Genomic DNA, 72,089 nt, shown 5'->3' on the forward strand with positions numbered 1-72,089 from the left:
TCACAGACATAGAAAAGCAAACTTATGGTTACCAAAGGGGGAAGGTGGTAGGGAGGGATAAATTAGGAGTTTGAGATTAACATATACACATTACTACATACAAAATAGATGAACAACAAGGACCTTCTATATAGTAGAGGGAACTATATATATTTTAATAACCTATAATGAAAAATAATCTGAAAATGAATATGTATATAACATATAACATATGTAATATGTGCAGTGTGGACAAGAATCAGAGTGCAGTGCGGACAGTCTCAGAGTGCAGTGAGGACCAGACTCAGGGTGCAGTGCGGACAGACTCAGAGTGCAGTGAAGACCAGACTCAGGGTGCAGTGCGGGCAGACTCAGAGTGCAGTGAGGACCAGACTCAGGGTGCAGTGCGGGCAGACTCAGAGTGCAGTGAGGACCAGACTCAGGGTGCAGTGCGGACCCAGCACAGGGTGCGGTGAGGACCAGACTCAGGGTGCAGTGAGGACCCAAGTCAGGGTGCAGTGCGGGCCCGATTCAGGGTGCAGTGAGGACCCAAGTCAGGGTGCAGTGTGGACCCGACTCAGAGTGCAGTGAGGACCCGACTCAGAGTGCAGTGAAGACCAGACTCAGTGCAGTTCAGACCCGACTCACAGACTCAGAGTGCAGTGAAGACCAGACTCAGAGTGCAGTGAAGACCAGACTCAGAGTGCAGTGTGGACCCGACTCAGAGTCCAGTGAAGACCAGACTCAGGGTGCAGTGAGGACCCAAGTCAAGGTGCAGTGCGGACCCGATTCAGGGTGCAGTGAGGACCCAAGTCAGGGTGCAGTGAGGACCAGACTCAAAGTGCAGTGCGGACCTGACTCAGGGTGCAGTGAGGACCAGACTCAAAGTGCAGTGCGGACCCAACTCAGAGTGCAGTGCGGACCCGACTCAGAGTGCAGTGAGGACCCGACTCAGAGTGCAGCAAGTTGACTTGCTATACACCTGAAACTAACATAACATTCTAAATTACCTTCAGATCAATTTTTAAAAAGGTTAAAAAAATACTCCTTCTTCTGAAGATAAGGATGATGGAATACAATCCTGAGGATGCTTGCTGCTCTTTAAATAGCTTTAACCATATTCTTGTCCAGACATTTTTATTTATGCTGTGATTTACAAACACTTGGACCTTATTTCCACCCTCAAAATATTGTAAGTATCACTAATTCATTATTATATTTTCCTTAATGCTATCTGTCTTTGTACATTGATATTTTTTCTATCTCTTACTATAGTTTTAGTGAACTTTTAAGTTGATGTGAAAAAATGCATACATCGGGTGAAAATATTTAACATGAAATTTTATTAATATTTTACAAAATTCTACTGATAACTTTTGAGAACTTCTAATTCATTATCAATGTTTTCCATAAATATCACATACAAACATTATCAATATATTGATAAAGGTACTACTGTAGAGCAGTGTTGCTTTCTTTTGTGAGTGAAGAAGTAAGGGTAATCAAGTTTATTGGGATTAAGAAACAGTAAAACCCGAAGAGTTATTTATACTAGATTTGGAAATAATTTAAAGTGTTGCTGGATTTCTATGGCTTTTATATTTGAAACTGGAATGTTACTTTTCAGTACATTGATACTGCAGTTCAGTGAGAGAAAACCTGATGGGGAGTTATAATAGAAATATCCCTCTAAATAGAACTATAAATGGAATTTATTCAACAGAACCATTTTCTATTTAAAGACTTCTGTTAAAAACTCTATTATCAATGGGCATTAGTTGAAGTTCTAAATTGAAATAGCATGTATCTGTACATATATACATATACATAGGTTTATATATATTATTATTTATATGTAATGAATATTCATATATATATACACATAGTATGTACAATTAGGCCATTTGGAAATGTGATGATGTAATTTTTGAGATCTAAAATTGTGTTATAAGACTGGGTATTGATACTATTTAAACATTGTCAATGGATGTTTAATATATTAAAAATGTGTTTTATCCATAATTTAAAAAATGCATATAATTACTTAAAATAGTATTTTTCATATATATGTTTGTACTTTAGTCTACATAAACAGTATGAGAATTACGTGAAATATTTTAATATATTTAAGAATATATATATATATGTATATGTATATATATATATGTATGTATGTATGTATATATGTCTTCCCTGTAGCTCAAATGGTAAAGAATCTGCCTGCAATGCAGGTGGCCCAGGTTCGATCCTTGGATTTGGAAGACCCTCTGGAGAAGGGAATGGCAATCCACTCCAGTATTCTTGCCTGGAGAATCCCATGGACAGAGAAGCCTGGTGGGCTACAGTCCGTGGGATCGCAGAGTCTGACACAGCTGAGTGACTAACACTGCACTATATGTATATATCCTTCCTTTGACCTAATTTTCTCTAGTGAATACTTTTATTTCATAAGTGAAAATGAAAGTCACTCAGTCATGACCGACTCTTTGCAACCCCAAGGACTATACAGTCCATGGAATTCTCCAGGCAAGAATACGGTAGTGGGTCACAGTTCCCTTCTTCAGGGGATCTTCCCAACCCAGAGGTCCAACCCATGTCTCCCGCATTGCAGGCAGATTCTTTACCAGCTGAGCCACAAGGGAAGCTCTTATTTCATAAATATCTTTACAAATATTTATTTCTTAAATATCTATACAAATCAGAAAAAGGAATTGTTTTCATTTTTTGGATCAGTATTTATTAAAAGGCATGTGTCTGTCTGTAAAACTATTGCCCAAAAAAGTGCCAGTGTTTAAACTGCCTGACTAATTTCACTCTGGGAATAGGATACAGGTGACAGCATGATCAGCAATTAATAATTACTGTTTTTCTTAATATTAAATTAGATAGCACACATACATATACATAAATGTTATCATAGAGATAGTAAAATTGTGGGTAGTTTATGGAGAGATAGGTAAAAACTATTGTTTTTCTAAAGCAGTTTGTCTGTTACAGTGATTCAGAAAATGTGATCATTACATGGCCTTCAAAGATGATTGCATTTAGAAAACTACTTGCTAAATCCACTGCCAGAAAATTAGAAAGCATTCCCTAGTTAGTTCTTCAGTTACCCCATATGGCAAGAGACAAAAGTGTCAGTCTCACAAAATGTGACTAATTCGTTTTATCCCACCTTAGAGCTAGCTATAATCAGCAGGGAACACCAAGGGTTCAAAGGTGACACAGCACCATCCATAGCTTCCCTAACGTAATCTTTCCTGACTTCAGAATGAAAACATATCACAATCTATTTTAAAGCAGTCTTTCTTCTTTCCCCCACCCCCCTTCAGAGTCACTGCTGCTTTACCAATTAATGGAGAAAATAGGTTCTTATCTGACTGGCCATGTACAGAGAATCACGGCAGTTATTGACCACTATGCCCTAAGAGATGACAACTGCATCTGGGTTATTAGAGAAAATTAGAGGTAGGAAGCATCCTGAAACACTCCCTGCTGAACTTTTGACTTGGGAAGTTATAGTGCTTCTGCCCTGCTTAATGGGTTTGAAGTTTTAATCCAGCAGAGATGTAGCAGTATCCTGTGGTCAGCCGAATGGACTCACACCGTGTACTTTGTATTAGAAATCTTTTCATTTCTCTGGAGTATTTCTTTCACTGCATAATGGGAAACAATCAAAACTGGAGAAATCAGTTCCCACTTAGGAACATTAACACATAAAATGGATATTTATACAGGTTTGCTCGTTTTATTTGATTTTTATATAATCAACAACACAGAAAGAGCTCTTGGTTTTGTTTAAAGTAGGATCTTTGTCAGAACTAGAAGCTTGGGAGTTAAACAATTAGATTATATTTTCTTTTTGTGTGGAGAAATAGTGTACTTTATTTAAAACATTTTGTTTCTGGTATCTCCAGCTGCCAATATGAAGATTTATGAGAAGTAATCAGAGAAACTTGCAAATGTACTGATTCTTCTACGTTGTCATCTATTATCCTTTAGTGGGAAAAGGGAAAAGTGAAAGTGTTAGTTGCTCGGTCATGTCCACCTCATTGCAGTACCATGGACTCTAACCCACCAGGCTCCCCTGTCCAAGGGACTCTCCAGGCAAGAATACTGGCGTGGGTTGTCATTCCCTTCTCTAGGGGAACGTCCCAACCCTGGTCTCCTGTATCTCCTGCATTGCAGGCAGATTCTTCACCATCTGAGCCACCAGGGAAGTCCAGAGGGGAAGAATATGTATAAAGGTCAGAATCAGGACACTTCTCTATTATTTATTTAGCCTCTTGGCTAAATAATGATTACTTATTCTTACTTTGCTGTATTAGACTCCAAATTGTTCATGCACGTGTGCTAAGTTGCATGATTTACAAATTCACTCTTTTAGCTTAAGTTAAAATTTAGCAGTCAAATAAATATTGATAGGTAAGTTTAGTAGTATATTCTGATTCAATTCCTGTGCTATAATTTATTAATTAACACATTAAAAAGGAAAAATAATAAAATGAAACTAAAGAATTGTAAAGTCCAAGATCCAGATAACTCTTGATTTTTGTATGATGCAGGCATTTCCAGCTCATTCCTTATTTATATAAATTTATACCATCTCAAATGCCCTTAGGTCTCTACCAAGCATGTGTGCATTGATTGAGTCAGCAAATAATTATTATTTGCCTCCTAGGCAGCACGCATTTTAGTCTACATGCTCCTGCAGTCAGATCTATCGCCACCTTCGTCACAAATCACATTATATTAATTAACTGTAAGCAATATTGCCAAGATACACGTTCCTTGTCTTTGTTCACTGAACCTCGGAGAATATGATTTATGCTGTTTTAACTGTTGAAATGTAGTGAAATTAGCTAAGTGGTGTCTGATTCTTGTGTCCCATGGACTGTAGCCCACCAGGCTCCTCTGTCCATGCGATTTTCCAGGCAAGAATACCGGAATGGTTTGCCATTTCCTTCTCCAGGGGATCTTCCCAACCCATTAAACAGCACTGCAGGCAGGTTCTTTACCACCTGAGCTACCAGGAAAGCATAAGTTAGGATAATTGGATATGTAATCTATGGCCACTTGAAAAGTAAGACAAAACAACTATCTCAACAGAACAAAATGGGTAGAAGCTGTTTTTGCTAATAGGCTTCTCAAGTCACACAATATCAATCAGCTACCTTCCATTGGCTAAAAGTGAATTGCTAAAACCAGTTCATATTCAAAGAAAGGCAAATTAGACCTCCATATTGATGAAAGAGGTATCAAGTGGTCTACTGAAGTATTTAAAAACAATCACAGTTAGCTTTCTGACCACAAGTAATTTACCTTTCTCCCCGTGTGTTTTAAAATCCATACCACCTAAGATCCTCAAAAGTCTTATGGATTGCATTAGTATCAGGTTTGAAGTTTAGGATCCTGTCATCTGATTCAGAGTTAGGGAACAATGAGGCTTCTTGCATATAATTTTTGGGGTAGTACTCCTTGAATACCATTCCTTTCAGTCAGAAGTCCTGTCAAGGTATTTACTCCTGCTCATCTCAACATTAAATAGTAGGATCGATATAAAGTAACTGCCATAGACACTCTCGTTCTAAAGAGGAAGCAGGGAAGAGGCACAGAGCATTCAACAGTCAGTGGTGGTGGTTTAGCTAAGTGGGGTCTGACTCGTGACTCCCTGGACTGTAGCCTGCCAGGCTCCTCTGTCCATGGGGTTCTCCAAGCAAGAAAACACAAGTGGCACTTTTGAAATCCAAGCTGACATATGTTGCCAGTTTCTCAATTAGTGCTCAATCATCCTGGGGGCTTTGGGTTCCACCGTTTGCATTAAAATTCCTTTAACATAAAATGTAACCCAGATTTGCAAGAGAGTGATTTTTCTCAGTCTGCTTACTGCCCTTAGTAGTTTGGGGCTCCAAAGTATCTGTTTACTTTGCATAACTTTTTCCAACTTTTAGTTCAAGTAGCAGTGTGTGTACTATAACAGCTTTCTTAAACACTGTGAGTTTTCTATAATTTTTATTGGAGTTCATTTCCATTATGAGAGGAGGCTTCCCTGGTGGCTCAGATGGTAAAGAATCCGCCTGTAATGTGGGAGACCTGGGTTGGGAAGATCCCCTGGAGAAGGAAACAGCTACCCACGCCAGCACTCTTGCCCAGACAGAGGAGCCTGACAGGCTACAGTCCATGGGGTTGCAAAGAGTCAGATATGACTAAGTGACTTTCACTCACTCTATTATGAGATTCTTAGAAATCTTATGAATTAATGGAGATGTGTGTGCCACATCCTTACTATCTTCATAGGCTTGTCTGTGTGAATGGTTTATAGACACAGTTATAATCAAATTGTGTGAGAATTCAACCAAGAGTTTTAGAATCACACACTTGGCTTTACTTTTACACCATGGTTTCCTAAGAGCAAGCTGAATATGTGTCCCCCCCACCCAACCCTGGAAACCACGTCTTAATCTGAGAGTTATTTAGAGATTCTAGAGAGATCTGAAGAGACTAGGAAAGATAAAGTTTTATTTTCGAGCTCACTCAAGTCTTAGTTTTATTATATGTAACCGTGTATAACTTAGTTTCTACATTTTTTACTCCAAAATGATCTTGCACGGGTTAACAGATAAAGTATCTTATATCACCTTTCTGAATACACTAATAAAAAGTTATATCAAATGATAATTTATTTCATACACACATGTGTACTTAAATATAAGCACACATAATTTGCTTATCTCCATTGTAAAGTTTGTTTTCCTCCAGGTACCCATTTTAAGTTTCCTCTTTTTGTATTGTAGGTTTTCGGAAATCTTTTAAATTCTTGACTGTCATTTTTGGGGAAAGAAAATCACAGTTTTCTTAGAAAATAATTATGTTTTAAAATGTTGAATATAACTGGAAATTCGGAGGGAAATGAAGCTGGGCATGATTTGTGTTACTAGTAGCTTATGAATGGAGATATAATTCTGGAAGAGATGTCTCTGCCCAATCATGGCAGCCCAGTAAGCTTAAGTAAGACTCTATCCTCGTTCTCTCTGAGACGTGAAAATTCACTCTAGAACATCCAAGACACTTATCCTATTTACCAAGCCAATCTTGCAGTATTAGTCAAAGTTAAATGCATGAGCCAGACAATTTGCAAATAAGGAAATGACACATGGAATAACCTTTTTAAAAGTTAAATTGGTCTTGCAATTGCTGTTAGCGAAGTCTATTCATAGCCCTGATTGTCTCTGATTTGGGTCCCCTCACTCCCAGCCTCATATAAGAGTTATTTATTTGTTGATTTTCTGTCTTATGTCTGAATTAATTGTGAATTTTTCAGGTTTTTCTTTCCAATATTTTGATATTTAATATGTATATATATATATATAATATGTGTGTGTGTGTTAGTTTGGGTTCTCCAGAAAACAACTACCAAGACTGCATCAGAATTTTAAAATGTTTATTTGAATGTTCCTATAAAGTATAAATGGCCTTCTCTAGTAGCTCAGCTGGTGAAGAATCCACCTGCAAGGCAGGAGACCCTGGTTTGATTTCTGGGTCAGGAAGATCCACTGGGGAAGGTATGGGCAACCCACTCCAGTATTCTTGGGCTTACCTGGTGGCTCAGCTGGTAAAGAATCCACCTGCAATGTGGGAGACTTGGGTTTGATTTTGGGTTGGGAAGATGCCCTGGAGAAGGGAACCTTCTCCAGTATTCTGGCCTGGGGAATTCCATAGTCCATGGGCTTGCAAAGAGTTGGACATGACTGAGTGACTTTCACTATAAATTATAAAAGAAGGAGGAGATAGAATTGTTCAAGTGAATTTGAGATTCTCGATGTCTCATCACAGAAACAATTTACTGAGAGACAAAGAGATAAGAGATAAATTTAGTAAGAGGCAGAGGATAAGACGGTTGGATGCCATCACCTACTTGATGAACACAAGTTAGAGCAATCTCCGGGGGCTGGTGATGGACAGGGAAGCCTGGCGTGCTGCAGTCCATGGGGTCGCAAGGAGTCAGACACGACTGAGTGACTGAACTGAACTGAAAGTGATAAGAAGTGGATTTATTTAGAGAGAAACACATTCCAGATGTGTGAGCGATCTCAGAAAGCGACAGGCTCCCAAATATGGGGTGGTTACTTTTTGTGGGCTGGCTAATTTCATAGACAAATGACCAGAAAGATTATTCCAACTGTTTGGGAGAAGCAGTCAAGATTTCCAGGAACTGAGCCACTGTCCACTTTTTGATCTTTGACTGTCAGCCTTGGAACTATCATGGAGCTGGTGGGTGTGTCATCCAGCATGCTAATGTATTACAATGAGGGTATCATGTGGCTCCAGGTCCACTGGAAGTCAAATCTTCCACTACCTTAGAGCGAGTCAGTTCTAACCAGTTTTTGTCTGGTCCTTGGTTGTGCTCTGCCCACTTCCCTCCTGTTTCAGAATTCGTCAGGGAGAGTTCTGAATGTGCATCAGGTCTGGTTCCATTGAAGAGAAATTGGGAAGGAAGAAGGAGAGGAAAGCTTCACACTGCAGTGCAGCTCTGAGAAAGCTGTCAGGCAAAGGGAGCGATCCAAACAAAGACTGCCTATTGGAGGAGTTCAACCCTGGGCAGGAAGGGCTCAGCCTTAGAACCTCTGCTGTTCTCAATCACCGGCTGACTGGAACAGCCCAAGGATCGCAGGACCTTGGCTGGAGTGCTGCAATGAATCCTGAAGGCATGGCAACTGGGTCTCTCAGCTAATTCTGCTCCACATACACAGCAGCCTCTCCCCTTAATGTGAGCAGTAAACTCCCAGGTCTCTGCCACACTACAGTTCAGAAGTTCTTCAAATGTTATGGACAGTTGATACGGTCTTAAGCAGGGCTGAGCATTTAATATTCCATAACTTTCTTCTATTGGGCTTCCCTAGTAGCTCAGATTGTAAAGAATCTGCTTGTAATGCAGGAGACCTGGGTTTGATCCCTGGGTTGGGAAGATCCACTGGAGAAGGAAATGGCTCTCCAGTATTCCTGCCTGGAGAGCTCCATGAACAGAGGAGCCTGGTGGGCTACAGTCTGTGGGATCACAAATAGACAGACATAACAGTGACTTTCACTTTCTGTTACTCTTTTAAGGACAGAAAAGTAAATACTTACCACATATCCACTGAGTTAAATGTAAAGGATATTTGAGATGGAGATATTTAAATCCGGTTAATGTGGCATCAGTTTCTATGAAACAGCTATTTAGAATTCTAACTGAATTAGGACAAGAGGTTTCACTCTTCTGGTTGTGATTGGGTTTCTATGTGTGGAAATCTAATCAGAAAAGGTATTGAGAGTAGAGAAAATATTTTCGACTGTGTCTCCAACAAGAGATAGAGGAAACATTCAAAGTTAGCCTTATAGTAGTGATTTTTTTTTAACAAGATGATAATTCAGATGAACAGTGATAAAAGTCATAGTTCTATCTCCTTCATTCTAACTTGAACACTGAACAAACATTTCTATTCGGTATTTCCTTTACTGATTACTAACTTACAGAACACAAAATTGACTTCTTAAAACCAGCACGTATACATTGCTAAAACATAGATAAAAATGTGTAAATAGCTTCTAAATTAAGGGGTAGAATTGTTTTCTATTTACTTATTCTTCAGGCAAATTTTTATTCCTTTTTCTGGGTTTTTGTTTTGTTTTAGAACCTGTGGCAATTTAAGCCTTGCTGCTGGCAGAAAGCAAAAGAGAATACATCTTTTTTCTGGTGTTCTTTTACATCATTGAAATTCACTATTGAGACTGCATGTTCCCTTCCCCAACCCTGTTACTATTCTATTTAGTGTTTGAATTGCTTGACCTAGATATAAATTTTACATTTACACTTCCAAAATTACAGCTTCCTATTCAAATTAGTGTGAAGCTTGCCCAGCTTTATTTCCCTTTGTGTACACTCTGCAGCATAAAAAACGTTCCAAAAAACAAATTCAAATCGTTCTCAACTATTATTTAATATAAATAATAAACATTTCCAAATCAGTGTACTTTAAACAATTATTACATAATATGCTTCAGTAATTTTATATTTGATGAATTATTTAACTATGTTAAAAAATATACTGGATATTTACTATTGAATAGTATATCAATGCTAAATGTCTCTATAAAGACATTCAGTGCTGAAGAGTGAAAGAAACAGAAATAAAATACAGTTTTTACCTGACTGTATCGTGAGTTGAGATCACATGATATGAGTCCTGGACCTATTTTTGCCAGTCAGTAAACTCGTGACCTTAGGATGTGTACTCAACTTTTCCATGTCTCTTTCTCCTTGTGTAAAATAGAAAAGAAAGTAGAAATGGGTGTTTTCAACATTTCCCATACTCCATTGCCTTTCTGTGTCCCTCTGAAAAATCTATTATATTATTTTCCATTTAATTAAGATTAATAAGTTTCTAGAAATCTCCAATGTTAGAAAAACCAAAGAAAGTGAAGAAGAACTAAAGAGCCTCTTGATGAAAGTGAAAGAGGAGAGTGAAAAAGTTGGCTTAAAGCTCAACGTTCAGAAAACTAAGATCATGGAATCTGGTCTCATCACTTCATGGGAAATAGATGGGGAAACAGTGTCAGACTTTATTTTTGGGGGCTCCAAAATCACTGCTGATGGTGATTGCAGCCATGAAATTAAAAGACGCTTACTCCTTGGAAGGAAGGTTATGACCAACCTAGATAGCATATTTAAAAGCAGAGACATTACTTTGCCAACAAAGGTCTGTCTAGTCAAGGCTATGGTTTTTCCAGTGGTCATGTATGGATGTAAGAGTTGGACGGTGAAGAAAGCTGAGCGCCAAAGAATTTATGCTTTTAAACTGTGGTGTTGGAGAAGACTCTTGAGAGTCCCTTGGACTGCAAGGAGATCCAACCAGTCCATCCTAAAGGAGATCAGTCGTGGGTGTTCATTGGAAGGACTGATGTTGAAGCTGAAACTCCAATACTTTGGCCACCTCATGCGAGGAGTTGACTCATTGGAAAAGACCCTAATGCTGGGAAGGACTGGGGGCAGGAGGAGAAGGGGAAGACAGAGGACGATATGGTTGGATGGCATCACTGACTGAATGGACATGGGTTTGGGTAAACTCCGGGAGTTGGTGATGGACAGGGAGGCCTGGTGTGCTGTGATTCATGGGGTCGCAAAGAGTCGGACACGACTGAGTGATTGAACTGAACTGAACTGAAAGCTGATTTTTATTGTTTACCATATTTAACAATTTGAAGTAGTGAAACCATATGAATATTCAGAAATATAGAAAAGATTCAAGTTACTTCTGTGTATATATTTGACAACTGAAACAAGGCGAGAAGTTTAAATGAGCATATTTCTTCACACTCTTGTGGAAATCAGACTGCACCTTTTTATTTAATATTTTATAAGTGGATGATGACTTTTAAGGTCAACTATAATGTAAAGCACCTTAAATAACTGACTTGGTATCAGAGTTTCATCAATGTTGACCAAGTATCTATTTTTTTCTCTCTTTTAAAATATATATTCAACAATTTGGAATAATTTGCATGGTAAAGAATAAAGCAAATCATTGGCTATGGGTAAGTGGAGCCATATGACATCAATATGCTTAAAAATATTAATTCAACAAGAACCTGAACAATTCTGAGAAAGTATGCACTCAAAACAGCAAAATTACATAAAGTAAAATTTAACAGAATTAGGAAATAATAAATCCACAATTATAGTTTAATACTTTTATATATCTTTAAACTGGTTAACAGAAAAAGCAGACAACAAACCAACAAGTATATAAAAGATGCTACAAACATAATAACTTGATATATACTAAAATTTATAGATCAATGTGGAAGCAAAATAAAGTCACAGATATCACTATGGAAGGTTGTACTTTCATGCTTTTTCAGACAGGCTGCTGCTGCTGCTGCTGCTGCTAAGTCGCTTCAGTCGTGTCCGACTCTGTGCGATCCCATAGACGGCAGCCCACCAGGCTCTACCATCCCTGGGATTCTCCAGGCAAGAATACTGGAGTGGGTTGCCATTTCCTTCTCCAGTGCATGAAAGGGAAAAGTGAAAGTGAAGTCGCTCAGTCATGTCCGACTCTTAGCGACCCCATGGACTGTAGCCTACCAGGCTCCTATCAGACAGGCTAGGAAGTTTCAAACCTGTCTTTCAGCTCCTGGAGACAACTGGAGGCCAATGACAGATACAAAGTTCTGGCCATTTTCCTGTTTGGTTCAACTCTGAAGGGTCATCCAAGCTTCACAGCTTTACACAGGAGTCACTATGTTACAGCTTCTCCTCCTACCCCATCTGCCTTCCTAACTTCTTTTTAGATATATCTTCTAAGAATACTCTTCAATAAGCCTTCTGCATGATATTCTCCAAAATAGAGATCATTTCCAGGAAACTGATTTTAAAACAATTGGTACTAGATTTGGGGTGAATTTAGGAAACAAATTTTCAGTAAGATTTTGGAAATGTATTCCCAGGTGGCACAGTGGTCAAGAATCCACTTGCCAATGCAGGAGACATAAGAGACGTGGGTTTGATCAATGGGTTGGGAAGATCCCCCAGAGGAGTAAATGGAACCCACTCAAGTATTCTTGCCTAGAGAATCCCACAGACATAGGAGTCTGGCAGGCTACAGTCCAAAGAGTTGCAAAGAGTCGGACATGACTCAGCAACTGAGTAGGCATCACATGCTGATTGGTTAGATCTTTAATCACTGATGGTAACTGGAATATGTGTGGATGTTCCTGGTTTGCTCTGGTAGCACAATTGTTAATATTTTCCCCAGGGAAAGGAAGATTACTGGCTGGTGAGATATCTTTGAAACTGAATAGGAATAGAGGAATGGTAGTTAACATGATTACGTATTTTGGTGACTATTGGTGAGTACTGTGGATCCACTGACAAGGGAGAATGTCAAGTTCAAGATAATCATCACTTTAAGGGAAAAAAAAGATTGAAAACCAGAAAGCATGCCTGGCAAAATTTCAGGAAACCCTAACCTCCTCTAGCCAGAAATCAGACAAGAAGAATGGTGTTCCCACCTTTGGAAAATGAGTTTGAACTTGAGCAATGGCTAAGACCTGGAACCAATCAAGGAGTTATGACTTTAAAATCCTCATCCTAATTATCCTCTGTGAATTTTTTATTGCATAAATTAAGTAATACCCCGTGGTGACTACTCATTATCATATCTCTGAGAAGATCATATTCTATTAACTATCTCCATAAATTTCTATGGGTTGGGACTCACTGCTGCTTAGACTTTGCCATTGATTGCTATAATTTTGCTCACTTTGCTTCTGAGAGTTAAGTCTCATCACTTAGCCTTATTTCAGGATCCTATTATCCCCTTGGATTTATAAACCCAAATTCTTTAACTTTATATTTTATATTGGAGTATAATTGACTAACAATGTTGTGATAGTTTCAGGTGGACAGCAAAGGGACTCAGTCATACATATACATATATCCATTATCCCCCAAACTCCCCTCCTTTCCAGGCTGCCACATAACATTGAGCAGAGTCCCCTGTGCTACAACGTAGGGCTCTGTTAAGTATGCATTCAAAATATAGCACTGTGCACATGTGATCCTAAACCTCCTAAACTAACCCTTTCCTCAATCCTTCCCACTTGGCAATCATAAGTTCATTCTCTAAGTCCGTGTGTCTGCAGAAACCCAAATTCCATAATAGCATCTCCTAACATCAACAGAGAGGACAAAGAACAATCATATCCTAATGTCTTAACAAAGCTCTTTCCTGCACATGAGTGCATTCCTTATTGCCTTGATAAATGGGAAATACTCTTGGACCTCCAAGGAAAAGCTGCAGTTGAGTTTTCTGGTATTCGGTATATCACCCATGCGAGCACACACTCTTTTTGTGTGTTTCAATCCCTTTTCTCCTGTCCACTGGGAAATTCTAGCATTTCTACTTCATTTAGTAAGGGCCATAATTTTTTCCAAGTTTTTATCTCAGCAGTATATTAGCATTACCTCCCAAAACTATTTCGAGACTGTTAAATCTTGTATCACAGAAAAGTGCTTTCCCCATTGTTAAAACCTCTCTTATCCAAATTTATACTCTTTATTCCTTGATCTTCAGGCACACTCTCTTTCTTGCTCTGTCAGATGCTATAGACGCATAGAGAGATTCTGCATCTCTTTCAGCATATAATCTCTTTTTATATTCCAGAGAGACCACATAAAGATTTGACCCTTATCACTGAACCAATTACTAGGAGGAGGAGAGGTGAAGGAAAGTTTGTCTTATGAGGCACATCCCTTATTAGAGACTTGTGTATATTTCAGCATGAGAAGCCACCACATTCCATCAACGCAAAGGGGACCCCTCATCAGGTCCGGTCTGTTCACAGGACTCTGATATATCAACTTCAAGACTGAAGAGCCCATCTGGCTTTACTAGACTTCTGACCTTGGCTGAAGATATCTGAAAGGTCTTAAAATTCAACTTTATCTGAATCTCTGCCACTCACAAATTTAAGTTCTGAGTCTGGGTCTGGGAACCAGTAAGGTAGAAGGAAAAATATTAGTCACCATCCTTCTGGTGACCTGTTGGGGAATTGTGACTTTCATTTGCTATTGATTAAGTGTTTATTAACATCCCTATGTTGAAAAACTAGCCTATTAAGAGTTGAGGCCTTTGGGAAGTGATTAGATCATGAGGACAGAACCTTCAGGAATGGGTTCCCATATAAAAGCAACCCTAGAAAGTGGACTTGCCTCTTCCAACTTGTAAAGTTACAGTGAGAATAGCACTTACCGTATCAATGGGAGTATAACACTCCTGACTTCATTTTCTCCTATTTGAACAATCTGAAACAACATAAGTTTTTGTATAAGTAAAATGTACAGGCAAAGCAGATGCTATAATTATCCCCTACTATAGAGGAAGGAGGAATTACTGCACAGTGCACTAGAAGGCAAGGCTACAATGAGAGTCAGCAATAGGGCTTGTACTTAACCCAGGAAAAAACTAGGAAGCTCTCTGGACTGCTAGTTGGCTGTATCCAACTTAATTGCCTGGCACTGCTGATCTCCACTAATAGTCCTGTACTCCTTATGCTCAAAGGTCATGCTGGCTAAAAAAGCAAAAGTGGTACTAAAACTTCAAATTCCATGGAAAGACAGAGATTTCTCTAGATACCTGACTCCAACCAGAGAGCTAATAAGCCCTCACCTATTCTTCTCTTGTCCAATAAATAAAATCAGGGAATTAGGAATTAAACCACATACTAAATACAACATTAAGGTTTATCAAAATACTAGCTTCTGTGAATTTAAAAAAATAATTAGCACTCAGAAAAGAGCCTCTGACAGTATCTATTGGTTAAATTCCATATTTATATCCGTATCTGTCATAAAGTTTCAGAAAAAAACTGAACACACGTAAACTGTCACACAGTAATTACTCAATAAATACCTTATCAGTAGTTTTATTATTCCATTTTAAGCACATACATATATGAACTACCTTGTACATATTTGCATTTACTGTATTAAAGAAATAGAAGCAATGTTATATATTTAAAATGCAAACTGAATCCAATTAAAGTCATTCACCTTGGTTCTTACTCTCATTTAAATCTATTATATGGTTTTGAAAGGACTCACTATTTCTTAACTCATTTTCTACACTAGCGAGTAAAAGAAATATTTTTAAAATCATTTTGAGCATATAAGAAAATAACTAAAATTTGGATTAAATTCTAATTATGGGGTTACTATCAGGATGAGTAAAAAGACTGTTTTCTGAACCTGTAAAGTTCTACACATTTAGAAAGAGATTTTTCTCCCCTTGTTTGTGCTTGACCTGAGCATTGTGAATCTTCTTAATTTTACCTAGAGAATTTGTTTAATGTTGTTGTTTAGTCACTATGTAGGGTCCTACCCTTTCACAATCCAGTGGGCTGTAGCCCATCAGGCTCCTCTGTCCGTGGGATTTTCCAGGCAAGAATACTGGAGTGGGTTGCCATGTCCTTCTCCAGGGGATCTTCCCAACCGAGGGACAGAACTTGAGTCTTCTGCATTGGCAAGCAGGTTCTTTACCACACAGCCACCTGGGAAGCCCTTTTGTTTAATATGGTATATTATATGGAAAAAAAAATTATAAGTTCAGAATAAGATAAGCCTTGATAGCTAATTTATTGTTTACTTAAGGAGCATTTTACAGCAAATCACAGCATACTGAAGTACAATTCTGGTCCTGTTATAGTAACTACTTGATTTTACTAGGACCTAGTGTTTGAGTTGTACATGAAATCTTCAATCTGGATCAACAGCAGACTTAACTCCATTAAAAAATCTGTAATTTATTTTTTTCAGCATTTATCAGTAGACTTCTATGTTTCACAGATTGTGCTGGCTTATAATGATGAATATGTCATCATTCCTCTCTCAAAGATTGCAGGTTTTAGTTGGGATCTGAGTAACGACAATGCACTAAGTATTGTAGGAGCTATGGAAGCAGAGAAAATGGAGGATTCATGCAGCAAAGACTTTAAAAATATTAACAGATGAGCTTATGTTAGAGCGTCATCTTTTTCACCAGGTGATCAAGACAATGAATGCTATCTAGACGGAGACTAATGAAGTGTAAATTTTCAAATGCATAAACCTGGAGTGCTTAAAGAATTACAAACTGTTCTGAAGTCTATCAGGGAAAATGAGCCCACTGCTAGGTTATGAAACTTTATTTCCACATATCTTTTATACTTGCAATCTAGGGAATTATCTTTTCAGCTGATAGTAATTTAGAACACTGTGTGGTTTGGGTTTTTGTTAATGAATATATACTCTTATTTTTCACATATTTTTAAAATCTGAGATTATGGTACTATACAGTATGAACTGGCATTGTTTGACCTGTTCATTTGCTTGTTTTTACTCAATATTATATTTTTGAGATTATCTCTGGTGATACATCTTTATTCTAGAGACCAGTAAGTTATGCTATCATGCAAATAAAGCTTACATTTATCAAATTTCCTAAATATAGATATTTAATTATCTATTGTTTTCTTCTAGAAGCTTTACAATTCTAGGTTTTACAGTTAGATCTAGCTGCAGATCAACTGACTTTTTCTATTTCCTATTACAACACATCAGTAGAAAATGTGTGATAATTTGTCAGAAACAGTCCTAATTTATCCATATAATCTCGGCAAACTGTTAATGTGCCCTTTCACTATTAAAACTTTTCTATTTAAACAATGAAATATACTGTTATCCTAATAATGAGGCATTAATTAAGATTATTTATCAAAAATGCAACATTTTAGCAAGAATAACAGGAGTAGAAGGCTATTCTATTTATTATTTTTTGTTTTTCCCTTGATAGAGCAGCAAGTTTTAACTTACATTAAATTTCATTTATACAGAAACATTTTTTATTGCAAAATGGCTTGGAAACAGATCAATATATTTGACACTATTATTTCTACTTTATAGCCCTTAATAAAAGCAGATAGATACAGGGCCATAATACTTACTTAGAAGGAGATGGGCTAGTATTGACATATTTCCATAAAATATTTTTTTCTATGACAGATAAAGCATGATCTGACTTTGATGAATGAATTACTATTCTAGATATGGACACATTATTATAAGTAAAATAAAAACACATTGTTTTGTGATCACCCCATAATGTGCGATGGAGCCCTTTCCAAAGATGACAACATATAGAGTACACAAAGATAAGAAAAGTTTGTATGACTCATATTATGAGATTTTTATGAGGGGGCTGGGTAGCACCCAAGAAAGTTTTTAAAAATGCTTGGAGTGACCCAAGAGGAACACCGGCTTTGGCTTTTATTGAGGATAGGGAGGGTTTCCGCTGGCTCTGGCTTGTGAGGTCTGAACTTCCCGCATCAAAGGAGGGAATACTGGACTCTTTTATTGTTTTGTCTGAATATGAGGCAAGAGACGAAAAAGGAGGAGTGGGCCTCAAAAGCTGTCAGTGGTTTCACACATAGTATTAGGAGTATTAATAAAAAAAGGAAATTTTTCTTTGGTAATATATAAAAGGTATTTGGGCTTCCCAGGTGGCACAGTGGTAAAGAATCTGCTTGCCAATGCAGGAGATGTAAGAAATGCAGGTTTGATCCCTGGGTCAGGAAGATCCCCTGGAATAGCAAATGGCAACTCACTCCAGTATTCTTGCCTGTAAAAAATCCATGGACAGAGGAGCCTGGAGGGCTACTGTCCATAGGATCACAAAGAGTTGGACACGACTGAGCATGTATGCATTTGCAATGTTATAGATTTAACTTGTGAGTTAAATACCCAAATGCAAACAATCACAATGATTGTTAAGATGTCTATGTAAAAATTATGAAAAATAGAGTGCAGTTACTAACATATCTTCTAGTTTGATTGAAACATTGGACTGAGAAAAGCAAATGCATTATTACAAATCACTCTCAATTTATGTTTGGCTTTCCTTGCCTTTTTGACTACTACCATCTCACTATATATTCCTGTAAGAAAAAATATTAATGGGATAAGCAGTTCCAAATTTTTGGATTTTTAATTGTTGATATTAATACTTTTTGAATATTTTTAGGAGAAGATAGGTCCAAATACATATGAAATACTAAATACTACATATGAAAGGGTAATTATAATAAATAAAGATATTTTCTATAAAATATTAATCCATAAATGACAAAGGGTAAATTTCAAACAAAGAGCCCCTTATTCTGTATTTATAAAAATTCATTTCTGAGCATCTTGTATTTGGAAACAAATCTAGAAGAATTTTCTTTTAATGATGGTCTCTACTGAAAACTGCCAAAGAGTGTTTGAACAATCGCACAATTGCACTCATCTCACACACAAGCAAAATAATGCTCAAAATTCTCCAAGCCACGCTTCAGCAATACGTGAACTGTGAACTTCCAGATGTTCAAGCTGGTTTTAGAAAAGGCAGAGGAACCAGAGATCAAGTTGCTAATATCCGCTGGATCATCGAAAAAGCAAGAGAGTTCTAGAAAAACATCTATTTCTGCTTTATAGACTATGCCAAAGCCTTTAACGGTGTGGATCACAATAAACTGTAGAAAATTCTGAACGAGATGGGACTACCAGACCTCCTGACCTGCCTCTTGAGAAACCTGTATGCAGGTCAGGAAGCAACAGTTAGAACTGGACATGGAACAACAGACTGGTTCCAAATAGGAAAAGGAGTATGTCAAGGCTGTATATTGTCACCCTGCTTATTTAACGTATATGCAGAGTACATCATGAGAAACGCTAGGCTGAAAGAAGCACAAGCTGGAATCAAGATTGCCGGGAGAAATATCAATAACCTCAGATATGCCGATGACACCACCCTTATGGCAGAAAGTGAAGAGGAACTAAAAAGCTTCTTGATGAAAGTGAAAGAGGAGAGTGAAAAAGTTGGCTTAAAACTCAACATTCAGAAAATTAAGATCATAGCATCTGGTCCCATCACTTCATGGCAAATAGAGGGGGAAACAGTGGAAACAGTGACTGCCTTTATTTTTCTGGGCTCCAAAATCACTACAGATGGTGATTGCAGCCATGAAATTCAAAGATGCTTACTCCTTGGAAGGAAAGTTATGACCAACCTAGATAGCATATTAAAAAGCAGAGACATTACTTTGCCAACAAAGGTCCATCTAGTCAAGGCTATGATTTTTCCAGTGGTCATGTATGGATGTGAGAGTTGGACAGTGAAGAAAGCTGAGCGCCGAAGAATTGATGCTTTTGAACTGTGGTGCTGGAGAAGACTCTTGAGAGTCACTTTGACTGCAAGGAGATCCAACCAGTCCATCCTAAAGGACATCAGTCCTGGGTGTTCATTGGAAGGACTGATGTTAAAGCTGAAACTCCAATACTTTGGCCACCGCATGCGAAGGGTTGACTCATTGTAAAAGACCCTGATGCTGGGAAAGATTGGGGGCAGGAGGAGAAGGGGACGACAGAGGATGAGATGGCTGATGACATCACTGACTCGATGGATATGGGTTTGGGTAGACTGCGGGAGTTGGTGATGGACTGGGAGGCCTGGCGTTCTGCGGTTCATGGGGTCACAAAGAGTCGGACACGACTGAGCGACTGAACTGAACTGAACTACTGAAAAATAGAGTTGTTTTATTTAAGATTTCTTAGATATTAATATTTTAATTCAGTGATAATTGAATAATTAGCAAGACAAAATTTCTTAACACTTGCTATGGTACTATATACATTTTATATTTTGTTGAAAATTCACTAGGTTTTTTAATGTCTTAAATTTGTAGGAAAGTTTAAAACCATAAACATTTTATGTCCATATGGTAATGCAAATAGTTGGAAGAGAAATACTTTTATATATTTGTTAAAAATTCAGTAGGCATCTTAATGTCTTAAATGTGTAGGAAAAGTTTAGAACCATAAACTTTTTATGTTCATGTGTTACTGTAAGTACTTGGAATATAAATACTTATTACTTAATCCTATATTTTACACTGTGCATTTTTACACTAGAAAATTTTATTTTTACTTTGTTTTAATCGTGTCATCTCTAATCTCAGAAAGACACACTTTGGTCCATTCAGAGTAAAGCTGACGCATTTGGAGTACTCAGAAACAGAGCTGAAGTAAGAGGTTAACCTTAAAAATGATGTTTGGCCATGTTTTAGCTAAAGCAGACCAGGCTGCAGTAACAAAGAGACCTAAATAGTATAAGCACTAAGTGTGGTAAAGTGCATTTCCACTCCACTGATAATCCTGTTACAGGACACCAGGTAGACCTTGTCCAACCCGGGGGGTCAGGTGTTGAGGCTGTTTTCATCATATGCTCTGTCGACCACTATGACCTTGTTTTCAGAATCATCTACTCAGAAAAAGGAGGAGAAAATTTAGAGGAGGAATAGCTTCTTCGAAGCACTGGCTGGATATTTCATACAATGTGCAGCCATTCTCTTGGCTAGGATTTTGCAGCATGCTCAAACACCAGCTGTAAACAGAATTATGTGCCAAGAACAGAGGAACATATAGATCATGTTGACTAGGTCTCGTGTATACTACAGGCTGCTAATCGCTAGGCTTGTGAGATCTATGCCTTATTCCCAAAGTAGAGTATAGATCAGCAACAGGGCTAAACTACAGGTTCCTTAAGTTTCATCATTAGTAATGATGATGTTTGAAATGTGAAAATCCTAGAATTATCACAGAAACTCTACCACACAGGAACCAGAAGTAGTGTCTCACTAATGACAACCAGGTATAAATTGGGGGATTGAAATTATTTGTATTTTATTAATATTTATATATAATATTTTATACAACTATTATGATAAGGAGGTTTGTCTCATATATAGTTAATATATTTTTAAAAATGACTAAGATGTTAAGTTTCTATGTTCCATTATTTCATGTGTTTTACTTATGTTGGAAAATGATGTGATAAAAATAAATTATTATTCTAATTAATGAAAACTTACACAGAAAAATAATAATATACTTTTAAAATCCATTGATATATAGTAACAAGGCTGTTTTTATTTTGAGGTTAATCCTCACGTTAAATGGCTAGATCAGGCACTGTAACTCTAATTCCTCACGCTTGTGCATTAAGCTGCCATTTGTTGCATCTGTTTGCATTAGTCATTTTGACTCATAATGCATGGTAAAGTCAAGAATAACTACAGATAAGTCAGAATGTGTGGTGGGTAAATGTGATGAATCATTACATTATTTTTTATTAGCCCATCTGGAGAGCAATTGTCTTGATTTGTGTTTTCTTTTTAAGGTGTTGAAATTACTATATAATAATCTTTTGGGAGATTAAGTTGGTGGTGAGAAATCACTCTAAAAAATAAATATTTACACAATTTCCAAATTATTTACACATTTCCAAAATATAAAATCTAATAATGTTCTTTCACTTATAAGGACTCGTTGTTATAAAATTCAAGGAAAAAAAGTTAAAATTGCCAGATATAACACTAGCTTATTGAAGTAACTGATAATATTTCAGCAAGAGTTTTTTGGCCTTGTGGCATAATTAATCACACATCTAGAAAATATCTTATAGCCAATAGTATAAAACAAATGGCTGACTGTTACAGCCTTATGATTAGAACAAGGCAATCTATAAATCAGTATTAACTAAAACTCCAGTAACAATTTTACTTACTAGTATTCATTAAGCTGTCTGGTTTTGTGGTAGAGATAGGGCAAGTCAAAATCTGTTTTATGTTTTTCTAAAGAATTATCAGAGCCAATGATCAGTTGGGAACTTGGTTGGTAATACACAATGTTTACATCATTCTGCAGACACTATTAAAGCTTGGTGTGACACTGGAAAATGGAATGTAAATAAAAATGGTGAATTCAACATCCAGGAGTTACCGTTGAAGGTAAGTGTGTGACTTTCTCTTTGTACTTCCTCTCGCTGTTTGGAATGTAGACAAGAGAACCTGGAGGTGAAGCAGTCACCTTAGACGTTGACGTGACTCTGGGAATGGAGGTTATACACAGTGGAGGAACCTACCTCTGACATTACTGTGGGAAAGAAATAATTTCACTTAAATTACTTAAGCCTCTCATGAGCAGCCAGAATAAGTCTGATCAGTGCAGTGCATAAGGTATTTGATAAGGCAGAGAGTTTAAACATCAGTAAAGCTGTCCCAATTATTTTTTTAATGACCTGTCTGTGCACATGTGCTCAGTCCTGTCTGACTCTTTGGGACCTCATAGACTGTAGCACGCCAGGCTCCTCTGTTCATGGGTTTCTCCAGGCAAGAATACTGGAGTAGGTTGCCATTTCCTTCTCCAAGGGATCTTCCTGACTCCGGGATGGAACCCACATCTCTTGTGTTTCCTGCATTGGCAGGCAAATTATTTACCACGGTGAAACTGGGGAAGTTCAACTATATATGACTTTTATTAAGACAGAGTGTGAAGCGTATTATGAATGACTATTGAAAAACGGGGGCAGGAAGGAAATAGGGGAAGAGGAGACCAGGGGGAAAAAGGAAGATGTACATAAATCAATGATCTTTCTTTCACTATTGGTAATCTTTGAATTAGTTGCAAAATTTCTGAAGAATTAAACATTTTTATTAACTAACTACACATTAGGACCTAAACAGATAGCAACATATTAATTGAAAAGAAATTGTGATTCTCTCAGGTCTTTAACAAAATGCATAGGTTTACTTTAATCCGTTAACAAGTCTAAGCCTATAAGTAATATAGCCAAATACTTTTCCTTAGTGCATGAGGAGGGAAGTGGACATGGTAATATGTCTTCTTTCTTTTTTAATGTATCCTCAACTGTGGGCTACTTGGATGTTGGTAGTTACTAAACAGTATATACATAAGCACAAAAATTTTATAAAACTTCAAGTTAAGAAAAGTAAAATAGAGATTCACATTTGTCCTTTTTCTTGTTTAACATTTAGCGCCACACCTTATAAATTTTGAAGTCCAGCATAATAATCATTGGCTTTCTTTGATTTTCAAATAAGTACATTTTCTACTCCTTAAATTCAAAGGCTTTAGCATAGTCAATGAAGTAGTTGTGTTTTTTTTTGGAATTCCCTTGCTTTTTCTATGATCCATTGGATGTTGGCAAGTTGATCTGTGGTTCTTCTTCCCTTTCTAAATCCAGCTTATATACCTGGAAGTTCCCAGTTCACATACTGCTGAAGTCTAGCTTGAAGGATTTTGAGCACTACCTTGCTAGCATGTGAAATGAGCACAATTGTAGAGTAGTTTGAACATTCATTGGCATTGCCCTTCTTTGGGTGGCTCCAATACTTTGGCCACCTGACGTGAAGAGCAGACTCACTGGAAAAGCCCCTGATGCTGGGAAAGATTGAAGGCAGGAGGAGAAGGAGATGAGAGAGGATGAGATGGCTGGGTGGCATCGCCGACTCAATGGACATGAGTTTGAGTAAACTCCGGGAGATGGTAAAGGACAGGGAAGCTTGGTGTGCTGGAGTCCATGGGGTCACACAGAGCCAGACATGACTGAGCAACTGAACAACAACCATTAAACTAATCCTTTCATGAAGAAAACAAGAGGTTAGGGAAAGAATGAAAGAAAAGGCTCTACTTATAAGTTTAAAAATATGAAGAAAAATGAGAATCTAGAAGAATGTATAATATCCAAGGAGGATACATATTGGTTATGGTGGATATGTTTTCCAAGTTTTCTATTCTACTATGGCCCAGGAATAATTTATCAGCTCTAGAAAGACAAAAGCATAGACACAGATACATGCTTACACATATGTAAGTAAGTATTTGTGCATTTCTAGTATCACAGAGTTTTAGAAGAACTGACAACAAGAATATATAAGATCAAAATTGTCAAAATGTGCATAAGAATTAAGACACAGACCAGAGAAAATAGTACTTTGCTTAAAATAATGGTTTGTATGATAAGCATATATTCTAGCCCTACTTTTTGATTATAACTTAATTATCAATGTATAACATTACTTAATAAAATATTGATATATTAATATTTTAAATATAACAACATAAACCCTTGCCTCATTTTGCCAGTCACTGCCAGATTTTAGGAACCTGCTATTGTCTGACACATACTAGGTGGTTCATAAATGTAAGAATCTGCAAAAAAAGAAAAAAAAAATACTTGATCAACACAGTATAGATGTGTTCTTAATTCATTATTAAAGAATATTTACATATTTATGGGATATGTTAAAAAAAAGCAACACAAATGCATAAACAGGAAATATCAAATAACCAGAATGAATTGTGATGCTCCATTATAGAGTAGAAGAAGAAGCCGGGTTTCTAGTTCTAAAATTCTCTTCCCTGGTGACTCAGATGGTAAAGAATCTGCTTGCAAGGCAGGAGACTCAGGTTCAATCCATGGGTTAATAAGATTTCCTGGAGAAGGAAATGGCAACCCACTCCAGTATTCTTGCCTAGGAATTCCCATGGACAAGGGAGTCTCAAGGGCTTCAGTCCTGGGGCTGCAGAGTCGGACATGACTGAGTGACTTTCACTTTCACATAGAAGACTTCAGTGAAGTTTTCAAAATATTCTTAACTAAATCCCTTTGGTCTTCTCATCTACTTACTGAGTTTTTCTCCTCCATAAGACGCTATCTATACATCATCCTTTTTAGATGAGCACCACGGGCTTTTCAAAGGATAACTGACAATTAACCTTTTTGTACCTTGGTTTTCTCATATAAAATAGATGATAACAAATGATTCCAAAGTTTGTTGTAAAGACAAACAATTGAGATGATGTTTACTAAAGTGACTAGAGTGTGTTTATCACACAGGAGGCATTCAGTTGCTAATAGATTCTCTGTTCCTCCCTTGGTATGAAAAACTTCTAGTTTAGGTTTGTATCAGAACAAAGTATGCAGATAAGGTGTCTTACAATTGGTACTTCTATACAACTTTGGAAGTCTAAGGTTTGCATTTCGATATATAATAAACTATTGAACAAAACAAAAGCTCTGAATTCAGACAATGTAGGTTCAAGACTGGGCTTGATCATGTACCATGAACCATGTCTGGTGCCCAGTCATGTCTAACTCTTTGCGACCCAGTGGACTGTGGCCTGCCAGATTCCTCTGTCCATGGAATTTTCCAGGCAAGAATACTGGAGTGGGTTGCCATTTCCCATTCCAGGGGATCTTCCTGACCCAAGGATCGAGCTCATGTCTCTTGAGTCTCTTGCATTCGCAGGCTGAATCTTTACCACTATGCTACCTGGGAAGGCCTTTTGATGTTGAAAATAATATTACTTGGTCTCTCCAACCAACCCAATTTCTAATCTAAAATTGGGAATAATAATAATTTCACTGATATATTATTAAGACTTAAGATGGTATCTAAGAAAGAAGTTACAATGGTTCTAACATATGTAGGTAGTATTAGATAGTATTAGTAGCAAAAATTATTGGTATTAGCTAATATTAGTAGTAATAGTTGTAGCACAAGGAAAATACTATCTACTGAAAGAAGGACAATAAAGATAATCCTCATTATAATCATTTAAGAACTACCAGATATAGGAACAATAAAATGATAATAATGTTATGATTGATCCTGATGCTAAGGCCAAAATCCATTCTAGAATATTTTCCATCTGAATAGAGGAAAACAGGCTCATTTTTTTTAGAATGACAGCACTCTGAATTCTAGTACTTGAAATCGAATGATTTTTTTTTTTAAATGTAGGTTTGAAAGTTTCTTGGGTTGTCTACTGGCATGTAATGACAAAGCTAGCAGGGGAATCACTGATTTGTGAAGTCTTCTCTATGTTTGGAGGACAAATGTGGCTATGCTGCCCTTTGTAGGGGTTACTACATGAATGTGGTCACAGAGGAGAGAGATTGAATTCAGCTTTCCAACTACGAAACCCCACGGTAATAACCTCCCTGAATAAAGTCAAAGTTATAGTCTTTAACAAATGTCAGAATTTTTTTTTCTTTAACAGGATTGCCAGCCACAAAGCCAGCAATAAATGAGAACCCCAGAGTTAAAGAAAGTTTTTTAACCAGAGTATTTGTAACAAAATACCTGCTATTAAACACATTATCCAGTTTCAATAAACCACCTTTTCAGACATGTGCAAATATCACCTTAGCAAACTCAATTTCCTTTGGGGAGAAAAAGGGAACTATTTGAAGATGAAAACATGTAATGGATTTCTGTGATTTAAAAGCTAGTAATATATTTAATAGTTCAGGCTGAGAAGTGGAGATTAGGTCTGGTATTTTTTGCTTCTTTTTGAAAACTTTAACCTTGAATACTCAGTTCAGAAAAACAAACAGAATACAAATAATAATAAAATAATAAGTATATAAAACAGCCTTACTTCAACTCTGTTCATACAGGCATCCCCTCCAATAGATGTTAAATCACTGGACTTAGAATCCTGATATTTTACTTCGATCCTTTAGGATTTAGTGAACTGACTTATCACCAATCACTATTATACGCATGGTGGTGGTTTAGTCCTTAAGTCATGTCTAACTCTTGCGACACTATGGACTGTACCTTCCAGGCTCCTCTGTCCATGGGATTCTCCAGGTGAGAATACTGGAGTGGGTTATCATTTTCTTCTCCAGAGGATCTTCCCAACCCAGAAATTGAACCCAGGTCTCCTGCATTGCAGGCAGATTCTTTACTGAGTGAGCTTAAGGGAAATCCTATTATATGTATAACCACCTTCAAAAAATTTAGAACCTTTGAATATCAGAGGAGAAGCCTAAAGACCTGTAACAGAAGCAGAGTAGTGAAACCAGTAGATAGAAGAGAGTGATGGAGAGAGAAAAAGGTGGGAAGAATGCCAAGAAATAGATTTGGATGATGATATAAAGTCAGATATAGTTTCTCAGGAGAAAAAAAGAGAGAATATGGAAACATACATCATAATTGCCACACAGTAATTTGGAGGGGAGAGAGGTAGTGACTTTCCAGTCTTGAAAACACAGCCCCGTGCTCAAGCTAGAAACCATAGCCTTGGCCTTCGATTGTCTGCCTCAGGAGGCTTTTTAAAAAAATAATATGGTTTTCAGACAATAAAGGCAGTACACTTGAAATCCATCTATGCCCCAGTCTTTGTATTTCCTTCCTTCCTCTCTTGTGTCCTGCAATTTGGGTATTCTGATTTTCCCCTTGGCACACATGTGTACTAAATGAGAGTGTCCTGGGACCTGGGTTAGGTATTTGCTGCTGGACACTGAGTGCTGCAGAGTAAAGATTACTATTTTGTTCCATGCGGGGGTGGAATGAGACCTTGAAGTCAGAGGCTAGTCAAAGGGCTATTTCCCTTCTAAACTCTTGAGGAAAGAAAAAAAAAAAAGCACAACTTGAAATAGGACTTAAGGATACAGAAAAATATAAATAAGGAAAAATAGCATTTCTGATGACTATACGGTTATAAAAAAATGCAACATTAGGAAGACATTTGCAGAGATAGTCAAATATTCACCAAATGATGGAGCAAATTGATGGATTGCTTACGGCTTCCCAGGTGGTGCTAGTGGTAAAAAAATCCCAGCTACCAATGCAAGAGATATGAGATGGGAGTTCAGTCCCTGGATTCGGAAGATCTCCTGGAGAAGGGAATGGCAAACCACTCCAGTATTCTTGTCTGGAGAATCCATGGACAGAGGAGCCTGGTGGGCTGCAGTCCATGGGGTCACAAAGCGTCGGACATGACTGAAATGACTTAGCACATTAGCACAGAGACCTCTCTCTGCTAAGCTCCCTGCCATCTGTGAAATGGTCTTCTCCCTCCAAGATACCCCATCCTTCATTCTGTATCCTTTGATAACTTTCCAAGATTATGTGTTTTGTTTGTTAAGTAATCTTACCACTGATAGGAAAACTTGAGGTATAGTTCTTTTACAGAATCACCAAGCACACAGAGAAACCCCTGTTCTTACCCTAAGGGTCACTTTCTCAGGACAGCCTTCTTTGCTTCAGGTCAGGAAGGTGCTCAAGCCAGTCTAGCACCTTTGTCCATTCACACACATGGACACAGTCAAACTCTCTAACCACTTATCTCCTCACATCCTCCCTGGAATGGACGTGGGGAGAGCTTCCCTTCTAGTGTGAGGATTTCTTCAAAGTTGTGTGTATCTCCTAATTTCACTTGTCATGGTGAAACTCTGTGTGACTCCATGAACTGTAGCCCACCAGGTTCCTCTGTCCATGGGATTCTCCAGACCAGATTACTGGAGTGGGTTGCAATGCCCTCTTCCAGAGGATCTTCCCAACCCAGGGATTGAACCTGCGTGTCCTGCAGTAAAGGTGGACTCTTTCTCACTGAGCCACCGGGGAAGCCCAGAATCTCTTATTAAATGTACTTTAATACCCTTCTACCTACTTTGGCAAATTCTTTATGGTTCTTTTCATTTGACACTTGCAGGGGTGAGCAGATTTAAGTGTTCATTTTATTATTTACTACAGTTTTCCAGTCGTTTGAAATACTCTTCACCCAAATGATTATGGTAATTATTAAAAAAAAGAAAGGGAAGATAGAAGGGAGAGGGGAATTGGGAGAGGGGAAGTAAAGTAAACATTTAGTAGAGAAGCCTCCGAGTGGCACCAGCGCTGATCTGGTAATTTACAAGGTCCAGTACACAATAAAAATACAAGGGCTCTTGTTCCAAATTTATTAAGAATTGCAAGTTGCCAATGGCAAACCATTGAATCCTATATGAATGAATTGGTAACATGCTTATGAGCCAGCCTTGCTTGGAAAAGCAGAAAAAAAAAATTAAATAAATGATCTTAATGTAACTGAAAATTGGACAGAAAAATAGTATTACTCACAAATACATGCACTTGTTTTATCTACAATTATATTGTGATTTTAATTTAATTTAAATAATTTGAATACTATTTTAGAAGTATTTTGAAGGGTGTCATGTTCCCATTCCAATGGTATTCATAAAGAACTACATATTTAGTTGTTTACAAGTTTTCTATGAATTGAATACGTATCTTAATATAATAATAGTGATATCATTAACATATTTAAAATTAACTAAAACATTTTTTTTTTTTTTTACCATATGTAATCTTTCTTAGTGATTTGTACATCTTCTTTGTGTCCCGGACAGAGAATACTTTACTTTTGAACACTTTCCACTGGAACTTTTCACTGCAGAAAGTGTGTAGACTCCAATAAAAGAAACTTGGGTAAATCTCTGAGTAAACCTTTTATTACTGACTAGAAATATTACTCTTAGCTTCTAATACATTTTCTTAAAGCCTTACAGGCTCAATTTAGGAAATATTATATTTTGCCATGTATGCGGCGACCACTTTCTATCTGCACACACACTGGTTCGTCGTCCCCTCGGAAGTTTTCTCTTTAATGTGACAGTTGCTCCTGCTCTACTTGTTCTCCTCTTTTTCAAGAAAACTAGTTTGAGATTTACGGATTCTTTATTATCTGTCATCTCTATTAATATCTCACGTCTCATAGCTTTCATTCTTTGGCCTTTGCCTGAGGACAATCAGGTCTGTTGTCCATTTCTCTGAATCACTGTTACGCCGTGCGAATTTTGCTCCTGTGCAAACTTGTCAACCTTCCCCATTTTTCTTTTATTTTCATTTTCGACTGTACTCTTTCTGTCTTTTATTCTGTTTTGGTAACTGAATGTTGTTCTTACGGCTATATAATCTCGTTTCATAGGGACCAATTGTTCTCATATTTTATGGCTGAAACTAACAATTTGTGGAATTTTCTTCTTCATCGATCAATACATTTTTTTTAGGTGTATGCTATTCTTCTGTATATCTTTCCTGTCCTTCCTTCATTTGCCTTTACTTTGAAATGTGTTCAGCAAGCATATGTCTCATGTTGGATTTGTTTCCTTAACCAACATCTTCCAATGGTCAATATGGGTCCACTTCAGAGTTCTCTGATGACTTTTCCGAATGGATTGCCCTGCCCTGGTACTCCACATGGCTTTAAATTTAACAGTACTAGTTGAGCCAGATATCAGATTGATGTCTAAAACTTCCACTCAAACTTCAAGTTTTCAGAAACCTTTACTACCTCGCACACAAGAAGATAATGGTGTCTCAGATTTTAACTGTATTGTTATCAAGCAATTTGAATTGATGGAGAACATGAGCAAAAATTTGCAGCATCCTCTGCTGAAAGAGTTTTACCTTTCTTTTTCATTACTACCTCTATTTTTTCATGAATGATGGACATCACAGCTGAATAACTGCATCCCTACTTCCTTTGTCTCCTATGAATATCATGAGAGGGACTAGGTCTAACTTTCTGATACAGAACTTGAGTCTTTGAGTAAAGAGATTGAGTAGGGAAGATATGGTATGTCTTTCTCACTTTTCTCTACCAACTTTTTTTCTTTCTATTTACTTTTTTTAAATATCTCTTTGATATCTATGAACCTTGTTCAATATATGTTAAATGTACTGGAATTTTCTCCTACTTTATTTTAGATTTCTGGCTTAATTTTGCTTTTGTGTATTTTTTTCTACCATCTTCAGTATTTTTAGAAGATGGTGGGATGTGTTTAATTCAAAGTTCCTATATTGGCTTCATTATACTGTCAAAATATTCATATCATTGCCACAATCATGCTTAGTACAATACTGTACTAAGGATTTAGAGGGGCTCAATTGATAATACAATTTTTTCCTATTATCTTGTGTTTTTATCTCTTTTCTGCTTCTTTTGCATAAAGAGGAGCTTCTATTATTACATTACCTCTGGCATTGCCATATCTCTTCTCTCACTTCCTGTGGGGAAGAAATAAATTATCTGATGAATGAATTTGGTACGATTAACAGAGAGTTAATATTCAAGCCCATCTGATGGCAACCCACTCCAGTACTCTTGCCTGGAAAATTCCATGAACAAAGGATCCTGGTAGGCTACAGCCCATGGGGTTGCAAAAAGGTGGACATGACTGAGCGACTTCACTTCACTTCACTTCTGATTCTCTTTAGGATCTGTCTTCTGCAAACCATTCTGCAATTCCACACTCTAATTTTCAGACTAAGGTGACCAAAGTGGATTGACCAGTGACTAGGGTATAATTTTAATCTGCAGATAACCATACCTAAGTCACATTTTCCAAATATTTTTATTATCATAAATTGCTCTTTTCATTTCTAACCAGTCTTTCAATGAATTATTCAATTTCAAAGGTGTTAATCTGGTGAAACCTCAAAACTCCAACACATGGCACTCAATTTTGGAATAGGAAAGTTGTTCTGTTCTCTTACAGCCCCTTCTGCTATAAGAATGTACAATCGATGAGTATAGTCATATAAGAAAATAAAAAGAATAGTATTCTATTGGAAAAGGCAGATATCCAAGATGAATGGGGGTCTATATCACTTTGCAATATTACCAATTCGGAGAAGGCAATGGCAACCCGCTTCAGTACTCTTGCCTGGAAAATCCCATGGACGGAGGAGCCTGGTAGGCTGCAGTCCATGGGGTCGCGAAGAGTAGGACATGACTGAGCGACTTCACTTTCACTTTTCACTTTCATGCACTGGAGAAGGAAATGGCAACCGACTCCAGTATTCTTGCCTGGAGAATCTCAGGGACAGAGGAGCCTGTTGGGCTGCCATCTATGGGGTCGCACAGAGTCGGACACGACTGACGCGACTTAGCAGCAGCAGCAGCAGCATGTGTATTTTCTGATGATTTTATTTGTAAATTGATGGAGTTAGAACAGATGACCTTAGGGTTTTTAAACTCTGGAATCCTTTATAAATTTCAATGAGATCCTTTCTTTGAAAATTGAAAGAAAAACTCCTCATTGCAAGCAAATATGAATAAACAAATAATTGCAAAAATTAAAAATCTATGTTTTAACAAATAACACCACCAAAGTTATTGATGCCCAGGCCAAACTAATTTTAAAAATCTACTATCGACATTTTATTGACTTTTCAGAGCTTCTTGATATCCATTCTTGAGCTAAACATTAGCAAAGTGAGATTACATTTCTAACAACTAAAAGGAGTTTATTCCAGAGCCAAGCAAATGATCCTGAAAATAGCTTTACACCAATGGCTTCTAATTGAAATTTAGGACAGTAACCTTAATTTCACCAGCTGTTCTTATTGGAATAGAAAGCCTCATGAAAAATACAAAGCTGTATACAGGGATTTACAAACACATGTTGTAGGTGGTCAAACAAGATCTTAAAACAACAAACTTACTAAATTGAAGCCAGAATTTTAAAAAAAGTATTAGCACATATTACTAGCTCCCTGAGTAAGGAGAATTTATGACAATGAGATATTATGCACACAAGGGTTTATAAGCCCTTAGAGGATGATTAAATATGATTTATAGCTCAAAGTAGCATATTGTATTTATTTTCTTATTGATATTGTTGGTGAACCATAAACCAGATGCTGCAATAATCTCGTCAAGTGAACATTTTAAAACAATCCACATTCATATATTTTGCTACTTACTTATATATGTTGCAAATGTAAAAATGCAAGTATGCTTGAATATTTAATTAAGGATTCCATTTAATATTTTCATATCTCCCCTATGTAGCCCAAATTCCTTGAGCAAGAAAGAGTTAGGATATACAGGAAAACCATATAATAAAAATAAGTCCAAAAAAATAAAGATCTTTAGCTACAAAATTGATAAATCATAGTTGATAAATTTCCCCAAAAGTTTTTAAGTGAAAATGGGCCCTAAGCATGTCTTAGTCTCTTACTGTGTTTCTGTAATAACTTCATCTCCATTTCACGTCTTTCTATCAGAACTTATAATAAATTTTCTCCTTTACCCTTCCTTTCAGGAAGTAAATTGTCTTATTGCTTGTTGAGAAAAAAAAATGTATGACAGTTGGAAAACTGTGTATGTCCCCATCATGTGATACCCAAACATCCCTCCTATCTTATTTTTTTTTTTGAGGTATAGCTGATTTATAATATTATGTTAGTTTTAGGTATACAGCAAGTGATTTAGTTATACATATATGTGTATATTTATATTTTGGATTATTTTCCATTATAGTTTTTCATAAGATGTTGAATATAGTTCCCTGGCCTATACAGTAAATTCTTATTGTTTATATCTTATATATCCTTGTTGTTTATCTGTTTGATATATGACAGGTGCACCTGTTAATCTTACACACCCAATTTATCTCTATTTCCCCTTTTAAAACCATAAGCTTGTTTTCTATGTCTGTGAGCCTATGTCTGTTTTGTAAATAAGTTCATTGGTACCATATTTTTATGTTCCATATATAAGTGATATCATATACTATTTGTCTACTCTGTCCCTTCCCGTCAAAGCAAGGAAAAGATCTCTCTTGCTGAAGACATGTACTTTCAATGCTTAAAAGTAGATTTCTCCTACTTTGTCATGTATTTAAAACCTTCATGTAATATTTTCTTTACTATTTAAAAAATGTTTTTTGACTGCACTGGGTCTTTGATAAGGTGCATAGGCTCTTCATTATTGCGCACGGGCTGTCTCTAGTTGTGATGAGCAGGGGCTACTCTCTACTTGTGGTGTGAGGGCTCTAGGATATAGTTGCAATTGTGATGTGAAGTTCTAATATTTTCTTTTGCACACTTTATCCCCAGCTTCTGTAATGTTTCATTTCTATCAATAGACACACATTCTACCATTTTAAAAGCAAGCAAAACTGCCTTAAAATCTCACTGTCCTTCATTCTAGCTGTTGTCCTATTTGGGGCTCTTCTTTTCACACAAGAATTTAAAGAGTTACTTACATATAATGATAGGCTTCATTCATCCTTTGCCTTTCACTCTCCAAGTCACCCCCAAACCAGGTCCACACATACTTGTCAAAGTATTGCTTAAGGAAGAAGTCATCTAAAAAGAAAGAAAATGATTGTTTTAAAATACAAGGTGTACTGGAAAGTTAGAATGGAAAAATACATATACTAATTAAAAATTTGAATAAATAGACAAGCATTTCTTTCTCTTGACACTTTATATTATATTTGGCAGTGGAAGTAAAACTTTAACATTGTATGATGCTGTTATAAATATATTGGATAGGAAAGATTTGGAACAATTATATTCTAAGAGAGGGGCAGGGAGTGAAGGTATGTAAAATGAAATAAACTTTCTATATTTTACTCACAGTGGTAAAATGATGACCTCAGTACGTAAATTATGTGTATAAATAATGCAATACCTAGAAAAACCAAAAACACTATGGCTAAATAAAAGTGGAATTCCCATATATTCATGTAACCTATAGGAAGACAGAAAAATGAAAAATAAAAACAGATAAAAATATGTAAAGGAAAAAATAGAAGATAGAAAAGTTAAGTGACAGACTTAAGCTCTAACAGATCATTAAATACAGATAGTTTAAGACAACAATTAAAAGACAGAAATTGGCAGAGGAGAATATAGTCTGTCCACAAGGAAGTCACTTCAAATATAATGATATAGGTGATTTGAAAGCATGGAAAAAGATATATCACAAAAAAATTAAAGGAAAGTAGAAGTGGGTATATTATATCAGATAACTAACATTCAGAGCAAATAAAATGACCAGAGATAAAGAGGGACATATGGGCTTCCCTAGTGGCTCAGACGGTAAAAAAATTTGCCTGCAATGTGGTAGATGCAGGTTCGATCCCTGGGTTGGGAAGATCCCCTGGAGGAGGGCATGTAACCCACTCCAGTATTCTTGCCTGGAGAATCTCCATGCACAAAGGAGCCTGGTGGGCTACAGTCCATGGGGTCACAAAGAGTCAGACATGACTGAGCGACTGAACACACAAAGAGGGACATAATATAATGATTAAAGGGTCAATCCAACAAGAAGATGCCGAAATTTGCACCAAACAACCTGGGAACAAAAATCAGTCATCAGCAATCATTTAATTAATAATCATCACCTAAGTGGAAGTCTCCCACCTTATTCAAAACTTAACTCAGGATGGATTATGGACATAACTACAAAACATAAAATTACAGAAGTTTTCAAAACAATATAGGATAAAGTCTAGGGGTAAGCAAAGAGATTTGATACCAAAAACCCAGTCCACAAAAGGAAAACCTGGTAAGTTGGACTGCATCAAAATTTAAAATTTTTTTCTTCAAAAGATGATGTTAAGAAGATGAAAAGACAAGCTACAGAGTGGGAGAAAATGTTTGCAAAACACATATCTAACAACACACTTGTATCTAAAATATATAAAGAATCCTCAAAACTCAATAGTGAAAAACAATTCAACTTGAAAATGAGCAGAAGACAAACATTTTACTTATGAGGATAAACAGATGGCAAATTAGCACAGGAAAAGATGGTCTGTATCATTAACCATTTGGGAAATGCAAATTAGAACCACAAGAAGATAGCACTGTACACCTATCAGTATGGCAAAAATAAAAAATGATGACAACTTTAATTGCTGTTGAGGATGTAGAGAAAATGGATAACTTACAGCTTGCTGTTGGGAATCTAAGGAGGTATTATTCCTCCTAAAAACAGATAGACTTTGTTTTTTAAACCAAACATGCACTTGCCATAGAGCACAGTGATTATGCTTCTGAACATTTATCCCAGAGAACTGAAGACTTATGTTCACCCAAAAACCTGCTGAAAAATGTTTACAGCAGCTTTACAGTAACAGCAAATCTTGAAAATAAATCAGATATAGTGGAATGAGAAAATGATTAAATGAACTGATATATACATAGCATGGAGTATTGCTTAATAATCAAAGAAATGAGTCAGTGATACTCCCAACAACCTAGAAGAAATCCCAGAGAATTAGGCTAAGTGAGAAAAGCCAATCTCAAAAACATTACATAATATATCATTCCATTTACACAATGCTCTTGAAATGACAAGTTAGAGGAATACAAAACATACTAGTAGTGGACAGGAATTAAGTTGGAGGCCTCTGGGAAGAGAGGTAAGTGTGGTTATAAAAGGGAAAATCATTATGATGGTACAGTATTTAGACTGTATCAAAGTCAATGTCCTCATTAAGATATTATACTGTAGTTTATTAAGATGGTACCATTATGAGAATCTTGATAAAAGGTATATAGGAGCTCTCCATATTATTTCTTACAACTGCTTTACAAGTTTAGTGTTCTAAAGTTGGAAAGAATGGAAGAAGGAAAGGAGAGAGGAAGAAAAAGCCTGTTACAGCTATCTGAAAAGCAATGGCTTGGAGCATTTGAATTGGTGTTTTAAAAATATTAATGCTATATTTCACATTCTATTTTTAAATTAAGTCCTTGAAATTCGGTGTATATCTTACATTTATGATACTTCACAGTTCGGACTACCCACACTTCAGTCACACAGTAGACACTTGTGACAAGTAGCTACTAGCTACTATATTCAAATGTGTGGAAATAAAAACTTTGTGAATATTTATTGGAGGGAGTGGGAGTGATAGAATGTGGTAAGGCGAGTAAGAGGAAAGATGAGAGAAAGAAAGAAAATATTTGTGTAGTGGGGGAGATGGTAGGGATAAAAATTTAATACTCTCTGAAAATATTGATTAATAAAAAGTGTATGGCCTAACTGATCTAGAAAAACATTACAGATGAACCTGTTTCCAGGGTAGGAATAGAGGCACAGATGTAGAGGTGGAGGTGTGGACAAAGGGAGGGAGGAGGAGGGTGGGACAAACTGGGAGACTAGGACTGACACCACCTATTTCACTACATATGTGAAATAGATAGGTAGTGGAAACCTGCTATATAGCACAGGGAGTTCAACATGGTGCTTTCTGATGACCTAGAGGGGTGGGGTGAGGCGAGGGACTGAAAACAGGCTCAAGAGGGAGGGGATATGTGTATAGATACAGCTGATTCACTTCGTTGTACAGCAGAAACTAACACAACACTGTAAAGCAATTATCCCTCAATAAAAACAAACAAACAAACAAAACTTGTACAGTTTAATAGAAAAACTTTCTTTACATGTTGAAGAATAAAAACCGTTCACCCAGAATCTTCTACTCAGCAACATGTGCTCCAAAAATGAAGGGGAAATTGATAGATCTGCAGATGAAGGATTTAGGATGGCAGATCTATCCTAAAAAGAACAATTTAATTTTTAAAAATGGTGAGGCAAAGAACTGAATAGACATTTGCTCAAAGAAGACATCCTAATGGCCAACAGATACATGAAAAGATGATCAATATTACTAATCATCAGCAAAATGCAAATAAAGACCACGGTGAGTAGAGTAGAAACTAACACAGCATTGTAAAGCAACTATATTCCAATAAAAATTAATTTAAAAGCAAAATAAACTCCCAGTTAATCTTTAAAAAAAAAAAGACCACAATGGGATATCACCTCACACCTGTTAGGATTTATTAGCAAAAAGACAAGCAATAAGTGTTGGAGAGGATGTGGAGGAAAGGGGATCTGTTTGCACTATTGATGGGCATGTAAACTGGTACAGCCATTTGTGGAAAACAGGTGGAAGTCTCTCAAAAAATTAAAATAGAAGCATGTGATCTTGCAGTCTCAATTCCGGGTATATATCCAAAGGAAATGAAATCCAAGTCTCAAAGAGATTTCTGCACTCCCATATTCATTGCAGCATTATCCACAATAGGCAAAATATGGAAGCAACTTCAGTGCCCATACAAGGATGATGTGATTTGATATTATATACATATATATAATATATACATGTATACAGATATACACACACATATATATACATATGCCCAATGGAATATTATTTAGTCATGGGAAAAAAAAGGAAATCCTGCCATTTATGATAGCATGGATGGACCTCAGGGGCATTATACTAAATGAAATATGTCAGTCAGAGAAAGACAAATACTATGTGAATTCATAGTATCTATGAAATAGTATCTATTTCTATCTGTGAAATCATAGTATCATGGAATCTAAAAAAAAAAAAAAAGCTGAACTCATAGATACAGAGAGTTGAACGGTGGTTTCCAGGGGCTGGGGCTGGAGAGAAATGTGGTGATGTGAGGGTATCAGAAACCACATGGGTAGCCTGGACTTATATTAGCACCTGACAATAATAAGGTCTCTCTGTAGTCCTTCCTTCCATCCGGGGTAGAGTCATAGGAAGCCTAGTGCTGGGTCGAGACTTTCACTCTCGAACAGGGCAATCCCTACCTTGGTGTCAGTTGAGAAAATGTGGGAAACCAGAATTCCCATCAACATGCTCAGGCCAAGTGGGGACCCCAGAATTCCACCTTCACCTGGAAGTAATGAGGCAGCACATTGTCATTTTCTGTTGATGGAATGGTGATGGAAAGATATAGCTAAAACAAAAGGTTTAAATAAATAAGATCCAGCATCTTATAAAAATGTCCAATATTCAATTAAAAAAAATCACCTGTCATGCCAAGAACCAGGGAGATTCAAATCAAATGAAAAAGGACAAACAATAGATGCAAAACTTGAGAAGACAGTTGTTCAGTCGCTAAGCTGTGCCCAACTTTGCGACCCCATGGACTGCAGCATGTCAGGCTTTCCCATCCTTCACCATCTCCCAGAGGTTGCTCAAACTCATGTCCATTGAGTTGGTGATATTATCTAACCATCTCATCCTGTCTCGCCCCCTTCTACTCCTGTCCTCAGTCTTTCCTGGAGGGAATGGCAAACCATACCAGTATTCTTGCCTTGAGAATCCTATGAACAGTATGAAAGGCAAAAATCAGATAGAGATGTCAGAATTAAAGCAGCCACAATCAAAGCTTTCAGGGAGCATATTTTCAAACACAAGTATTTTTTTCCCTGTTCCAACTCTTTTAAAATGTAAAAAGTAATTCTTAGCTTCAGGGCCATGTGAAAACAGAGGTTTGTCTGTGGACTTTAATTTGCCTACCTCGGATTCAAGGCTTATCAGGCACAATAAATGTTTGGAACAGTTACTGGAGAGTAAGATTAGGAGCCTGAGAGAAGTTAACAAAAGGATTACTGGAGAGTAAGTGTCTAACAACATGAATTTTTATTGTATCCAGTGAGGGTTGGTTAATTACATAAGTAAATGACCTCAAAGTTCCTAATTCATCAGTCTGATTTTAACCATATGTTTTATCCCATAGTATTACTTAATCTGAGGGCTCCCCAAGTGGCTCTAGTGGTAAAGAACATGCCTGCCAGTGCAAGAGACATAAGAGACCCAGGTTTGATCCCTGGTCGGGAAGATCCCCTGGAGGAGGGCATGGCACCCCATTCCAGTATTCTTGCCTGGAGAATCCCATGGACAGAGGAGTCTAGGGGGGCTACAGTCCATAGGAGCGCAAAGAGTTGGGCACTACTGAAGTGACTTAGCACCCACATCACTTTAACTGAAACTGTTTTTCCCTTATGCTACTTTTGTATTGGTTTATTTTGTATTTTTGGATTGGATGTTTTAGAAAAGGTGACCTCCAAAAGATAAGAATCATTTTTATTATAAGTATTAACTTATTGTATATAATAATTACAGTAAATATTTGACTTTTTAAATTGTGTGTCTCATTATATCTATGGTGAATTCCCTTAGGAGTCATTTTCTTTTTTAAACTGTTAATAGATAAATTATTCTACAGAAAAGATACATTAATTTGGATTAGAATGAATATGAGGGTGTATAAGATGGTATGCGAATTTAAATAGATCCTAGAGAATTTGAACTATATTAACAGTTGAAGAGTTATGTTTTATGTATGTTTACTTTTTAATGTATTAAAATAGGGAAAAAGGGAATTTTCGCTACTAAAAACTCAACATGGCCTTAAGAATCTTCATAGTAAGAACACACATATCAACAAATATATCTACTAAATGTATGCACTATATATATAAAGTATCAGAAGAAATACTATAAACCATTTGAATGGACAAATCTGGGTACTGAAGAATATTTCCTATTCCACAACTCTCACTGATCTTCAGTAAGTTAGTTCTTATTTTCCCTTGCCAACAGAACAATTGCCTCTTCTGTCTTAAGTTCAGAACATGGAACCGGTGGTGCACTTTTTATTTTATCTTCTGTTACCTTCTCTCCAATTCTGACCCATCTTATTTTCATTTCTATTGCTTTGTTAGAAGGTACATATATACCTGGTGCCACCTTGTGACAGTAAATACCTGATAAAGTATGTTAGTGAAGTTATTTTTCTATTCCCCTCCCTAAAAAGATTGTTCATCTCCCCAGAATAAAGATATAATGAGCTTATTTGATTTTATTATATGCTTTTAATCAAAATCTAAAAAAACATGTACCACAAAATATTTCCAAAAATTATAATTTGTTTCTTAAGTAAATAAAAATACATGAAATAATATTCTTCCCAGTCCAAGCGAACATCAATGAAAAGATCATATATCTCTTCTTTGTCTTCATACATCTAGAATCATTCATGTTCTAAGAAGATGGCTACTTCTTTTTTTTTTGGGGGGGAAGGGTCATCAGTTTACAAAGAAGTAAATCCTCAGCATTTCTTCAGCATCTAAATGTGCTTGTTCCTTGAAAGTGTGTTCCTCCTACATGATGTAGCAGTCATTGGGAGAGAGTCTTAGACTGAGGTCTGTAACGGAGGATCTAGGAGCAATCCTGAACACTGTTGACTCAATTTTCCTGGCAACAGAGCAACAGATATGTGGTCTTGGCCTCGGATGTTTCTGTGCCCTTCTATTTGCTTTGCCGTGCTCTCCTAACCTATCTCAGGATCTGTGCCTCTGACCTGAAGGATATACCAACATCAGGTGCTGAGGGAAACTCAGCGTGTTTTCAATTTTGGCTGTCAACAACTGTGTTAGAGAAAGAAAACAGTGACAGCACAGCCAACAATCTGGCATCCTTTTTTGTTCTTTTTTCTTGTGCTTCAGTATGAAGTTGTTACATTTCTGTCAGTGAGGATGGCATCACTCTTCACACAAGAGGGCCATGTCAAAAGGTTGTGGACAGATGCAATCATTATCTTTGAGAACATTTGCATCACTCTCAACCATAGTGTTGAAGTTTAAGTATGTGCTACATATATTTAAGTGTATCTAGTTGTTACTGATTTTTTCTATGAAAAATATCATTCATGGGAATATTTTATTCCATTATGATTTTCTGAAGACTGGCCATGTACTCTCTGCAGTTCCTCATTTATATCAGTTCACAGTCTCTGCGCCTATGTTCTAAGGCTGACACCTACTTTTATGGTACCACTCCGAGTTGAATTTAACCGAGGCTTCCCTAATGAGAATGGGAAGACACTGAGTTGACAGATTGATGAATGGGGAAGCGGGGTTTTCTCCACCTGGATTAAGTTGACACCCAGAGTGGTACTTCTACCCAAGACCTCCCACCACTCACACACATACCACACCCCTAGGCACTGAACAAGACCTGTGAATGAGAAAAAAAAAAGAAGAAGAAGACTATTATTCACTAAGGAGTTTAATTTTCATCATGCAGATGAGCTTTCTGAGTTTTAAGTTCATAACCCTCTTCTTCTCAAGCTTTAAATAATGCTGAAGTTCTTAATTTGCTTTCAAGAAGGGGATCTCTGGTAGCCATTGTGTATTCATAAAATTAAGAATCATATACACATAAATAAAATTCATAAATATATACATAAAATTCACAGTCACATTATATATTGACGTTAATATTCAATTATAATAAAGCATTAATTCCTCTAGCTTTTATGGCAGCTGTTATTATCTTGCCTGATCAATGGTACTGATGAATGTATTTGCAGGGCAGGAATAGAGATGCAAATGTAGCAAGTGGACTTGTGGACACAGGGAGGGAAAGAGGGTGAGACGAATTGCGAGAGTCGCATTGACATATATACACTTCCACATGTAAAACAGATTGCTAGTGGGAAGCTGCTGTGTAGCACAGGGAGCTCAGCCAGGTGCTCTGTGATGATCTAGAAGTGTGGGATTGAGGAATGGGGTGGGAGAGGGGGATGTATATATACATATAGCTGATTCGTGTTGTACAGAAGAAACAAACACAACATTGTAAAACAATTAATTCCAATTAAAAATAAATTTTAAAAAAAGCCCAAATGTTAATCTATTTGTTAAAGTCACCAACAATATTACACTATCTACCAAATTAAACATTGTTGTCATTCAGTCACTAGGTCATGTCCGACTCTTTGTGACCCCATGGACTGCAGCATATCAGGTTTCCCAGAGTTTGCTCAAACTCATGTCCATTGAGTCGGGATGCCATCCAACCATCTCATCCTCTGTCAACCCCTTCTCCTCCTGCCTTCAATCTTTCCCAGAATAAGGGTCTTTTCTAATGAGTCGGTTCCTCACATCAGGCGATCAAACTATTGGAGCTTCAGATTCAGTATCAGTCCTTTCAATGAATATTCAAGGTTGATTTCCTTTAGGTTCAACTGGTTTGATCTCCTTGCTGTCCAAGTGACATCCAAGAGTCCTCTCCAGCATGCATTTCTCTATTCTCCTCAGTGGAAACTGTGATCCTAAGTTTTCCCAATCTCTTCTTTCAACAATTCCCTGTGACTCTAATGTTTCTATGAAACTGGACTCTCTGTTCCTTAAATGTGTCCTGAATTCACAATCTCATTGGAAACTTTGCTTATGCTCTTCACTCTGCCTACAATATGTTTCCAGTCTTTATTTTTTCTGCATTCTGAAGCTTATTTAAGTGTTTTCAAATAAACATTTGAGACAGATGACTTTTGGAATTGTGCCTTGGGGAAATATCTGGACCGTCACCCAACTAAAAGATACGTAAATGGTAAAAATTAGAAAAATATATAAATAAATGAACATCAACCAACCAACAATTTAAAATCACTGTAAACTAACCTAAAGGCATACGATAAATATAAAGCATGTATTGAAGAAAATCTACTAAATCAATCCTGTAAAATTGAGTCTGTGGCATTTGAGCCATGACTTCTCTTCCCCAATGAATGAGATGGAAGCTACATTCTAAGTGGGTGACCAAGAATCTCTTCCTACAGATTCCACTCAAGTGCAATAGTGTCTCTTCAAGGGAGGCAGGGCACCAGCATGCCTCATCTGCCCAAATCCATGTTTCAGAGGCTAAATTAGAGGCAAGAGCAGCCCAGGGTTGGGAGATTCCATTTTGCATCCAGTTCCCCCTCACAGGATGGAACTTCTACATCAGACACAGCAGGTTGGAGACTGGGACCCCAATAGCCCTCATTTCAGTTTGGTTGTGGGGTGGGAGGTTCCACACTCAGAGAAGCAAGACTTGAAGAGAGACCACCACTCCTGACCAGCTCCTGGCTCACAGAACAGGGGTGTCAACCTGAGGGAAGGGGCCCCCAGTCCCTGCACCCAGCTCTGGAGTAGAAGCTCAGAGATCTTCCCAGAGGCAGCTGCAGGCCACCACGATAGAGAGGTCTGAAGCTCTCCCTAGGTGAGCCAACTTTTTGGGGACAGAACTTAGGAAAGTTCCAGCCTAAGGGTACTCTCAAAAACAGGGGAGATTTGGTGGCCAGCAGTTGGGAGCTGGTAGTTCCATGTGAGCAACAAGCTAAATGTAGCCAGCTAATTTATTAGATAAAGCCAGTGAGAAAGACAAGAATTCCTTCTGGATTCAGAACAGGTCTGAAAGACTGCCCTCAAAAACTGCAATTCTGCACATATTCAGTAATCAACAATTCATGTTAACATGACCCAAGGAAATAATTTCACCAATTTGACCATCACTTTCTGTATTTTCCTAAAATTATAATTGCTTAATTTATTTTATTGCATGAATTGTATCTTAAAATCTATAAATCTTTAACTTAGAGAAGATGATATAGCACAGACTGTCTTCAAATAAACAAACAAAAATTAATAATCCTCCAGCCACATGTTAGATATGATAAAAATATTAAAAGTAATCTAGGATACATTTAGAATGGATTATACCAAACGAAAACCTATAAATCTAAAGTAGAAAATTTTTCAATTATAGGCAAGAAATATCAAATAATCTAGGTTAAAAGAACATATACAAACTATATTAATATGTGCAATTAATTTATATTTGTTTTAACTTATATCAATGCAAGAGGTGACTTAGTACTTTTAGTTGAAGTTTTATGAATTGAAATGATGAGTAGGATATTTTAGTTTTCTGAGTTGTTTATAGTTTTAACACTGGAGAAAATATTTCCTAAAAGTGATTGTAACTTTACTGGATGTGTACTATATTTAGCAAGGCATTATATAATGTTTTTCATCTGAACATAAAAAATCTGGAGACACAAATCAGCAATGCCTTCTGTTTCTTACTTTAGATAACTACATATAAATCTTAATTCATAAAGCTCCTGCTTATTATAGGATAGAAAATAAGTAAAATTTTGCAGTGAATGAGCTGTGCATTTCAAAAAATAGTGAAATAAGAATGTTCCAAGGATTCTTTAAAAATATTCAAAGATTCAGTAAATGTATCATTTTTTAAAAGTTAAAAATTCTTTTCACTCATAAAAATGTACAAGTTGTATATAAAAATAGAAATATCATATGGGACAACACAATAGATATGTTTTAAAATGTGAACATAAGCAGTAAAATGTATTAGCTACTCTCCCTTCCATCTAGCTATTCAGTTGTACAACAGCATAAGTTGTACCTTGAACAACATGGACTTGAATTGCATGAAAAAAAAAAGCTGACTGACACAGCTTTTTTTTTTTTTCAATAAACACAGTACTAGATGAGCCGCTTACTGAATCCAAAAATGTTGAACCATAGATACAGAGGGCTGACCTTGGGACTTGAACATCCCCAGATTTTGAAATCTGAGGGCAAGTCCTGGATCCAGCCCTCTGTGGTTATTGAAGAAAGACTGTAGGTGAATATTTCACCATGCAGCTTTCAGTGTCCCTAACCTTGTCCTTGTTCAAGGGTCAAGGAAAATGTGTATCTTTCTTGGTTCCTGTTCTATTATCAAGTGCTAAGTCACTTCAGTCATGTCTGACTCTTTGCGACCCAATGGGCTGTAGCCTGCCAGGTTTCTCTGTCCAAGGATTCTCCGGGCAAGAATACTGGGGTGGGTTGCCATGCCCTCCTCCAGGGGATCTTCCCGACCAGGGATCAAACCCAGGTCTCCTGAGTCCCCCGCATTGGCAGGCGGGTTCTTTACCACTAGCGTCACCTGGGGAGCACTTATTATCCAGTGCAAACTCTACTTAAATGTGAATAATCTTGTATCTGAGAGGTGACAACTGAAGTAGTCACCGTAAGTAGTAGGTACCACAGTGAAAAGTTAATGAGATCACTCTACCTGTGTGCAAACAGTGATACAGGAAGACAAAAGACTCCATTTATTGCAGTACTAGTGAGATCTGCCTTATAGATTGGCGAGGTATAGCGATAGAGATTTAATCACTTCAATCCGAACGCTTGCATTTGCAAGGCCACTCCACCACTTACTAGTGATGCAATGTTGGACGATGTGTGTGTGTATACCTTCTGCATGTCTTTTTGTATGAAAAATGGAGATACAATTGTCCATTTCTCATACTGTGGTAGCTTTACCACAGTGAGTTATAGTATTATAAATGTGAATACTTATATATTTCTTCCCAAAAGTAATATTTGAAAAATTGGAAGAGAAAACTTTGAGATTTCAGATTATTTCAAAAAAAAATGTGAAAATTAAATGAACATATAACAAACCTGGCATCCTTGAATGACGCTCAGAGAATATTTTTAAACCCTCACTCAGATGGAATTCTACCCAGGTTACAAATAAACATGACTCTAAGATATACCTGAAACAGAACCAATTTTTTAAGATTTGGCTCAAAAATATTAAAAAGATAAAAGGTCCTATATTTTCAGTAAGTTAGTCATGGAAACACTTGGATTAGATAATGTCTAAGTGTTTAAAATTGGTTATAATGGGACATGGGAAAAATCTCAACCATATCCTCATGGAGAATTGAAATAAAAATTATCTACTCTATATAGGGTTGTGTAGGATCTGGGAAATGAAAGATCTAATAAACACATTTTTGAGGTAGCATCATATTAGTAGTAGGGAATCTTTGGATGTTACTTTATGATCTACATTGTGCTTTAGACATATATCTCTGATTTAATCATATTCCAAATATATGAGGTATATACTGATATGTCACTTTTTCAAATGAACAGATTTGATTTCAGTCATCATCCAAGAGATTCAAAAGTAATAAATACATGGTAGCTGCCACTTGAATTGTGTCCTATGACTCCAAATCTAAGGGATTTATTGTCCATCTCAGGCAGGCTACAGTCCATGGGGTCGCAGAAGAGTCAGACACAATCTGGCAACTAGACAATAACAATAATAGTGCCTATAGTATCCTAAGTGAAAAAAGCCAAGCCTTTTCCTTAATTCAAGTAAGATAGTCATGTTTATCATGGTTTACTATATCACTCTTGAGAGAAATGCTTGCTATTTCATAGAAGCTCTGTCCCCAAAGAACAAGCACTAAAAAAGTGCTGCTTCTGCTGCTGCTAAGTCGCTTCAGTTGTGTCCGACTCTGTGTGACCCCACTGACGCCGGCCCACCAGGCTCTGCCATCCCTGGGATTCTCCAGGCAAGAACACTGGAGTGGGTTGCCATTGCCTTCTCCGAATACTTGTTTACCCAGACTTTAATCTTAAATCAAAGTGCCATTTTCCTGTATTTCTTTACTCCTCTTAATTACATTTTACCTAATTTGTAAATTATTTTATTAAGTAAAATATGTTTTTTTTCCTATAATAATAGAATATTTAGGAGAAACAAACTGCAGCTCTACAAGCATCTTTAATTACAGAGCTTCATGTATTATGCGTTTATGCAATTTTGTGATATGGAAGACAGCTTTATGTGAGATTAGCAGCAATATATCTTCATTAAAGATTGTTGAGGAAAGTACAATGATTTCAAATCTGTAAGCATATCATTAGGCTAGACAGAAAAGCAGCATAGCATATTAGCTTGTTTTGTTATGGGTGTATGAAACTTTTGAAATTAGAACAGAAAAAAAATAATGCTTGGTTTCTTTTAAACAGTTAAGAGAATTAAATACAAAAATGATTTTTATATCTCTTGTGTTTTAATTAGTGTCTCAGTTATTACTAGAGAATTTTAATAATGTTTTAAAACTTTTGGGTCTTCCATTAAGATCCAAATATTTTGTGTCTTCAATTGACTTTAATTAACAGCTTATCATAAAAACTATTCAATGTGTCTTTCAAAATGTTATCACAGTTTATTTCAAATCTTTTGAATTTTATTTGACAGGCCATCCAGGCTAATCAGATAGCAGTCATATTTCAACCCAGAAATGTTTATATATTTCACAATTGTGCTTTTAAGTCATGTTTTTATCACACACATATCCATAGTTTTAGTCCTTGTTTCTCCTTAGAATAAAATTGTCTTAAAGCTACACTGATGTAATAGAATATGTGGGCTTCTCTGTAGTTCAGTAGTAAAGAATCTGCCTGCCAATGCAGGAGATGCAGGATTGTTCCCTGAGTTGGAAAGATCCCCTGGAGAAGGGAATGGCAACCCAGGCCAGTAATCTTGTCTAGGAAGTCCCATGGACAGAGGAGCCTGGTGGTCTACAATCCATGGAGTTGCAAAAGAGTTGGACATGACTTAGAGACTAAACAACAACACTTGGACTCCTGCTAATGCTAATGCTGCTCTTACTACCACCAATGATAACAACAATCATAATAACAGCACCACCTTTTTCCATTCTTTCTCTGACTGTAATATATGATCATACATAGTTACCTATGATAATAGATTTCATGTTTATAACATGTGTATTTGTTATAATTATACTAATCATATTTTATACACAGTGAACTCTAAATTCCTACATTCACACAGATAAAAAGTTGCTGATAATAAGTAGCTGCATTTATGTATACAGACTTTCATAGATTCTGGAATATTTAGTGTCGAGCTAGGAAGATATTTTCCTATATCTGGTATATGATAGAAGTCACCTAGTTAGTGCATGCATGTTTCCCTTTTTCAGTATTTACATAATTCCCTTTTTAAAATGTAGATTTTGGATCCATTTGGGATTTAGCCCCATATACACCATGACGTATGGATCCAATTTTATCTTCTTTCTGAAATAGCTATCCAGTTATCTCAACACCATATATTTTTGGTTCACCATTTCTCCACTAATTTGAGATGCTGCTTTTAGCTCGTGTTACATTTCCATCTGAAATGATTCCATATATAAACTTTCTTTTCTGTTTCAATGCCTACTACTCATCTTTCAGCAGATTATTATTTAAAACGTAAAGGCTTCAGATTAAGGTTTAATATCTGGTAGGTCTGTGTACCAGTCAGAATTCTATCAGAGAAGCAGACCCTTTATATGCAATGCTGCAGAAATTTGAGCGTGACAGATGAGTGAAAAGACTCTGTATGTCTTTTGTGTTTTCATTTGATGCTGAACCTTGAGGTACAAAGGGCAGGCAGTCAAAAAGGGAATATGGATGGAAAGTGGGGGAAGACGTGGACAAATTGCAACAAACTGCAAGCTGCCAGTAAACTGGAAACTAACCATATTTGGCTCTCACCATCTCCAACTTTGATGATGTTGGTGTCCTGCAGGAAAGTTGGCAAACTTCAGCATAGACCTAAATATGCATCTAGCTCCAGAGCTGGGCAAGGTGCAACAGATTCTGCCAAGCTACTGCTCTGTGCCAAGGAGGTGAGCCAGCAGATAAGCAGCAACTTGGCTGAGCTGAAAGAACACAGGGTGTATCTTCACCAGCCTTCTGATTATGGAAGCAATATAGGCACTGCTTTGTTTTCACCTTCCAGATCACACACAAACTATCCTCGTGCCCTTCCTGAACTAGACTATATCAGAAAGGAAATCCGAGGAGACATAACTTAGCAGAGCCATGTGGATGTACAATAAAGCCACCACAGCACAACTCATGACCCCAGCATTCGAACAGGACTCCGAAGGTCGTTAGCTTCTGAATAAAATAATAATATAGTCATGTTCCACCAGACCCGATGCAGTTATTCTCCAAGTAATTGCAAGCAAGCTTACTCTTTCCTCAAAAGAAGATACTAAAGCTCTTTCCCACCTTTAGTTGGTATTCATTATTTTTCTCCCTAAGTCTCAGCATCCTATTTATAACTTGTTTGCTACTGCTAAGACGCTTCAGTCATGTCCGACTCTTTGCGACCCTATGGACTATAGCCCGCCAAGCTCCTCTGTCCTTGGGATTCTCTAGGCAAGAGCACTGGAGTGGGTTGTTATTTCCTTCTCCAGTGGTCTTCCCAATCCAGGGATTGAACCCGCATATCTTATGTCTCCTGCCATGGCAGATGGGTAAGATTATAACTTAAAATACTGAGATATAAGGTTAACTGCTGCTGCTGCTAAGTCACTTCAGTCATGTCCAACTCTGTGCGACCCCATAGACGGCAGCCCACCAGGCTGCCCCGTCCCTGGGATTCTCCAGGCAAGAACACTGGAGTGGGTTGCCATTTCCTTCTCCAATGCATGAAAGTGAAAAGTGAAAGTGAAGTCGCTCATTCCTTCTGACTCTCAGCGACCCCATGGACTCCTCCGTCCATGGGATTTTTCCAGGCAAGAGTACTGGAGTGGGTTGCCATTGCCTTCTCCAAGGTTAACTACTATTAGCATACTTTATTGTTGTGAGTAGGGGAAAGATAAGAGGGAAACTCGTATATATACACACTGTCCAGAGTTTAAGTTGCTCTACCTCCACGGTATTGCCGTCTCAGCATCCTTTTTTTTTTTTTTTTTTGGCCAAGCAAACTGTGTGACTTTGCATTAACCCTAGCCCCTCATGCTCAAGCACACCCTAGGAAACAGTCTGAAGAGTCACAAACAAATACAAATCCCTGAACTGACATTACCAACAGCCCTCATGGTAAATTGTCTCCTTTTCCCCAAGGTCATCCTTTGGTGTGCCCTGTGAAGTTATACCAAAACCCTACAATTTTTGATTTAAAGAGTAATCCGACCCCAGCCCTGGAACATCAAAGCACTCCACCCGCAGACCCTGAGAAAGGCACTGTCCTAGGTCCTGTCTCCCCCTTTGCCTGCATGCTGCCCTGACCTCCCCATGTGACCTCTCAAGGGATGTTAAGTACTTCCTCCAGGACCTGTGAGTAATAAACATCTCTATTTCAATTTCTCTTGTGGTGTTCTGTTGAACCTTGCTTCACCATCTGACACTGACCCTGGGGATTTTACTTAACATATGCTAATTTAATAAAGCCATAACACATACACCCATGCAAATGTATTCATATCAAAACAAGAAAGAACTACTGACAACTACTGAAATTTTTGTTTCTGCAATTCTTCTCATGGTTATAGAGTTTTTCTTAATTACATTCTCCCACTATCCATTCTCTACATCTTTGTTCCAAGAACCCCAGTTAGCTGGGAGGAACCAAGTCTTTCTGCCTAGGGCATGAACCATACTGTCTACCTGGGTCATTGTAGTCTTCCCTTGACTTTAATCACAGGATATGGGAGTATTAAGGAACAGCCCTAGAAGACTTCTAACATTTCAGACATACTATACTCCTCATTATCCCCTCCTCAGAGTAACAATCCCAATTCTGCCTCAGTTATCAAAATCAATCACAAATATAGTGACCTGTTTCTTTGTCAATTAATTTACTGACATGGAAAACCCAAAGCATATATGTAGTAGTCTCAACTTTTTGTGAAAGGAGTAGGAGTGTGGAATTATCCCTGACTTGGGGCTAACAACTCTCCATCACCAGAGCCAGGGCTTCCCTGATAGCTCAGTTGGTAAAGAATCTGCCTGCGATGCAGGAGACCCCGGTTCGATTCCTGGGTTAGGAGGATCCACTGGTGAAGGGATAGGCTACCCACTCCAGTATTCTTCGGCTTCCCTTGTGGCTCAGCTGGTAAAGAATCTGCCTGCAATGGGGGAGACCTGGGTTCAATCCCTGGATTGGGAAGATCCCCTGGAGAAGGGACAGTCTACCCACTCTAGTATTCTGGCCTGGAGAACTCCATGGACTGTATAATCCATGGAGTTGCAAAGAGTTGGACACAACTGAGCGACTTTCACTTTCACTTCATCACCAGAGCCCAACACCGTAGGAATAGGAAATGAACATTTTGCCAGTTGATTACTATGTGACTATCTGCATAAATATATTGCAACTGCTGCTGCCGCTGCTGCTAAGTCGCTTCAGTCGTGTCCAACTCTGTGCGACCCCACAGACGGCAGCCCACCAGGCTCCCCTGTCCTTGGGACTCTCCAGGCAAGAATACTGGAGTGGGTTGCCATTTCCTTCTCCAGTGCATGAAAGTGAAAAGTGAAAGTGAAGTCACTCAGTCGTGTCCGACTCTTAGCGACCCCATGGACCACAGCCCACCAGGCTCCTCCGTCCATGGGATTTCCCAGGCAAGAGTACTGGAGTGGGTTGCCATTGCCTTCTCCGATATTGCTACTGAGTGGCCATTAAGTGATAGAAACACAACTCCAGATAACTAAGAATCAATTCATAGTATTTACCCATCTACGTTGTTTTCTGGAAACAATTTTGATACCAAACTCACTATCAATTCATGTTAAATCAGAAAAGTAAAACTACTAGAAGGAAGTGAAAAGCTGTTTTTTTTTAAGGCTGTTGTCATCTTATGTGATGTTGGAGCTTGAAATCTGTAGGGCAGACAGTTAGAAAGGAAAACTTTTTATGTTTCTCTTTTAAATAATTTTGGAATGGGGCATTGCTTCCCCTTTTACCTTCTTAAATGTTCTATATGCAATTATTTTATACTCATTTTGTAAATTAATCACTTTTTTCCCACCTGGAATAAATCCATCTCAAGAAGATTTATGTAATTTTTATACCTACTTTTTACTTACGTTTATTTACCTTTTTCTCTATTTTTTTTTGTTTTATAAGCTTATCTCGATTTGACTTCCCCTTTCACCATCTTTGTTTCTTTCCTCACTTGTCCACATATAGTAGCTTTTGAAGTTTCATTTACGCAGATCCTGTGCTCTGCAATATTGAAGAAATTATTTAATTTGCAACTCCAGACACGTTCCCTGTGATGATACAAAGACCAGCACCAATTCAGCCAACAATCCAGCAGATCCGCTCACATGCCTTTCTTTGCTCTATCCAGCATTGTTTTTTTGTTGTGTGCTTTGGTTTGGTTTTTCAGGGTAGGTGGGAGACTTTCATCTTTATGTAAACACATCCTCAGACAGGCAGTGCATCTTATAGTGTTTCACGTGAAATCTCATGAAATTTCACTTCATAAGCTGGGGAGCTCAACCATCACCCGCCTCAGAGAGGACGTTGGCCTCTTGACTTGCTCTCCCCTCAGGTAGTTTTACTTGGCCTGAGGGTTAAGTCACAGGAGACACTGTTAGATAAAATGGCTTATCAAATGCTTCAAAGACTTTGTAAAATTTGATTTAGAACTTACTAGGTCACAGGTGAACTTTCAAGCGAGTTATATATGTTTAAACCATCTTGAAATTGTTTATGAAGAATATCCAGAGTTAAAAAAAAAAAAGAATGTAGAGTGTTATTTCAAGGTGTTTGCTTACTGAGCAAAGTAGAAAGCTAGGATGTTGGTGAAAAGAAAGAATGGCTAAAAAATTAAGTTTAAAAGACAAGAGGACACACTGATACCATAAGCAGGGATAAAATGTCAGACCAAGTTTATCTCACTTTCATTATATTCCTTTGAGGATATGTATCAAAATCCCAGTGAACACAACAGTAAGTATTGTTTCTGGAGCACTTACCATGTGTCAGAATTTTAAGTTAAATTATTAAAGTAAATTATAATTCTAATATTCATTTTATTGATTAGATGTTATCTCTTATTATTCTTTGGTAAATTTGAGAAATTGTAAATTCTATACATTTGACAAAATCAGGGGATCAAATCACAAGTTCAAGATCACACAGCTGATAATTTAATACAACTAGAGGCTGAATACAGAGTGCTGACAATATTAATAATTTTATCTGTAAAGGCAGAGAGAGGTGAAATACCATTTGCTTGAAAGAGACACTCATTTTCCTCATTCACATATATGTTGCACTCACAATGGGCAGGTTGGCCAATATCAAGACCAGCTAGAATTAGCAACAGTGTGGGACCAAATATGAAGTGAGACTAATACAGAAGTCTAGAATCCAACCGCTCTAAGAAGTCAATTTCCTATTCTAATCCTCTGCAGTGTGTGTGTGTGTGTGTGTGTGTTAGTCAAACTCTTTGTGACCCCATGGGCAATAGTCCACCAGGATCCTCTGTCTATGGAAGTCTCCAGGCAAGAATATTTGAGTGGGTTGCCATGCCCTTCTCAGGGGATCTTCCCAACCCAGCGATTGAACCCAGGTCTCCACATTGCAGGCAGATTCTTTACTGTTTGAACTACCCCGGATCCTCTATTACAACCTCTTGATGTTTTAGGAAGAGGCCAAGTACAAAGCAAAAATATGGAGTAAAACTGATAAGATTGTAAGTAGGGATAAAACATCAGACCAAGTTTGTATCACTTTCATTATATTCCTTTGAGGATATGTATCAAAATCCTAAAGTTCTTATAAAAAAATTATACTGCTTTTTAAAATGACTGATGAATGGTAAGGATTCCCTCTAGATTGCTTTCTATCAAGCTCAACCCCTGGCATCAAAAACACCGTTGATATACTTTGCCTGGCTTGGATGTGAAGAAAGAACAGGTAACAATACAGAACCTCAGGAAGACCAAAGGGAAGGGAAGGGAAGTGAAGTGAAATGAAAGTCTCTCAGTAGTGTCTGACTCTTTGTGACCCCATGGACTATACAGTCCATGCAATTCTCCAGGCCAGGATACTGGAGTGGGTAGCCTTTCCCTTCTCCAGGGGATCTTCCCAACCCAGGGCTGGAACCCAAGTCTCTCGCATTGCGGGCGGATTCTTTACCAGCTGAGCCGCAAGGGAAGCCCAAGAATACTGGAGTGGGTAGCCTATCCCTTCTCCAGCAGATCTTCCTGACTCGGGAATCGAATCCGGGTCTCCTGCATTGCAGGCAGATTCTCTACCAACTGAGCTATCAGGGAAGCCCCAAGGAAGACTAGCGGGAGGTGGAACAAACCAGGAGCTTGAGGAAAAACACCGAAGACACAAGAGTCATAACATAACTCCCTACTGATGAGAAAGAAGATCTTCCTTCACCCAGTACAATTCGTGCTGGCATTTGAGATGGAACAGCTTAATAGGAGCAAAAACCTCAAGCTGAGAGTGAGGAAAAGGAGTACTTCTGAAAAAGATACTTTAAGTGATCAGAGTGGTTAAGTCCACTGTCTCTCTTCCTCCCCTTCTTCCTCTCTTTATATACATACATACGTATATAAAAAGAATAGAATGAATGGCATGGAATGCTGAAGATTTCAGTTATAGTTAAGAACTTACAGGTAACACATTTGTTAGGAATAGTATTAAAAAGAAATAAGTAACTTTAAGTTTAAAAAATGTTATTTTCCTCTATATTCTGATATCTGATCTTTATTGCCACTTTTACCCATCTTTTGTTTAAGAAAAATATTGCGTTTAAAAGCATATATCCATCTATGTGGATTCACTTTAATCACTCAAATCATTTTGAGTATCCTCTTGAGATACACATATATCGACTAATTCACTAAAGTCTAGTCCTACTTATTTTTCCCTAATTCGTTGTCTTTATGTCTAAATGTTTCTTCCCTTCTTGTTCTTCATCTCTCTCTGCCTGTCTTCTCATGCTCATCTATAAAAAGATTACCTTTCACTGATTTCAATTTTACTGGTATATCTATGTGATCAAATATTTCCTGAACAATTACTTTAAAAAATAATAGATAACAAATATCAGCCCCAGGTCTTATTAGAGAAAAGGTTGAGTCATCCTTTGCTTCCTCCTTTCTTGCATACCTGGAGTTTTGTCTGCTTTGCTGTGCACTAATAAGGCTGTGATAACCCAAACCTCACTTTAACATCGCCTCACGTGGTAAAATGGGCTTCCCAGGTGGCACGGTGGTAAAGAATCTGCCTGCAATACAGGAGACCCAGGAGATGTGGGTTCACTCTCTGGGCTGGGAAGATCCCATGGAGGAGGAAATAACTCACTCCAGTATTCTTGCTTGGAGGCTCACATGGACAGAGGAAGCCGGTCAAAAAGAATCGGACACACGCACACACCTGGTAAAAACACCTCCCACTGCTAGGTGTGGGAAGACAGTCTCCTTCTAAAGACACAGATTTCTATTTGTCAGTTTCCTCGTATGATTTTTGGCTATGCTTTCTGAAGTTAATTACTGGCTTGTTGACATTGTTAAAGGGCTAGAACATTAATGGCTTCCTTTTCAGAGTCAAGCAGGCTCTCCCATCAATCAAACTATACAAAACATTGCTTTTCTTCACATGTGCTGGCCATAGGTTAGAGGCTTGAGGGTTTACCTCACTCTCCTTCCACATTTGCGGCCTCTACTCATTTCCTTTTCTCTCATGTAAGAGTTGAAGCCCTTTCTAGAAATACAGATAGAGCCCTGGGCCTCGATACCAAAGCTCCTTTCTTATCTTTTATGTCTCCCATCCTCCTCTCCAGAGATTGGTCCTATTGCTGTCACTCTTTCTTAGTTTTATTTTATTTTACTGCATTTGCACATCTACATTTAAATTCTTTTGTGGGTTATTACTGCATTCAAATTACTCCATACAATTCAATACAAATTACTACCGCATGGAAATTACTGGATACAATACAGTTTGGATTTTTACTGCATTTAAAACAATGGGAGGAAAGCCATTTTGCTTCATTGTCCCTGAAGCAGTCAAGGATTTATGTATAAAGACAAAGTTTTACTGTCAGGTTTCCATTTTGTGTTTTTGTCATTTTTGATATTATCACAGGTATTAAATAGTCATATGCTGTTTCCTTGCTAAGTCATGTCCAACTCTTGTGACCCCATGGGCTGTATGTAGCCTGCCAGGCTCCTCTGTCCATGGAATTTCCCAGGCAAGAATACTGGAGTGGGTTGTCATTTCCTTCTCCGGATATCTTCCCAACTCAGGGATCAAACTTGCATCTCCTGCATTAGCAGGTGGATTTTTACAGCTGAACCATCAGAGAAAGCCAAATAGTCATATACATTATTATTAAAAAATAAGACAAATAGAAAAATTGCATGCCATTTTTATCCAGAGTGTTCACTCATTACACTTTAAAATACAAATGAGAAGAGTATATATAATGAAAAATGGCATAAATAACAGTATATAACTTGAAATGTCTATGTATCAAAGTGCTCAATAAACTAAAATTAAATAAAATTGAAAAAATAATAAGTGTAATATCTGTTAAATCAATATTAATATTCTAAGGTTCAAACATTGTCATTTCATACATATAAGTTACTATCACTTTTTGGAGGATGCTTTTATAATCTAAGTTTTGTTTTTTGTTTTTGACAAAATAATTGTACTTACATGAATGTAATCTGAAGAAATAGTTTGAATCCTATAATTCTACTGCTTTAAATGCATTTTGGGGAAAAACATCTAAACTGGATATCATTTGCAATTTTTGTATAGTACTTAAAATTGCAACAAGTTAAAAACTGATCAAATGTCCAATGAAATGGCATAGATAAGTGTCATAAAGAACATAATGAGATAATATACATGAATTAATAATACCATTTAAGAATTTTATTTAATAAAATGGGACAATGATCATAATGTTAAAAAGAAAAGAAAAGAAAAGAAAAGAAATTATTTTTCTTCCAAATAGGGCTTTCTGAGAAAATTTTATTGAAATGTGCTGAGTTAAAAGTTGAGTCTGGAACCTGGGTTAAAAGTTGACTCTCAGATTAAATTATGACAATATAGCTAGTGAGGACTTGAGAGATTTATCTGAAGTTAGAGTAGGCCATCAGAGAAGACAGTGGCACCCCACTCTAGTACTCTTGCCTGGAAAATCCCATGAATGGAGGAGCCTGGTGGGCTGCAGTCCAGGGGGTCGCTAAGATTTGGACACGACTGAGCGATTTCACTTTCACGCACTGGAGAAGGAAATGGCAACCCACTCCAGTGTTCTTGCCTGGAGAATCCCAGGGACGGGGGAGCCTGGTGGGCTGCTGTCTGTGGGGTCGCACAGAGTCAGACACGACTGAAGCGACTTAGCAGCAGCAGCAGCAGAGTAGGCCATAAGAAGGGTACGGCAACCCACTCCAGTATCCTTGCCTGGAGAATTCCATGGACAGAGGAGGCTGGTGGACTACAGTCCATAGGGTCACAAAGAACCAGATGCAACTGAAGTTATTTAGCACATGCGTGCATACACACAGGGTAAGCCATTGTTTTTCAAAAAAACTAACTACAGAATTGAAAGAGACGCGTGTACCCCAAAGTTCATCGCAGCACTGTTTACAATAGCCAGGACATGGAAGCAACCTAGATGTTCATCAGCAGATGAATGGATAAGGAAGCTGTGGTACATATACACAATGGAATATTACTCAGCCATTAAAAAAAAAAACGTTTGAATCGGTTCTATTGAGATGGATGAAACTGGAGCCCATTATACAGAGTGAAGTAAGCCAGAAAGAAAAACAACAATACAATATACTAATGCATATATATGGAATTTGAAAGATGGTAGCGATAACCCTATATGCGAGACAGAATAAGAGACACAGATGCATAGAACAGTCTTATGGACTCTGAGGGAGAAGGTGAGGGTGGGACGTTCTGAGAGAATAGCATTGAAACATGTATATTATCATATGTGAAACAGAACACCATTCCATGTTCGATGCATGAGACAAATGCTCAGGACTGGGGCAATGGGATGACCCAGAGGGATGGGATGGGGAGGGAGGTGGGAGGGAGGTCCAGGAAGGGGAACACATGTAAACCCATGGATGATTCATGTCAATGTATGGCAAAAACCACTACAATATTGTAAAGTAATTAGCCCCCAACTAAAGTAAATAAATTTATTAAAAAAAAATAAAACTAACTACAAATGTGTATATACTTACATATAGTTATTAAGATACCAAAGAAGATACATTTTATTCACTTGCTTACCACCAATTTTTAAATGAAACTTCATGAAAACCTATAAATCCATAAAAGTAAATCAATATTAAAATAAAAAAAATATTTAGAATGTAATAAATACCAAGAACTTGTAATAGAAAAGAAATATATTGGGGATATTCAGTCACCAATGAATCTGTAACTAAGTGAATGAGGTAAGACTCAAAAAGTTTCCATTTACATCAATTTTTTAAAATGTATTCATTCTTCATACTAAATTAAAAATCCCAATGTTACTTATGTATCCTGACATAATTTGTGTTCTGTCTGGTAAATGGATGCCGCATCATACTAAATAGCTGCAGGATTACATGTCAGTTGGGAGGTATTAGTGAGCAGATTACAATTTCAGTCTGAAGTACAAAATGAGAAGGAGTTCTTAGCACAACAAGTTGTGTGCAAATATGAGCGAGAAGTTCCTGAAACGTGCGCAATGGGGAGGGAAGCGTTTCATTTACTGTAACAAGTAGTTTGACCCTCATACCATTATGTGGAAAGAGAGCTAGGGTTTAGTGCTAAGAGGGTACCAACTGGAGACATCAGGGAAGAGCATCATTCCATTATAAATTGAACCTGTTTGAGTAACTTCCATATCCTGCTTTATTCACAAAGAATTTGTTTCAGTAAATAATATACCAGGGATTTTGATTGGAAGCATGAAAAATAATACATATGTTTTAATGCAGATACCCTAGCTTTAAACTTTGCAACTAAAGCACGGCTGATTATAGGCTCAGATTTTTATGAATTAGTTTTTAAAACCAATCTCACTCCATCTCTTCAATGATGCCCTCAGGGTACACAGACTTAAGATTCTCATTACATCCCTCCCCCTTTTTTTATTCCTGTATGTACAGATACCTTGCTAAAGTAGAAATGTGAATTTAATCAGATGTAATATAGCATCTTTAAAAAGATAGTACATATCTAACACCTGTCAACTCATCAATGTTTGGTCTGCTACTCTACAAATTACTACATATATCATCCTTGACACTTAAACTGATGTAGAGAATAAAACACAACTTACACATTTTGTGCTACTCACAAGAAAGACATGCAGCAGACAATCTGTTCTCAAGCTTGGATTTAGAACTCCTTTAGACACCTAAAAAGAAGTGCCCATACAAAACAATTTCTGTATGTCTGGAATATATTATGTATGTATACCTAGGTATGCCATTTTTAATTAAAATTGGAAAAAAATTAAAATACACAGATTGAGAGGCAAGGCATGAAAGACAGTAATACAAACAGGGCATAGTGGATCAGCCAATTAAACGAGGCAGTTGTCTAGGGCAAATACATTGAGGAAGGAGCCAAGCGATTCTGTGCTTCTCAAAGAAGAGGACAAGGAAATATGAAGGTACATAAAGGCCAGAGACACAAATTGAACATCTCAGGCTACCAAAAATGGCTTGTGATAGTGGCAGTGATTTTAGTAATTGTTGTTCTATTGTATTTTTAGATATCAAATTATGTTAATTAAGGTATAAGATATCAAACTATGTCAATTAAGAATGCAAGCATATCATACCAATCAATTCTAATGAAAATCAATCCTGAATATTCATTGGAAGGACTAATGCTGAAGCCGAAGCTCCAATACTTTGGCCACCTGATACGAAGAGGTGACTCTTTAGAAAAGACCCTGATGCTGGGGAAGACTGAAGGCAAGAGGAGAAGGGGACGACAGAGGATGAGATGGTTGGATGGCATCACTGACTCCATGGACATGAGTTTGAGCAAGCTCCGAGTGATGGTGAAGGACAGGGAAGCCTGGCGTGCTGCAGTCCATGGGGTCGCAAAGAGTGACTGAAGGGACTGAACAAGAACAAAGAATGTTTTGGAACCTTAGTTACTATATCCCAAAATTTTGGCCATCAACTCTTTTTAATGCTTGGATTTTTTCAGCTCTCTAAACTCTGAGAACATCTAATGGATTTATAGCAACGTTTGTAACAACAGTTAGTTGTCAGATGCTATCTCTCCCATATATTTGTCCTTTCTAGTCTTGATTATACATTTTACTTCATTCTGTTTTAAGCAAATCGCATTCAAACACTAGAGCTTTTTATGTTAAAATCTATATTTTAGGGCAACATTTTGTTGAATTTCAATATTAAAATCTACTTCCAACATTATTTTTCAGAACATTTATTAAAATTAAATGAAAATGCAAAACCCTCGGTAACGTATCAGAATAAAGTAGCCAAAATAAATCTTGATGTAATTCCATTTAATCAAAATTTGACAGTTGGCTAACTCTTTTGGTGATTAAACATATGAGTATGGATTCAACAGTGCCATCACAGCCCTGGTTTTACATATTTAGATTGTAGTAGATAATGGTTAATCTTTCACTAGTACATTCCTGTTGTCTTTAGTAAAGGTTAAAAGATACAGCTTGATTAATTTAACATATTCATTGATCAATTTGAATCATTTTATGGAAATTTGAATTGAAATTTAAATTCCAAAGTAGCATTTTTTTTCATAATCAATGTAAATATTGCACATTTATAATATTGAAAGAAGAGATAATATGCCTTATGAACAATGCACTTATGAATGTTTATTAAAATAACATTTTATTTTCTAGCATATTAAATAGCCAATAACCCAACCAATTCATAAAACTGTTAATATGTTCTTTGGTTAGCATTTATTTTTTGCCTTTACGAAACTAGGATGACATAGTTTTCAATATCTATATATAGAAAATTTTAACAAAGTATTCAGTGCTCAGTATGGCCTAGTGTGAGGCGTAAAGAACTCCTGGGAGTCAGACTTGAGGAAAATTCACACCTAGCCAGAGAGAAATACAGCATTTTACTCCCAGTGTATCTGCTTCTTCGGCATGTAAGAGGCAAATGTGGAAGTAATGTTTTTTTCCAGTTGGAAAGCTTATTCTATAAAGTTAGATTTTACATTTAGTTAAATGATAATATTGAGTGGTTAAAAATAAAAGGCATGTCAGTGAGAGTTTCCACTGCTGTGCATATATGGTAACACTATGTGAGATATACATGGACCTGCTGTTCCAACTACATCTTTAAAAGCAGACATCTGGTTAGTCGCCTGTCTCTACTAACATAACTCCATTATAAAATAGAACTACTATTTTGTTATGCATTTATTGCTATAGATTGCTCATACAACGTATTTTATATTGGATTTTGTTTTCTCACAGGGATTGGTTTTTCCATGAAGCCCTCTTCTATTCAATCTCCTGTTAAGAAGAATACCAAATAGCTTTTTTGTCTGTGTAATTCAAATAAGAATTTATGCATTGTAGTTGTTGGGGTTATTTATGTCTTGAAATAATGGTATTTGCTAGATTAATTCTAATTTTACCAGTTAATTTTAGAAAGTATTAAATGTTGTGAAGACCATAAATTGGAGTAATATGACAGAGACTGAGTGAGGAAAGTGGATAATTTAGATATCATGGGTTTAAACCCCATTTACATTTAGACTGGTATGATACAGAGATGGTATTATACAATGAAAGTCCATCTAGTCAAAGCTATGGTTTTTCCAGTAGTCATGTATGCATGTGAGAGTTGGACTATAAGGCTGAGAGCTGAAGAACTGATACTTTTGAACTGTGGTGTTGGAGAAGACTCTTGAGAGTCCCTTGTACTGCAAGGTGATCCAATTAGTCAATCCTAAAGGAAATCAGTCCTGAATATTTGTTGGAAGGACTGATGCTGAAGCTGAAACTCTGATACTTTGGCCACTTGATGTGAAGAACTGGCTCATTGGGAGAGACCCTGATGCTGGGAAAGATTGAAGGCAGAAGGGGACGACAGAGGATGAGATGGTTGGATGGCATCACCGCCTCCATGGACATGAGTTTGAGTAAGCTGTAGAGCTGGTGATGGATGGGAAGCCTGGCGTGTTACAGTTCATGGGGTTGCAAAGAGTTGAACACGGCTGAGTGACTGAACTGAACTGACTGATACAGATATGGGGATGTTATTTGTGCAAAGATGGGGAAAACATTTGAGGTAATGGGAAGAGCAAGTGTAAAGACTCTGAATTACAAATGCATTTGCTATTTTAGAGGAATAGAGTGTGAGGAAAAAATGCCTGAAATGAAGTCAAGGAAGCAGTAGAAGGTCTTGAAGGATCTTGAAGGCCAAGGCCAAATATTGTCATATAAGATCCTCTTGCTGTGTGTATGTGATGGAATTAATTATTAAGGCAGCATCTACTGGATTATGTTTAGATTGTGATAGGCAGAATAATGGCCTCTAAGGATGTCCATATCCCAATCCTTGGAATCCATGAACATGTTATGTTACATGGAAAAATAACTTTGCAAGTAGAATTAGGTTATGGATTTTACAAAAGAGAGATTATTCCGGATTAACTGATGGGATCAGTGTAATTACATGGGCCCTTAGCAATGGAAGAAGAAGGCAAAAAGATAAACCAGAGATATGTGACAATAGAAAAACAGGTATGAGAAATTCTAAGTGTGAGGAGGACTTCATTCACCATTGCTAAGTTGCTTCAGTCATGTCTAACTCTTTGCGACCGCATGGACTGTAGTCCTTCAGGCTCCTCTGTCCCTGGGATTCTCCAGACAAGATACTGGAGTGGATTGCCATTTCCTTCTCCAGGGGATCTTCTGGACTCGGGAATCGAACCTGCGTCTCTTATGTTTCCTGCATTGGAGAAGGGTTCTTTACCACTAGTGCCACTGGGAAGTCCCCACCCACCATTACTGGCTGTAAAAGTGTAGAAAGGAGCCAGTAGCCAGGCAATGTGGGTGGTCACTAAAACAGCTGAAAGATAAAAAGGAAATGGGATCTCAATTCTGTATTTGCAAGAATCAAATTCTATCAGCAATAGGAATGAACAAAGAAACTGGTACTCCTCTAGAACCTTCAGAACGGAACACAGACTGCCAACAGATTAGTTTCAGCCCAGAAACTTGGTGTCAGATCCATGTCAAACGTGTGACCAATAGAATTGTAAAATAATAAAATCTGTATTGTTTTTAATTTGTATAGCAGCAATAGACAACTAATACATAGATCTTACCAACACTAAATTTACTACTGATTCAAAGGATACAGGCAAGAACTAGGCAGAGAAAAAAAAGTATTCCTTGATAGAGGGTGTTGAATCTGTCATATTTGGCTTCCAAAATACCTTTCCTTTCTCCAGTATTTGGATGCATTTGGTTATTAGATTAACAGATGAGTTTTGAACAACATGTATATAAATGGTTTACTCAGAGGAATCTTGGATTTGGGGCTCCTCAATTCTATAACTTCTCAGTTACGTAGTGGAAAATGCATATGTGTTTTACTTGGGGTTGCTTAAATTTTGTATACCTAGACATAAATCAGGATGAGTAATAGTTTTTCCTTCTTATAATCACTGTTTTAAATAGCATGATTACAATTTTCTTCATAAGTAAGTTGAGGCACTTTCTTTACTTTCATTCTGTTTTTTAGAACACTGTATAAACAGGAACTCTAAGTTTTAAAATTGTATCTGAAACCACCTATAAAGTTGTCTTATCCAATGTTACTTTTTCATAAGTTTTTTTTTTTTTTAATGCTGTTATAATTACGTTAATCACTAAGTTAAATTTAGGAAACGCTAATGATTGACTGTGTCCTGACTTCCTTGTATATTAAAGGTATAATATCTAATTTGGGTTTATAGAATGAGGAGTGTTTTAACATGATAGTATCCTATAGGAGAGAAGAGAATTAAAAAACAAGAAGTAATAATGGCATTTAGTAGAAATATAATGAGATCTCTATCTAAAAAATGTTTTTAGCAGGACTAATATGGTTTGACTCAATTTGTTAGTATAAGTACATTGTATTTCTTGGAAATGAATATTGGGAGAAATAAATATCATCCTGTTACCAAATCTACACCAGATTTCTATGCCACATAGCAAATTGTCTCACTTAGAGTGGCTTACCACAATAAAACATTTATTATCTCCCAGTTTCTGCAGGTCAGAGCCCAGACATCACCTAGCTGCTTTCTCTGTTCAAGGTCCCCATTACTGCAAATGTATGTGAGGCGGCATCTTCATCAGGAAACTCAACAAGAGAAAAAGATTTGCTTTTGAGCTCCATCAGGTTGTTGGTAAAACTGACTTTGTGGCTGTAGAATTTAATATATTTTCAAAGCCAGCAACAGAATTTGTGCTAGTAGTCTCTGACCTCTGGAAATACTTTTAAAGGGCTCACCCAATTAGGTCAGACTCAGACAAAATAATCTCATTTTTTATCTACTTAAAATCAACTGATGAGGTATTTGTATCTACAGAATCCCTTTAGCCTTGAACATAACATAATTTTATCATGAAAATGCTATTCCATCATTTTTGCCGGATTCTATTAGATTCTCTCTTTACTCAAGATAAGGAGATCTGTTAGGGAATTGCCCATTCTTATGTTACATGGGGATTGACATACAATTTTTTATAGTAATCTCATTTTAAAAATTTCTACTACAAATTAAAAAAAATTAAAAGCCTAAAAAGCAACAAAAATAAATTTTTACTAATGCTGTAGATAAATCATGTATTTTGACTTCATTAACATCCAAGTCTTCTTTTAAATTTAATCTTGCTAGATATTTGTTGACATTAATTAGCATTAATTAGCATTTCCAAAGAAACCAAATGGTTGTAGGTGAATTTTAGATTGGTTAATTAGCTTATGTTATTGTCCGTCTTATTTCCCACTTTCATTTTCATGCTATTTTAACTTCAAAGCACTTGAGTAAAATATTTGCAAACGTTTAAAAATCTGTTTCATTGAGGTTTAACTTAGTCATAGTAAACCATACTATTTTTTGATATAGCTAATGAACACTGAAAATGCATATTCATGCAACAAACAAAAAATCAAGATATACACTGTTTTTATCAGCCCCCAAATTTTGGTGCACTCTTTTATTATCAGCTCTTTCCCCAACTCCCAATGCCTTGCAACCAATGATTTATTTTCAGTCCTTTTTTTTTTTTTTTTTTTTCCGTTTCCAGAATGTCACATAAGTAAGAGTGCATAATATGTTACATTTTATTTTTGGCTTTCAATTAGCATGATGTAGTCAAGATTCATCCATATTGTTCTGTGCATCAGCAAGGTTTCTTTTCTATTTCTAAGTAACATTCTGTTGTATGGATATACTATGGTTGTTTTTCCAGTTGAAGGACATTTGAGCTGTTCCAAATGTGAGTGATTATGAACTATACTGCTCTAGACATTCAAGCACAGATTTTTGTCTGAACAAAAGCTGTAATTTCCCTTGAGTAAACACCTAAGATTGGAATTACTGGGATACATGTAAAGTTTTTGGATAACTTTATAATAAAACTGTTTTCCAAATACCTCTAACAATTTGTATCCCAACTGTGGTGGAGGATAGCAGTCACCACTATGAGAAATCTATAAAATGCAATTACAGTAAGGCTACTGGGGAAATGTTCTGACACCTTCAATGAACAGGTGAAGACCTACTGAGTTTGATAGAAGAAAAAAAAACAGTCAAGCAAAAATTCCCCTACTTTAGGAGAAGTGGAAGAGCAGCCTGGGCTCATACTGAAACCAAGCAGGATCCTGTGGGGCTCCTGGCCTTGGAAGCCCTTCTGTCTCCCCTGTTTCTTGTTTGTAGGCAACAGACAACAGCTTCCATGACCTTCCCTGAGTTCCAAAGGGCAGATTCGAACAGTTGCTACTCAGGGAAGGGAGTGGAAACAGAGACAAGAGAGAATAGCCAAGAAACAATAATGCAGCCCTGCGGCATGGTCCATCTCAAGAGACTCGTGTAACAATATCTTTAAGCTCTTTATAATAGAACTCTTAAGAGTTACCTGGACTCCAAGGAGATCAAACCAGTCAATCTTAAAGGGAGTCAACCCTGAATATTCACTAGAAGGATTGATGTTGAAGCTAAAGCTCCCATACTTTGTCCACCTGATGTGAAGAGCCGACTCATTAGAAAGACCCTGATGCTGGGAAAGATTGAAGGTAGGAGGAAAAGGGAACAACAGAGGGTAAGATGGTTGGATGACATCACCAACTCAATGGACATGAGTTTGAGCAAACTCTGGGAGATGGTGAAGGACAGGGAAACCTGGAGTGCTGCAGTCCATGGGGCTGCAAAGAGTTGGACATGACTGAGCGACTGAATGACAACAACATAATAGAACTAAAACCCCAACAAATGGAAAATGTCAGCCTTTTTCATTCCAGAGAAGACCGCCTGAGGCCAAATTAAAGGAACCAGAGAAGCAATTTGAGAAATCACCTGAGACCAAAATAAAGGAGTGTAGACCCTGTACACACTTTATTCTTCTCAGCAACCCTGTCCTTCAATCATTGCTATAACAACACCCCACCAAATCCTCCACGGTTGAGACACACAGTTTTCAAGGACAGCAGTTCACTGTGTCCCTCTTTGCCCGAAAAAGCAATAAAGCTATTCTTTTCTACTTCACCCAAAACTCTGTCTCTGAGATTTGATTTGGCACCAGTGTGCAGAGGGTCAGTTTTTGGCATCAATACCATTAGAAGTCTCCTACTTTGTGGGGCAGACACAACACTCTATTGCATAATGCCCACAAGACATAGAGGACAGAAGTTGGTAGAGGCAGGGAGAGGCAAAGTTACTGAAATAATTCACTTTTCAGACTTAGGGACATGGTTCTGCCTTTAAAAAAAAAGGCTGGGTCATGTCAACAGAGAAAGTTTCCTCCATTCCACTACCAAGTTTATAAGAACTAATATGCAACAGCAGTATATCTCTAATCAAAAGGTAAAGATGGAGAGGGTTCCCATTTGAAGTCAGGCATACAAGAAAGGTAGAAAGCTGAAGGTAAAAAAGGAACATTGAAGAAAACTCTTTAGCCCCTCAGCATCCAACCAGTCAAAAGGATAAATTAGAGGGCTTGAATTCAGTGTTGCACTGAATAAACAATAATAAAACCTAAATCCAGCTTAATTTTTCATGAGCTTATCTCAAACTCCTCCCAAAACACACAATTACAACCTAACACTAGAAGTAGCGTGCTCATCTTCAGGCATAAAACTTGCCTTCATCTCTACTGTTCTCTTTCAGTAGACAAAAATGTTTAGTAATTCATCAGCAATTGTGAGTCACAAAAACAGAACAATAATAACATGTTGTTAAGAAACAAAAACCCCCAACAGCACCTGAATTAGACATGATATATATACTGGAATCATCAAAGAAGGAATTTAAAATAGCAATACTTAATATGTTAAAAGTTCCAGTGGAAAAAGTTAAAAACATGGAAAAATAGATAAGAAACTTCAGCATCAAATGGAACTATAAGATAAAATAGAAATGCTCAGAAAAAAGAAAGGAAAAGCACTGTCACTGCATTAGTTTTCTGCTGCTGCATAGCAAATAAGCACAAACCTACTGGTTTAAAACAACAACCATTTATTATCTCACAAGCCCTATGGGTCAAGTGTCAGTGAAGTATAGATGGATCATTCTGCTTAGTTGTTTCAGGTAATGTCAGCTGGACTGCATACTCATCAGAGGACCACTTGGGGAAGGAACTTCATCCAAGCTGTTGCAGGTTGTGGCAGAATAAACCTTTAGTTGCAGCTGTGGATCTCATGGTGATTGACTTGCCCCCTTAGATCACAAGAAAGAGACTTTTTCACCCCAGGAAATGGTTCAGCCCCTCACCTAATGGCTTTCTCCTGATTAACTGAGGTTCACCTATAATAATCTCCCTTTTGATAAATTCAAGATTGATCAATTTTGGATATTAATTATGTTGGCCAAAATCCTTGGCCTTTGCCATGGTCTGTTGGCTTGAAGAAGTATTCTGTTTATGCTTAAAGAAAGGGAATTGAGATTCACGCTATGGTGTTGTCCAGTATAGTGAGCAATCTGGATCCCAGTGATTCTTCATTCCTGTACCACATGCAGGACACATTTGCCACATCCAAGATCTCATCCCATTACAGCATCAGCTGCAAGTCCAAAATCTCATCATCTACGTCATGTCCAAGTTCAGATGAAGCTGGTAAGTGTAATCCATTAGATACAGCTCCTGGGACACAATCACTCACGATCACTCATAAAATTAAAGGGGACAAGTTATCTTCCTTCAACCTACCTAACATGCTATGGTGGAACAGAATAGAATAAATACTACAGGCCTTTTTTAATTCAAAAAGCAGGTAAAGGATGGTAAAAATAAGTCATTGGTGCGAAAGATTTCTGAAATCCAGCCAGGTAAACTCCAGCCAAATCTTGATTCAGTCTCAAGTTCTGGCATTAATACTCTGTGAGTTTCTGGCCCATGCTCTGAGCTATTGGTTCAGCTCTCTAAGTCATCCTTTCTATATCATAGAATATAGCACATATTCACACCTGGGTAGTCTCCTCAAACTATTTTCTTGCCAGTAGAGTTTTGAAGGTCAAGCAACTGCCTTTCATTTTATACTCCTTCTGACCCCTCTAGCAAAAGCTATCAGTGTTTATATAATTGGTTAAACTAAACAGAATGGACAAATTTACAAATGTACACATATATTTGATAATGACTTAATTATCATAGTCATAAATTATCTAAAAAACTTAATTGTGGTTATTGGTAAATGTTAAAAGATGTTATTCTTTTTTACTAAACAATATAAAATATTTACAGCCAGCAGGTCAAATATACTTGAAAACACTTTTTCAGCCAACTGTACAAATGGTGGTATGTGTTAAGTGATTTCAGTTGTGTCCAACTCTTCTGCGACCCCATGGACTGACCGTAGCCTTCCAGTCTTCTCTGTCCATGGGATTCTCCAGGCAAGGATACTGTAATGGATTGTATGCTTTCCTCCAGGGGATCTTCTTGACTCAAGGATAAAATCCTGGTCTCTTACTTCTCCTGCATTAGGAAGCTGGTTCTTTACCACTAGTGCCACCTAGGAAGACCACAACTGGTGGTAATTCTATTCAAAATCTGATGTTATAATGTAAGTACCATAGTTGATATTAGCATTATTTATTCTTTCTTGTCAAGTTTAATTGCATGTTTCAAATCAGTCTAAGTTATTGAGCAGATATACAGATCTTTTTTTAAAATTATTTTTAAAGAAATATTTAGTTCACATTCCAAAGAAGATATGTTGACTATCTACCAAAACAAAGTTATATAAACTTACTTAGCTTTCAATAGAAGATTGTAACCATGAAACCTGATTTTTTTTTTTTTTTTTTCGCTGTATCGCCTGGCTTGCAGGATCTTAGTTTGCCAACCAGGGAATGAACCTCATACCCCGTTGCAGTGGAAGTGTGTAATCTCAACCACTGGGTCACCAGGAAAGTCCCTAAACATTTATTTCTTAAGCATACATAAATTTATCATTCTAGAGTAAAGGATATTTATACCTCAGACACATCTCTGTTTAACATAATTCACTTAAATAACATCTATTATAGGAAAGTCTCTCCCATACTTTTTTAATGACAGTTCAAATTATATATTTGAAAATTACATAATTGTGGAATATTCTTAATGAGATGGGAATATCAGACCACCTTGCCTCCTCCTGAGAAACCTGTATGCAGGAAAAGAAGTAACAGAATTGGACATGGAAGAAGGGACTGGTTCAAAATTGGAAAAGGAGTATGTCAAAGTATATACTGTCACCCTGCTTATTTAATTTATATGAAAAGTACATCAGGCAAAATGCTGGGCTGGTTGAAGCACAAGCTGGAATCAAGATTGCTGGGAGAAATATCAACAACCTCAGATATGCAGATGATACCACTTTAATGGCAGAAAGTGAAGAGGATCCAAAGAGCCTCTTGATGAAGATGAAAGAGGAGAGTCAAAAAGCTGGCTTAAAACTCAACATTCAAAAAACAAAGATCATGGCATCTGGTCCTATCACTTCATGGTAAATTGATGGGGAAAATGTAGAAATAGTGTCAAATTTTATTTTCTTGGGCTCCAAAATCAATACAGACAGTGACTGCAACCATGAAATTAAATTATGCTTGCTTCTCGGAAGAATGACAAACCTAGACAGAGTATTAAAAAGCAGAGACATCATTTTGCATACAAAGGTCCTTTTATGTACACAGTCAAAGCTATGGTTTTTCCAGTAGTCAAGTATGGATGTGAGAGTTGGACCATAAGGAAGGCTGAGTGCTGAAGAACTGATGCTTTTGAACTGTGGTGTTGGAGACGACTCTTGAGAGTCCCTTGGACAGCAAGGAGATTGGTCAATCCTAAAAGAAATCAACCCTGAGTATTCATTGGAAGGACTGGTGCTGAACTGAAACTCCAATACTTTCGTCACCTGATGTGAAGAGCTGACTCACTCTGGAAAACACTCTGATGGTGGGAAAGATTGAGGGCAACAGGAGTAGGGGGCTACAGAAGATGAAATAGTTGGATGGCATCACTGACTCAAGGGACTTGAGTTTGAGCTAACTCAGGAAGATAGTGAAGGATGGGAAAGCCTGGCATGCTGCAGTCCATGGGGTCCAAAGAGTTGGACATGGCTGAGTGACTTAATAAGAGAAATATAACTGAATTAAATTTGGAACTACTAAGGAAACTTAGTGTCTGGTAAGAGTAAGAAAACAATGTAAGAGATGTGTAAGATCATTGTATAAGAGATAGAATTATCAGCAACTTGCATAATATTCCTGGTTTGCTCATACCCATTTTATTTTCTGGTGAAACCCTGTAAAAGGGATTCATAATGCTCAATTAATAATTTAATAATAGTAACAAGACATCATATACTGACAACTACTTCCATTCAAAAAGTGGCATGACTGGAACATAAAAATATGGGGGCCTGTAGCTTGGGATGGGAGAATAAGGAGCCAGATCTATAGTAAATATCTATTTTTCTTTTTAATTTTTCTCATAGTGCTACCAGAGTGATGTGCTAAACATAATTAGCCTGTGAAAATGCATATGGTAAAATTAAAATTGCATCCTTACAATTCTTAAATCCACTTAAAATCTATCTACAAGGCAAAAAAGATGGCACAAGGGATATTTTTTCAATTTTTAAAATGATTTTAGCTATGATATTTCTATCAAGTTAAATCCCCTAAACTCTATATTTGGTTTAATACTCTCCAGCTTCCTATTGCAATCTGTTGGCACGGCTACGATTCTGTATAATATGCATTTGAATCGATGAAATTCATTAAAGCATGTCTGTTTTATGCATGCACTGCAGAAAGAAAATTGAGGAGAATGTTTATTATGTTACTTTATGACTTTTATAAAATGACCCATGTGCTATATTTTTTATAAGAATTCAATGATAGGGAAAAAAATTATCTCTACAGAAAAACAAAACAAATCACAAAAACACAAGTGAAACACTAAAACGTTTTAATCTATAGCATGAAAACTAAATATCTTATCAATTTTTCTTTTTCTTAATGAATTGGCTGCCAGAAAATTAGCAATAACATAAAGCTTCTAACTTGATAAATTTTGCCGAATGT

The sequence above is a fragment of the Giraffa tippelskirchi genome, chromosome 12 (assembly GCF_054371585.1).
Source record: "Giraffa tippelskirchi isolate mGirTip1 chromosome 12, T2T-mGirTip1v1.2.pri, whole genome shotgun sequence".
Classification (NCBI taxonomy): domain Eukaryota; kingdom Metazoa; phylum Chordata; class Mammalia; order Artiodactyla; family Giraffidae; genus Giraffa; species Giraffa tippelskirchi.